General features: G+C 34.3%; 1 long non-coding RNA gene across 1 annotated transcript; it reads right to left on the reverse strand.

Annotated features, from left to right (window-relative positions):
- Positions 1-9,325: 9,325 nt before the first annotated feature.
- Positions 9,326-49,682, reverse strand: LOC138306101 (uncharacterized). The gene is made up of 3 exons (XR_011205779.1): positions 49,029-49,682; positions 14,344-14,433; positions 9,326-9,781 (listed from the first exon to the last, which is right to left on the reverse strand). It is a non-coding gene; the product is annotated as an uncharacterized lncRNA (long non-coding RNA).
- Positions 49,683-72,089: the final 22,407 nt, after the last annotated feature.

Genomic DNA, 72,089 nt, shown 5'->3' on the forward strand with positions numbered 1-72,089 from the left:
ATTGAATGTAGATTAAATAAAAAAGACTAATGTATGGAACATCGTGTTCGGCTTAGATAAGGTTTTCAAAGTACTAGTGAATCGAGCCCGAACCCTCCGATCTCTTTGCGATCACCCTCGGACACCACTGTGTACATGTCTAAACACCCGTCGTGTAGCTGATTACGATGGTAACCAGTAATATATATTTTCAATTCACTATGTTCCTTTCCGTATGACCGGAATAATGTCGTTCTATCTCATCCACAATACGGCATATAATATATACAATTATACGGATCTATATTGTTATTAATATCTATATATTCAAGATCCATCTTGTTTTTGTATCAGTTGTTGTTCATCTGATTGTAGTGTGCTGGTTTGTTATTTTTTTAAACGATATGACGTGGACAGTTCATACATGCACTCGGGATCGAGCAAAGTGGTCACAATATATATATATAGCACTCAGGAAATGGTGGTGGGAAAGGAAGTAATTATGGTAAACAAAGGCAATTCAGTTTAATAGGAAGTGTTCGTAGTTCTCCGATTCACACATTTTAAATTTTATACCATGTAGATATACTACTGGATTTAGTAACTGACCCAACATGGCACATAAAACAAAAACCTGTGGATGGAGTGATCAAATTTAAGAAAGGATTGATCGCATTTACATTTCAGACTCTTTCCTTTCAATATATCTGCTAGACAACTCAAGAACTAAACCCATTTTTTAAAGTGCTACTTTATATATATTTCGGATAAAAAACGTGAGGAGAAATTGCAATACACACGATTGAAAAAAAAGACGCAAAACACGTTTCAAACAGAGGGTTCTGAGAATTAGTAACAATTTATATCAATTTGAACCCACCACATTGCCAATAGATCACTATAGAGGTCCTAATGCTCTGGATCAAAAGTTCCACCAGTTTTTTTTATCTTGATTATAAGACCCCTAAAACCAATATATGTACACTCTGGTACACAGATAAAAATTGATATAATTTGTAACTAATTCTCAGACCCCTGAGGTTTCTAAAATAGTTTTTTTCTACATAAAGCTCTTTCTAGATGGTGTAGATGAATTAAAAAATAATGTTTTACCCTAAGATGATTTAACAAGACCGGGTAGGGTTGGTGTGCGAGATCCTCACAAAACTGTACAAAGTATATAAATCATCTTCGTACCTTGACCACTCCCTGCACCATGTACTGTATAATGTCATAAAAATTAATGCTTTGGTCACAATGATCGGTCGGTATCCGGGAAAAGGGGGTAATCGGGAGTACACCGCTGGTTTTGGGCCATTTTCCGACACTGGACAACGTTAACACGGTCAAAAAATTTGTCCGACATAATTTACATTAAAAGGAGGCTGTGCGGTAATCATACGACGTCTGTTTCCAAAGATATTATCATATGATGTCCGAGCGATAGCCGACCTATTCACTGGACATCGTACGGATATCGCCTTAGTAGATTACGGACAACGAAGGACACTTGTATCCCAGGCCCGGCCAAATGTTGGACGATGTACATGTGATTGCCGTTCGATTCCCGGCCGGATATCGGACGATGCTTAAACGATATGTGAATGATATGTGGCCGATTATGAAATTCTACGGGACACCGTAACTTCGAATTAAAACTCTTCGGGCACGTCCCCTATGCTGTCTGAGAGTCCTGTCCACCGGCCAGCCATGGCTGGTGTCCGTCCGGAGACCAGGCAAAAATGGCTAAAATTCATGCCAGGAGTAAATCTTAAGACTAATCGGAAGAGGATGTGACCAAAGCATAAGTACTGAACTATACCGACGTCCACTATAAATACTGCATTCCTTGTTTTCACCGTCGCATAGTTCTACAAGAAAATAGACATCATTTGCACTGATCAGAAACTTAACTTATTCTCATACAAAATTAAAGATCATCCACAGGTGTTTGGTTCTATAGATTTTTTTTCTATCTCTATCTACTCGATTTACGTATGTTTACATGCAAAGAGAAAACAATATGTATAAAGCCAAACACCTGTGGTTCATATACAGAATTCAATTATCGGCTGCATGTATATCAATGTAGTCGGTATAATTTCAGTGACTTTTACGACTTTGATTTTATTTTAAATATGTTACGACGTATTGCAAAATATTATCAACTTGTGAAAGAGCAAAGCCTGTGGAATTTCCAGAATATCTGTGAAGAAACAATATTGCTAGATAATATTAAAAAATGTTAAACTGTATTAAATTTATCTATATATATATTTGTCCGGATCCCCTGACATGTGACATATTGGAATTCCAGTCGAATAACTGCATCAATTACATGAACCAGTCATGATCACATATATGCATAAAGTATCCGATATCATGTTTGTATATAAAATAATTGACCCATGTATTTTACATGTACATATGTGTATATGTAGGTAAGAGGAACACGTGTTTACACACTGTGCTATTATTTAGATTTTGAATGTAAATAAATCTGGAATGCTGCTGCTTACTATCTGTCTACTTCCATTGTCCCGTGTTACTGTTTGTATCATATTAAATGTAATCATGTTCGCTTGGTGTGTCTTGATAAAGGTAGAGATCGCCTCAAAAATTGGACTTTTTTTGTGAACACGGTTGGAATTACTTCTTTGTTTCATATTAACCATTTGTAATTCGTATCCTACAGACTTACGTTTGATAGGATCGCGTGATATTTGGAAAATCATGTTGATATTACGTCTTTGACCCCCAATATACATGGAATGAATCATTAAATAACTGCAATACCCTTAAACGTGCTTTTACCAAGTGGATAAAGATTTGATAAGTTGGACACTATTTTAATATTGCAAACTAAGACTAAAATTTTCATTTCCTAAACAGGTGAGTTTGTGAGGGTTTTTTTTTAATACAAAGTTCTGTAAATGTAATAGATAGGTATTAATTGTATACAAATCTGATAAGTTAATCGTTTGTAGAAGAAATAAGATAATAATGTTATTAGCCTCTTTTTCGTGATTTTCTTAACCATCTACCGGACTTTATGAGCAAATATTCAAAAAAATGTATATTGTTTGTTCTTACTGACACATACGTGTTTTATACAGTTTATTTCGTTGAATATACGTGTTTTTGTTACATAAGTTTTTAATTGAGAATAATGTTTTCATTTGTCAATATCCTAAATATCTTCCTGTTATGTACATGTAAGTTGATATTTTGACAAACAAATTACACAGTCTTGACACGTCTTGAGTATTTTCTCAAGCTTTTGTTAATTTTTTTTCCATTAGTATTACAAATATTTACTACTATGTGTACTTGTATATAAACACAAAAAAGCGGCAGCGTCATATTTTTACAATTTCAATAATAATTGTGTAGTGGGAAAACCCTATAGAATCCTTTTGTTTAGTTCTATCAGCCTGATGTAGGATATGGTTACATGAATCCAGGGACAACAGGTAACAATGGGTTATAACAAATACTTCGTTCTATTGGGTGACCACGCCTTGTGTTTCAGCATTGTCGTATACTTGATCATACATATAGAGCTTCTCTAACAAGTGGCTGCTGTTTATCATGTTTATCAATCAATAAACGATTACCATGTGCTATCGAGTTTATCGCATTTTTCTTCCCGTGTGAATGTGTAACATGTAGTTTTATTTTATTAGTGTAATCTGTTTTCCTTGTGTGAAACATGTATTTATTACAATGCGTAATTTTGTTTTATTGTATCGTCCATCTACTGAATATATCATTCCTAAAGTCAACAAATCAATTGATTTTAGTTGTTTACCCATTCCTACAGGAGTCATGGGTTATTTACTTCCATTCATGTAACCATTTAAACATTCAAGAACAAATTTAAGTTTAAGTCTATCTAAATGTCTTGCTATACAAGTACATAATTAATTAAATCAGTCTAGATGAACTATAGTATCTGTACAGATTGTGTTCAGAGCTCGTACTAACATTACCTACAACCAGCAATGACATGCCTTTATTAGGAGCTGAATTTAGTAAGCGTGAGTATCCTCCGTAGTTACTAACTAAAACGCAGCTGTCACTTTTTAATATTTACTATTTTTACAACTTTAATTAGGAAATAGTTCGTCTTTTTATCCTCCTCTCATACTGATAACAACTATCAAGTTTGAAATTATATTTTAGCAATAATCTCCAATACTTATATTAAAGATGCTCCACCGCCGACAGAGCATAAATGATATTCATCATTTGAACAATAATTGGTGTTTAATCGTGTATATAATAGTCTAATTAACACAAAAAAATAATATGAAATGATTTATTTTGCCTTTGGTGCTTGCACATAGTGGTACGGAATTTTTTCGGGATGCAATTAATTGTTTTTTATATTTCTAACCTGAAGTAAAATTAGAAGCTCAAACTTTTCATTGGTGGTTATGGTATAAAAATACTAAATCGTCTGTCCTTGTTTTTGATAGTGAAAAGATTTACAATGTCTGTGGTCTAAGGTTGTTCTAGTTATCTCCCTTTGCACATAGCTTGCATGTAACAGATTGCCACTGAGCTAAAAGGAATTTCCTTTGGCTAAATACCTATAGCTACCAGGCCTTCTATACAGGTGCCTATGTGTTTTAGTGGATCACAGTTTCAAAGAATCACTCGTCCACGATTTATACTTTTTTGTACTTGTAGGTTTCCAATAATTCTATGCGTAAAACATACTGATAGCGTACCTGTTAATTGTACTGTATTAAAGACTATGTTATTTATTTATATTTTGCTTATATTGATATTGATTTTTATCTCGTTAATTTTGATTTTTTTTAGTTATTTTTGTTTGAGTTCAATTAAAGAGAGCGGTAGTTATTATTTATTTTTTATTTTTATTTTTCTATCTTTTTCTGCGCGAGTGATATCCCTTCAATCACATCTAAAGCTAGAAATGTAATGCATCAATATTATTTGTTGTTATACCCCTATAAAACGTTTCTATATAAACTCTATTGACAAAAATTATTTATTTGTTTAACAGGAGCAAAATAGTAAGATTCAGTTTAATACATATTTAGATCGGGACATATCTAGTTAGAATCAGTAAAGGGCATATTTAGATCAGACATATCTAGTTAGATTCAGTAGAGGGCATATTTAGATCGGGACATATCTAGTTAGATTCCGTATAGGGCATATTTAGATCAGAAAATATCTAGTTAGATTCAGTATAGGGCATATTTAGATCGGGACATATCTAGTTAGAATCAGTAAAGGGCATATTTAGATCAGACATATCTAGTTAGATTCAGTAGAGAGCATATTTAGATCGGGACATATCTAGTTAGATTCCGTATAGGGCATATTTAGATCAGAAAATATCTAGTTAGATTCAGTATAGGGCATATTTAGATCGGGACATATCTAGTTAGATTCCGTATAGGGCATATTTAGATCAGGACATATCTAGTTAGATTCAGTATACAGCATATTTAGATCGGGACATATCTAGTTAGAATCAGTAAAGGGCATATTTAGATCAGACATATCTAGTTAGATTCAGTAGAGGGCATATTTAGATCGGGACATATCTAGTTAGATTCCGTATAGGGCATATTTAGATCAGAAAATATCTAGTTAGATTCGGTATAGGGCATATTTAGATCGGGACATATCTAGTTAGATTCAGTATACCGCATATTTAGATCGGGACATATCTAGTTAGAATCAGTAAAGGGCATATTCATATCAGACATATCTAGTTAGATTCAGTAGAGGGCATATTTAGATCGGGACATATCTAGTTAGATTCCGTATAGTGCATATTTAGATCAGAAAATATCTAGTTAGATTCAGTATAGGGCATATTTAGATCGGGACATATCTAGTTAGATTCCGTATAGGGCATATTTAGATCAGGACATATCTAGTTAGATTCAGTATACAGCATATTTAGATCGGGACATATCTAGTTAGAATCAGTAAAGGGCATATTTAGATCAGACATATCTAGTTAGATTCAGTAGAGGGCATATTTAGATCGGGACATATCTAGTTAGATTCCGTATAGGGCATATTTAGATCAGGACATATCTAGTTAGATTCAGTATAGGGCATATTTAGATCGGGACATATCTAGTTAGATTCCGTATAGGGCATATTTAGATCAGGACATATCTAGTTAGATTCAGTATAGAGCATATTTAGATCGGGACGTATCTAGTTAGATTCCGTATAGGACATATTTAGATCGGGACATATCTAGTTAGATTCCGTATAGGGCATATTTAGATCAGAAAATATCTAGTTAGATTCAGTATAGGGCATATTTAGATCAGGACATATCTAGTTAGATTCAGTATATAGCATATTTAGATCGGGACATATTTAGTTAGAATCAGTAAAGGGTATATTCAGTAGAGGGCATATTTAGATCGGGATATATCTAGTTAGATTCCGTATAGGGCATATTTAGATCAGAAAATATCTAGTTAGATTCAGTATAGGGGCATATTTAGATCGGGAAATATCTAGTTAGATTCAGTATAGGGCATATTTAGATCAGGACATATCTAGTTAGATTCAGTATTCAGCATATTTAGATCGGGACATATCTAGTTAGAACCAGTAAAGGGCATATTTAGATCAGACATTTCTAGTTAGATTCAGTAGAGGGCATATTTAGATCGGGACATATCTAGTTAGATTCTGTATGGGGCATATTTAGATCAGAAAATATCTAGTTAGATTCAGTATAGGGCATATTTAGATCGGGACATATCTAGTTAGATTCCGTATTGGGCATATTTAGATACGGACACATCTAGTTAGATTCAGTATATAGCGTATTTAGATCGGGACATATTTAGTTAGAATCAGTAAAGGGTATATTTAGATCAGATATATCTAGTTAGATTCAGTAGAGGGCATATTTAGATCGGGACATATCTAGTTAGATTCCGTATAGGGCATATTTAGATCAGAAAATATCTAGTTAGATTCAGTACAGGGGCATATTTAGATCGGGACATATCTAGTTAGATTCCGTATAGGGCATATTTAGATCAGGACATATCTAGATAGATTCAGTATACAGCATATTTAGATCGGGACATATTTAGATCAGACATTTCTAGTTAGATTCAGTAGAGGGCATATTTAGATCGGGACATATCTAGTTAAATTTCGTATAGGGCATATTTAGATCAGAAAATATCTAGTTAGATTCAGTATAGGGCATATTTAGATCGGGACATAGCTAGTTAGATTCCGTATTGGGCATATTTAGATAAAGGCACATCTAGTTAGATTCAGTATAGGGCATATTAGATCAAGACATATCTACTTAGATTCAGTATAGGGCATACTTAGACCGGAACATATCTAGTTAGATTCAGTATTGGGCAAATGGTAGTTTTCCACTATCAAAAACAGGAGCAGACGATTTAGTATTTTTCTTCAGTTACAAAAGTTACTTACTTTACACCATTACCACCATTGAAAAGTTTGAGCTTCTCATTTTACTTTTACTAAAAAATTCCGTTGTACTATATCCTATATGGAATGATGTACTGATTGCGCATGCTCCAAAGGCAAAATTAATTATTTTGAATTATATTTTGTGTTATCTAGACATAAATATACACGATTAAACACCAATTATTGTTAAAATTATGAATATCATTTATGCTCTGTCAGCGGTGGATCATCTTGAAATGAAGACATATCTGGTTAGATTCAGTATAGGGCATATTTAGATCAGGACATATCTAGTTAGATTCAGTATAGGGCATATTTAGATCGGGACATATCTAGTTAGATTCAGTATAGGGCATATTTAGATCGGGACATATCTAGATATCAGGGCTAGTTAAGGTTAATTTAAAAATACGTTCGAGGAAAATGAACAGCAATATAAGTCATGTAGACGAAATTGGCTGTGAATGGGGATGGAATGGTAATACATATCAAGTAAATCATCATTGACACTGGTATAGACAGTTTTTAATCTAACGATATGGTCTTCTGTGTGTTCAATATCCGGACCACAGGCGTACGTGTTTTGTTTTAATTACTGTATAATAGACATGTACTAAAGCTTTTCGTATGCTCGGTTTTATAAAACGTTCATGTAAAAGTTTAACGTAGGTGTCAGTTATAAGATCTCTGTATAGGACTGTTGTAAGGAGTCAGAATACTGCTGTCATATCTGGGCCCGCCACCATAAACCTATTCTCAGACAGATATTTTGCTCAAGTATATGATTTTACATCGACTTGAATAAAATAATCTGTCTGAGAAAGTTTTATCGTGCCTGGCTCCGGGTCTCCTTACGAAACATATCTAATTCATCGTGTAGAAGTTGTACAACCAAGTTTTTTTATGTTTTAAGGCCCCCATTGCTTACAACTCTGTCCTACGCTGACATCTGTAAACCTTTTAATCTTCCAAGCTTGGAAAATAGGCGAACATTTTTAGACATGGTCTTTCTTTTTAATTGTGTCAACAACACTTATAATTGTTCTCAGCCAGTCAACCAATTGTGGTTTTTAGTCCCTAGTCGTAATTTACGTTCAAGTCGTTCCAATCAGTTTTTTTGCCAGTGTACTAGAGTTAATGTGAAAACGTACTGTATCTTAAACCGAATACAATCTAGATTTAATGGTATTAACTCTGCGTCTGACTGTGATATAATTCGTTTATTGCACCATTTAAAACCCATTTAAAGACAATCTTACATTAGTTTGTAACTAGATGTTTGTTTCTCGAATACCTAGTACTTAATTATGATATTTTATATTTATGCTGAATGTGTTCGGTGTTCGTTTGTTATCCATTCTGTAAATTGAACTTCTGGTATGTTGAATAGGAAAATAGTAAATGTCTTGGCAATATTCTCTGATCTATATATATGTTACCAAGACATGCTTCAGATTATGTTTTTGTCTGCAGACGTGATCCTGACGTATTAGTGGTTACACGGCATTGAATTCTTAGTAAAGAGTTGTATTTATCACAATATATTGATATTATTCAAACACATCATCGATTGTCTTTTTATTATCGCTAAGCATTATTGCAATCAGCTTATTTTTTAATCTAAATCATTTTTGCGTTATAATTTGTACACGAGTCTTATGCATAGGAAAAATGTAAGTCAGAGTGATACCCCTTGCCTAATTCTAAAGTATAAATCAAATGCGTAGTTTGTAATTTACGTTGTCAGCCTTAAGAACATAATTTCTTACCGTGTTCTTAATGCAAACATGCCAAGGAAATAAAGTGTCAGTTGTCGACTTTCAATGACACAATAGTGAGTCCATGAATTTACAAACCATATTAACGATTAGTACGAAAGAGAAGTTTTATTCCATATAAAAGGTGTTGTTTTTATAATAAACATCAAGTCAAAAATGTTCAAAAATTCAAAGATACAAAAACGCTAAATTTAGAAGCAGCGGGATAGTAAGTAGGGAATATTGTTTGAGATGAAGCGACGACGAACTCCCTCGATATCGTACAGGTCCAAACAAACACTTCCGGTATACGAAACCTTTCACACTTATGCATTTTTGTTTTGGGTCACAGCAATCACTACTTAATGCGCATGTCTCCCAGTAATCTGCACAGCACTTCCGCTTCGGACCACATATCAGTCTACTTTCACAGTGGTAACTATACAGACAATCCTCGTGCATGGAACACTTTGTACATCGTGGATTAGTGCCCGGATGTGATTGTACACAGCTCTTACTGCAACATTCCTCACCAGACTGGCATCCTTCATTAGACCATTTACATCTGAAACCTACAACCATTAACATCGTCATCACATATTTTATTTCAGTTGATCAAATTTAGTGAATCTACATTGCAAAGATAAACAACAACAGATCGGCCACCTAATGAAACCTTTTGATATCGTTCTTTTAAAGGTAAAAATTTCAGTCAGGCTAATACTGTTACGTAACAGTGAAGCAAACTTTGTCAAAATGTATTGTTCTATATTCCTTAAGAAACATAAAACATGAAATATTTATAAATTACATGTCAATGATATCGTTGAAATTCCAAATGGTATAGCAGTACGATTAGAAAGGTATATACATGTACGCTACTATACCAATACACAGCGCTAATGGCACGTACGTTAAACAAATTAAATAAATAATGTGACGGTTTGACTGTTTAATAGTGGGCTATACATTTTTTGGTATAAATACGTAATCGAGCGCGCCCTAGAACTTTTCAGTTGATGACGTTATCGAGCGTATCCCAACTATTGATACAGTTGAACCGCCATTGGTGATGCGTCTGTTTTCCTTCTCCAGGTATGTTTTAATGATTTCTGTGAATTTATTCATTGATCAGCTTGTCCAAGTATTATACACATGTTCATAAGGTGTTTATACATTAAGTTGAATGTATGATTAAGCCTGGTACACCCTGTAAATATTGTTATGAATGATTTGAAGCGTGCTAGTTTTGCACAGCGTTCATCCATGTGATGCCGTGGATAACCATATTGTCTAAAGAAGGTTTTCGGCACTATCGCATTAATCTTTTTTGATATTAAGTGTTTCTGAAGTATTTCTCAATTGTTTATAACTTCAATAGAATAATAATGTCGGAAATTATGTCAAATTAGGAAATTTTCTCATTCGTTTTATTCTAAGATTACCCATAATGCTTTTCGAAATACGCGTCAGATTGAGAGTACATGATTTTTCCCATGATGCATCGGAAACATGAATGCGCCCATGAAAGCAAGTTCACGTTCTGTCTTCATTTATAATTATTAATAAGTAATTAGTTGTGTATTATTTTAATACTAGTCATAAGTAAACAGGTCTAGTCCAGTTATCAACCAATTATTGTACTATTTTGTAGAAAATATGAATTATTTCAGGAGTTATATGAACAAACTACTGATATAAACCAAATTGTAGAATATTTTTATTTTTGTTGTCATTATTTCATTAACTACATGTATATAATATGGTTCTACTTACACAAATCCAACAACAAGTATTCAAGGGTGAGCTCTGATATATAGTTAGTTTATTGTGGTAATGACCCAAGGCAGGATTGCTTCCTGAGAACTCAGGCTTTGTGTCTGTAATATTGATACTCTGGTTTGTGAATAAAGGATTGATACATTTGAATCGCCATTGATGATGTGTTTGTTTTCCTTCTCCAGGTATGTCCTGTCAGATCATCAACCCACCCAGTTAATGAGAGAGTGACAATAACCACAGAGGAGTTAAAGAAATGATTTTTTTAGGCAAGGCGATTCACTTAATAAGGCAAACACACTCTACTGTATGAGCGATATATGAGTAGTTCTAGACAAAAAATGCAGTACTCCACGAGAAAGAGCCAGGATTCAGCATACAAGACGCGTACGTCCGACCACAATTTGTAACGGCGTACAGCGAGCGAGTTTGAAAACTTACACACATTTCACTGCCATGGCCTTTTCTGGCATATCAGAGTAAAACCAACTCATGTAACTACCATTAGAACTGGTTTACTTCCGATATATGTGCATTTTTAAAGGAACAATACAGTCTAAGAGTACAGTGAAATGTATGTGAAATGTTCAAACTCGCTTACTGTTCGCCATTGCACATAATGGTCTTATGTCTTGTATGTCGAACCCTGGCCCTCTCTAGTGTAGTAAAGAAATGTTTGTCTAGAACTACTCAAATCGCTCTAACAGTCGTGTGTTTACCTTATTAGGTGCATATTCTTGTCTAAAATAACTTCATCAACTCCTTCGTGGTTTCGTATTGCATTTATTTAACATTATTTTCGCTCAGGTATGGGAACAGCGTACATATTGTACCTGCTTATTCGTATTGATCAACGATTTGGAATATCAACGATATCAATCAAAATACTTAAACATGTCGTGAAATATGAAAATATTGCTTGTTATATGTTTCACAAGGAATGTAGAAGAATACATTTATGTCATATTTTGAAGAATAAGCCTCACTGAATTGTCCCTTTAATGTTCTGTTAGACTGAATTGTGCCTGAATGTGTTAAAAACTTTCTTATCAGTCTGGCATACACAATGACATGTGTTTGTTAGGCAAAAATAGGAAATTAGTAGATTCACATGAAAGATGTAGCCATATAAAAGCCTACTACAACCCTTATACAAAATGACATGTGTTGGTTAACCCTTATACAAAATGACATGTGTTGGTTAGGCAAAAGAGGGTATTAGTAGATTCACATTAAAGATGTAGCCATATAAAAGTCTAACACAAGCTCTCCTGCATGTATTGAGTAGGTCTGTGTATCAATTCGAATGATTTGCAGTTTAAAAAGCTTTAACCCAAACCACTTTATAAAATTTATATTTTTTGTCGCAGGTGCATCGCTCTCTCTGCATTCCACCACAGAAATAAATTCTGATCAATACAGAACTTTCATTGTTACGTGACAGGGCGTCCAGGCACTCTGCACTTATTCTAGAAACATCCGGCTTAGGAAATCCGGAAATCAATTCCTCGATTCGTTTTCAGTATTAGTTTCTAGGAACCATCAAAAGCCTTCCTTCAATAAAACACAACAAAAACATCCGTATCGCATTCATCACCTGACCCAGATCTCTGTTGACTCCGGATCACCGGAACGCTTGTATGGGTTGGGTTTTATAGCCTTTTTAATACAACTTCAATCAATGTTATATACGATGAGCTTGAGTAATTTAAAATTTCAAACAAACTGTAGTTTGGTATTCTGTTAAACGGTATGCTGTACTTAAAGTTATATGTGCCGTATTTTTCATATTCGCGAATCCCGATGAGCTTTTGATATGTTATTCATCACCAAAAATTACCAATTTTTAGAAAAATTACAGTACTTTCAATGCATAGGTTTTAATTTTAAATGTATACATAAGAGCTGATTTTGGTAGTACTGCCAAAAATCATTAAATTTGCATCAATACTGAAGTGAAATGAGTACATACTGTCCAACCATGAAGCCAAATTGTAGTCTACAATTTCATTAGACATATGTAATTATAAAGTGATTTCTGAAGATATGTTTTCATCTAAACATACGTACTTAAGGCATAAAAACAATAATTTTACAGTACATAATGTCTGTGTTGTTACTAACTTTTATAAGGCATCTAAAGCCATTTGAATGATTTTCATGGCTTAATTCATAAAACCTTATGGTTTTCAATAAATTCACGATGAAAATATTGCATGTCAAAATTTTCGCCCAGTTACGGCACAAATAACTTTAAGTTGTATACAGTGGCATGCTACATATAATGTAACTTGGTCGTTCCTATGTAATTCCGTTTCCTGCAATATCTTGTTACAATGTAAATAACATACCGTTTTAGTGTAGTGCTGTACTATTACATAAAACAAAACGCATTCCTATTAAAGGCCCACTACCTTTCCGAAACGGCTTTTATTTTTTTTAAATGGGAACGTAAAACGAGATCGATTATTTTGCATATGTTTGGTGTTGTTACCTCATCATAAGCCATCGATATGGATTTTCTTGTGTTATTAATGTATTTTCAGAAACATTTAAATTTTGCTCCGGAAAGGAAGTGGGCCTTCAGCGATATTTGCTAGCAATCACAATAATTTTGTTTACACCTCTATAAAGCTTCTATGCTACTATCATGTCGATAAACGATAATTAGAAGTTCTCTTTGTATGACCAGTACCTTAAGCATCCGTTGAACTGTTTCGTGTTATGGCCATATATTACACGTAAGAAGTTTCGGGTAAATTAAAAAAACAGGTTTTTTACCAAATCAAATAACAAATGTTTAAAATTCAAAGATGTTACAATCGTGCTTACCAGCTATTTTGATAGCTTTACTCTTAATTGCCAAGGGTCACCTATCCGATCAAGTGGGCTTTACCCGGGCACTATGATTTCCTCCCACACTACGACCTCTATGACGCTTACTTCGGGGCCATCGAAAGTGATTTATGTAACTTACTTGTATATAATCTGTTTTGAAATCGATGTAAAATAAAGTAATAACGTTTATAAGTATCATTGAGATGTGTGTACACTTACACGTAGTGATGACCCATGGCATTCTAGTGTACCAATATCTATGAAGTCTGGCACGGGGTTTAATTCAATCAATTTATCATTCTAGGAGTCGGTTTATATTGAATTTCTAGAAAACGTAGCATTTTTGTCCTTGACATGACAGACAAATTCTTATAATTTCTGAAACCGAGGCTCCGATGTCTGTCATGTGGTGGTTCTTCTCTCTAAGTAGCAGTTAGACACCAATTAACATTCAAATTAGAACCTTTTCGCTGTTTGAAATGGGATACCATAGAAAAATCGAAATATCTGTACGTACCGAATGTCGTTGCCATGAATGGTAACAAGGCAATGAACGCCCACAGCCGAGGATTTCCGATCATAATATTGCATAGTTCAAGACAGGTCTCTGAAATCAACACAGACATTCATGAGATTAAAAATTTTCTTCACATACGTTATTTTCTTTAAAAAATGAAACATTTCAATGAAAGGATTGCGACATGTTTAAGGAAGTTGATTGCACCAGGAATATTTCCTTTAAACGCTATATATACAGCTGAACATAGTTTCTGTTTTAGGTTAATGTTAAGATAACATATTTGTAGTTCCAGTGTTAATATGAATATAGCCCCAATGGGAAAAATACAGTTTTCTATCGCATTAGAGCGCACCACATGTCAAATGTACCCACGGTGTGAATTAGTTAAATTGTTTGTAAAGACAAATCATCAACAGACAGGAAACTCTTGCTCTAGTCTAGTGACAAATATATAAGCCAAAATTCCTTGTCAATTTCAATTTCAATTTCAATTTTCAGTTTGTTTATTTCCGTAAGCCTTGCGGCTTATAAGACACAAAGTACAATTTTAATATATATAAAATGATTTAAACATGTGCAGGAGAGTAAATGTATACAATAAAACACAAACATTAGCACACAATTATTATACATCAGATACTACACAGTTACGGTGTACTGAGTAATTGAACAAGTTTGAACACACTTGGATGATAGTTAAAGTTTCAGATATCTAACTCGTAGCTGGGTATAAAAAGGACATTCAAGGATGAAGTGAAACTCATCTTCTATATCACTGGTATTACAAACTGTACAGATTCTTTTTGGTCGTGCTACAATTTGAAATCTACCACTCTCTTTATTTAACTTATGACTACGTAATCTTATACTTGTTTTACTGTTTTTATACTTTTGATCAACGGGTTTCTTTAGATAATATTGTAAACCAAAATTATCAACTAGATGTTGATATAAAATTCGTTTTAAGGAATTCTGTATTCTGTATAAAGTTTCTTGAGTACATACATCATAAAATTATTGTTCAATTAGTTTATATACAATAATACTCACACAAGTACTATTCCCCAAATAACCCAATCCTAGCTTATTCAATTCGGCTTGTACATCCATGATCCAATCATCATTATCTAATATTCATTGCTCATAACATGCTTTAAATATACAATAAACGGTTGCTTTAAGTTTTACCCAGTATTTCAATATTTTCATTTTTCAGATAATATGCATTGGTAATCTACCTAAGTCATAGTATACAAGATCGTTACAAGTGCTCTTACCGACGCCTAAAGTTCTTTTACAAAATCTATCATGTAATTTTTCAATCTCAAGTGCTCTTTGAAAAAACCCATACTTCACATACATAACCTAATACACTACTTACGTAAGTGTCAAACACTGAACATAATGTTTCTGTGTTAAATCTATGACTTTTTAATTTATTTGATAATGCAAAATATGCTTTTCTGCCCTTTTCAGCTACATGTTGTTGATTTTCGTTAAATTTACCATTATAGTTAAAAAAACCATACCTATATAGTTAAAATCATCTACCACTTCAACTTCTTTGTGGTCGTAAAACCAGTTTTCTTCTTGTCTTACAATACCACCATTTCTAAAAACTACAATTTCAGGTGTTTTTTTTCTACATTAAGTGTAAGCTTCCATTCAATATTATACAAAATCATTGCATCAAACATAGTTTATGAAGCATGCGGACTTTCTGCAATAAGCACTGCATCGCCCGCGTACATAAATAAAAACAGGGATATCATACCAATTTCAACCACTTGATAACTTTCTTTTATAAAATTCATTTCACAATCATTCACGAAAAGACTGTATAAAATTGGTGAGAGAACTTCGCCTTAGAAGAGACCGATTTTGTTATCAAAATATTCTGATACAATGTATATGACCATTGTATTTCACACATGATTTTACATTTTCATTTAGAGACTTAATAATTAAAAAAATATGTGAACTCCGTGTTTTACATGTATAAGTTAACACCAATTTTTTCCTCGATCAATAAGATCATATGCCTTTTCAAAATCAATGAAACAACAGTACAAACGTCTCTTTATATTAGGAGTTCTATTAATTAGTGACTGAAGGACGAATATGGCATCTACTGTTGAGTGACAAGCTTTAAAACCAAATTGAGCATCAGTTATAACAGAATTTCCCTTATCTCACTAAATCAGCCTTCTATTTAACACTGCGGTAAATAGCTTCCCCATACCACTGACTAACGTTTTACCTCTATAATTATTGACATTATTTATATCACCTTTTTATGTACTGGGACAATGGAGCCACTTGACCACACTTCTGGAAATAATCCGGATTCAGAAATTCTACTAAAGAGTTTTGATATTCAAGGTATCAAAATATCTTCACAATCTAAAAATATTTCGTTTAAAATGAGATCTTCACTGCAACTTTTATCTCGTTTCAGATTACGAATTGCATAATGTATCTCCTCTTCAGAAAATGGTTCATCTAATTCATTAAATATTGTTGAATCTATATCTTCATGCGACAATTCGTCACTAGTGTCATCTGTATCAATGTTACTACTAATATTACTAAGATAGTCTAAAAACTCATCAATACAAATATGTGGTTGGGATACATGGTTTTTACGCTTTGAAAAAAAATATAGAATTATTGAGGGTTATTCTTCCTGAGAAACTCTACCATATCACCTTCTTGTCGTTTGTATTGCCGCTTAAGTCTATATTCCAACTTTTTGTAAGTTTGTGTTTTACTTATAAGAACTGCGTGATTATCATGTGTCTTGTAAACATTAAAATTAATGCACGTTTATACTCATTATACTTATTTTTACATACGTCTGTAAACCATGGTTTGTCCTCTTTATCACCTTTTACTGTTGAGGGTATTGATTCATGTTACTTATATTGTTAACATTACAGTTTGGTAAAACATGATTTATATCACCACACAATTTTGTTACACATTCATCTTTTTTTCTTGAGAATCTAACGACATATCACATATCAACATATCAACTATTGCTTGAAGGTCATAGCATATACTAACTACATTGTCTCTGTTCCACCTCACAATTTTTGTTGTGATACCACTACATAAGACATTATAGTGGTAATCAATTACATAAGTGTTACACATATTGAAGGAAAAACACAACGGTGAGTGGTCAGACATAGTATTGAACTCGCCCGTGCCAAATTTTAAAACATTTGAAAAAACAAATCACAATAAACAATTAGGAAATCAATTAGGCTCATTCCGTTGTTGTTACAAAATGTATATGTCAATCTTTCTAGAGCATGTATCATCTCACTAGGAAATCCTGAGAAACTGCTTCTTAAAAACCTAACTACGTCCAGCACCTTGTTTAGCTTGGAAAACGTCCTTTAAATGTACCTGTATCGGCGACGTACGGCGCCATTACTGGTCACCATAGTAACGAGATTAGAAGCCTAGCACACCACGATAAAATACGGTATTTGGTAAAAGTGCCAATCAGAATAGCGGGTTTGTCTGATGTAATCTAGAAAATGAGCCTCCAACCATTATAACCTGGCTCTGATTTAGCTTGGATACCGTAATTAGACCAATTATCTCCAGGAAATATAATGACATTCATTGATTTATAGAAGTGTTATGTGGGTCCCTTTTTTGATCAATGAATGGCGTCCTGAGCATCTGCCTCGATTTCCCAGCTGTTAATTACAGTGTGTAGAAATGTCGTTTAGGCAGAAATCTTGATAAGATTATCTGTTGATTTTATAAACCAATTTAGATAGGAATGCCACTGGATCAGTTATGTTATCTTTAATCCACAAATATCAAACAAGAAAACATGCCCTAATCCTGAGGTATCGATGGACACTTCCACTGCCAGAATGATACACTGCAATAGTTCTATTAACATTATTCATAAAAGCAAACATAAACAGCTTGAAACAATAAATTACACACATATGTATTTATGACGTCAATAAAATATTTTCTATGACTAGAACTTTGACAATTCAAACATGAACAGCTTGTATTTGTGTAAATATGTATGTACAGGTTTTAGAAGTTCTGTCGTTTATAGGTCAATTGACCATCACTTCGTATCCTCTGTCAACAGTTACAAGAACAAGCATGTGAAGAAATTTCGCAATAACGTATATTAAATATGTGGGGGTCATTCGCCTCTTTAGTAACCGAACATTATGACGGTGGAGGACAGTAGTTATTCTCGGTAGTAAAACTACATGTACGTTCAAATATACCTCGCTACTATTGTACATTATTCAACCAGTATAGATAATATTGATCCCGTATCTATCCTGAGCATTTTTCATATTACCATACACTAAACACGGAAATTTACCCGAAAAAAAATTCCGAAAAAAGAAAATTTTCGCTAAGGCCCTTCTCACTACGAAAATTTTCAACGCATTTTGTGCGTGTGTACAATGTATGACCAAAAACTCAAAGTTGTACTTATTATAATAACGACGCTAAATACTTACTCTTACTTACAAATCACACAATCAATCACCCGCGAAAATATCCACGATTGTATTATATCGTAATGCAATATCGAACACAGGGTCACATTACGACGTTTAATGATTTTAGGGCCCAGTTTCATGAACATTCCCTATATCTAAGGAATCCATTAACTTAAAATTCTCCATAGGAAAACATAACAGATTTACAGGAAGGCTCCTTAACTTCAGATTTTTCCTTAACTTTTATAAATCTTTTTTTTATGTTGAGATTCAAATTCAGGAACCTTAAAGTTAAGGAACGCTCATGAAACTGGGCCTAGGTAAATACAATCTTGTGGTAAAACAATGTCTTTTCTTCCTATTTTCAGATTTCAGATCCTGTTAGATGGATGCCCTAGTCTCCCAATCTAAATCATCATGCCTGTGCAATTACTGTTTATTGATCAGATCCTCCTGGGCCTGGGGATCGCTGCTGCTTTTAATTAAAATAAATTGCTATCCCCATGAAGAAACCCGTTATCATTAGACGTCTTAGACAAGAGAGAACGCCTCCTCCTGATCAGGTGATAGGCGTTAGTGTTTTATACCAAGGAAACCTGCTGACTTCAAACAACCAATTAACATTTTCCGAAATCCATTTAGTCAGAGATAAATCATCTTCACATTGCTGTCCAAATAACAGCCTGTGTTAAAAGCAATGGTAGATAAATACCATTGCGCTAGGATATATGTCGTGGATCAAGATATTTTAATACATTAACAAAAACAAGACTATATTAGGCAAACTTTTATTTATTGGGCATGTGTGATTTAATTTATCAACAGAAATAACGTTGTTATAGAAAATTATTGGGAAAACATACATTGAAGAACCTGATCAAGATAAGTTCATTTTTCTGTAATTCTCTCAAACTCGGAAACAATACACGAGCAGCTGAGGTTTGGTATAGATCGCGGAGATTTTGGGACTTTCAATTTTTTTCAACGAACTATTTTTCATAAATGATAATGAAACCTAGTGATAGAGTTTTTAACACTATAGTTTACACAGATCCCAGCCGCCACTTTACCGAATGAGAGTGGACTCCTTTTTACTACAGTGGGGAATGTTAAAGCGCATTCTCAAACAGTTCCAAGCTTGTACTTTACACGGCAATACGAAATGTTTTATCCGTCAATGCAATCAAGCGAATTTGTTTCCACATCTGACGACTCTTTTTCTAACTTGACACAGAACTTTAACATTCCGGTGAATGGAACGTCATTAGTCCCGCTAAAAAGTAACGTCAAATTTACCGGGATTACGTCATTTGCTCGAAATGGCATCGAAATAAAGATTTGTATTGTATAATACTACCATATAATTCATTCTTTCTATATATAAAAATGCAGATAAACAGAATACCTACATCTTTAAAGATTTATTTGGTTCGAAGTTCGCATCGAAATAACTGTATGTATAACAACCATGTATTCTTCTATTACCTAATAAATAGTTACTTACGGATCAATAAGATTTGTAGGGGGCAAGGGCGAAGCCATATTTGCTTTGTCAAGAATCTGAAATCAAGCTTCAATCATACTGGCGAATGATACAAATAATCGCCGCTTTTGAAATAATTCAGAAATGTCGAAAGCCTACATATTTATTTATGTGTTTCTTTGCAAATATCCGGTATGGAACCTGCAGAATTCATACTGAATAATTCATAAATGAACATTAATTTCGACATTTCTAGGATGTGCACAATAAGTTAGGTCTACCTCAATACGACACCAGACTGATTGTATATTGAAAGCATCAGAAACAAAAGTGACACAAACACCCATAAAAAACCAATCCCTATATAATCTAGAAAATGTTTCATTTGTTACGTTTGACTTTCACCTCGTCATCAACTTTCATACTGGCATAGGGGAAGCAACTCATATTTAAAATAACCCATTTCATTTAATTTGAAGTATTAAAACGATTGAAGTTAATTTTACACAACAAATAACAAGTAAAATGGTGTTTTACGGTAATGAAATGGAATATATAGTTGAAAAGAATTTGTTTAAATTTTGAAACGAGGGCGAGAGCCGCCATATTGAAAACATAATAAAATTTACTGACCCCATGCTAAGTGATAGGGGTCACCACGTGACGGCTCTCAACCAATCATTTTTGGGACATATCTGTTCGAGGTGCGATAAAACGTCATAATGATCTTATACTACGAACCAGGACCGATATGGTCAGATTTCTCGTATATATAGTCTACCTAGTTATGCACACCGCGTACAGACTGGTGCGAAAAGGATATTGTAAGCCCATTTGGTCATTGCGTATCCGGAAATTGGCGTCTAGCTCCGTCTCCGGTTGTTAGTGGAACAGACGACTATATAATTACCACGACGTCGTCTGTGATATGCCACTATCAAGACTGACTAGCAGTCTATTTATGAGTAATAACCATGTCCATTTCAATACATGAAAAACTACAGGTTGTACAGATAATTGGACAAATAGTATTTTAATGTAATGACGAATTTAAATTCAAATTCAAATTTAAATTTTAAACAAAATTAAGTAAGAGTATATATGCCGTTTGTCTATTCAACAGTAATATAACAATAACTACTTAACAACTAAAAATGGTTTCGATATGCATCGTATGGATATCAATATTAATAATGTAATTATATTGTATAGATAAAAATGACTGAAGAATACTAGCCGCTGAATACTGATACACAATGTTTGCAGCCTTTTTATAGGTAACATAAAACCAAACCAAAAATAGATTTCTGGAAACCCCCTTTCTATAGAGAATTCAGTGCTTTAGAGAATGCTGGTTGTGTGTTTAGGTAGCATCAGTTTTGAATATATGGGCAAATTCATGTATAGTATGTGTACAATGTGTAAAGTAAATTTTAGAATTGTTTCATTTTTTCAAGTCTGTTGTTGTCGTGGTAAGATGATCAAGGGTGCGATTGGTTGAAAATGTGGAACATGACAGTTCCACTTTAAATTTATCAATATGATCAGATATTCAATTCACAAGATGACTCTCCCTTCAAAACCTAAGCTAATGTATCTGAACACAATATATATAACTAGTACAATATGATACGTCGACACACTGAATTAGATACATTTCTAATCATCTTTTTCATAAATCAATCGTGCTATCATACCAAAATAATTTTAAAACCTTCACTTAATAACAAAAATACAGAAATGAGATTGTAGACTATGTTTAAAAGGATAGCTATTCACCTTAGCATCAGACAAATTATAAGGTTTCATAACTATCGAAGCTCATCTCAGATCATTGATCTAGAGCAATCCTGTAGCTGATTAAAGCTTATCCCCTAGGACTTACTTGGATGTGATTAATTTGAGTAAAATTTGAGGCGGAGATTGGATCGGGTGCGATTCGTTTGAAGCTATTGAGAAGTTGATTGAAGTATTATATGATACGATAACGACTTGGTGAAGTTGGTTGAGGGGACATTCACCGGTTTGCTTGGTCGCGCTTAATGTTTAACAGCCAAGGTCATTTAAGGATACCCCTTCCCAGGTATAGAATATGTTACGTGTGTGAATGTTTACAAGGTTTGGGAGGCTGCGGTATATTTTTATTCTGTCTCTTTGTAATTGTTAAACTCTTGCCTTTTATACTCAAAAAAATATCGTTCTCGATAGTACATTAACAATTCGATGAATTGAAGTTCAGTGGACACTCCGTCCTCGGGAAGCAGTTAATCTGGTTGGTCCCAACACCACGGGAAATAGGGAATAAACTCATGCAAACGTTACGCCTCTGTCAACAGTCAAACTGTCAATGGGCGAAATTACTTCATTTATATAGAGAGTCAGCTAACGGAACGTTTGCGTGCGTTTATTGTTGACGTCATAATTAATTGTTGAAGTCATAAACACTTGCGCGCCGGATCGACCAAAATACCGGTATTCTCTCTGCGAAAGTCTTTCTCACAAGGGTCAGTGATAAGTTTAAGATTGCGGTTCAGGTGAAAAAACAGACGATTAATTTCAATTTCCTCGGTGTTGGGACCAACCCTATAAACTGTTTCCCTCGGCCTCCAGCCTCGGGAAACAGTTCATCCGGTTGGTCCCAACACCTCGGGAAAGTGTTTTGACTGTTGACTGAAAAGGCATGAAACAACTGTAAAATTGATGTTATTTGCTGTTCGGACGGGCCTGTTTGCGAGGTTTTTGGAGGCTGCGGTGTCTGGGTGTATGGTGTTTATAACATTAATATTACATCTTTATTATAAAGGGAATAGCTACGAGACTTAATCATAATGGTAGCATATACAAGACTAATGGTTATCCAGTAGTATACTTACAGATGTTTTTTTAACCGCATACCAAAAATAATCGGATAAACAAATACTGTTTAAATAGTAGTCAGGAAACCTAAAGCATTAGTCTATTGAGATTATGCAAATATATATTGCCCCGTTTATTCCCTATATTTACATATCGGAGTAGTAGCGTGACAAAGAGAAGTCAGTCTGGTGTCTGAGTGATGCCACCTTCCTAATGGCTGTATGCTAATCGGTCATCGTTTTACATAAATCACCAACAGCTATAAATTGTTCCTGTCATATTTACCCCCGATATAGATTGCTGTGTCTTACGAGTTTGACTTGGTTTTCAGACAGAGGTATCTGGTTCCGGGTCAGAATTTCAATAGTTCCACTGACTTTTATGCCAATATCCAAAAGAGTTATAACCTTACTATTATAAATCGACGGGAAAACATAAATAACCAATCGAGATTTTAACCCATTTCAATATTGATTAACATTATTCTAAAAGAAAATTCAGAAATAGACTTTATAGACAAAGCAGTCCCATGGTTGTAATTAAAATGACGATGTCGCCATGGAAACCGTTGTTGAGCCTATCAAATATACATGTATCGTCCATAGTATTTATATTGTTCGATGTATGATTTTACCGCCGACAGTTTCGTACACCCTTAATTCTGAAGGAATACGTCTACCAGAAATCAGGTCTATCATTTGCCCCTAATTATCAAAATTTTATTATAAGTATTGCCGAAAATACCGAACAGAAGAATAGGTTCAGTAACATTAAAATGACAAAGTTTAAATCACTCCCTTTAAGCTGAATGTAAAGGAATTGAAAAAAATAACATTTTCATGAATTAATGATAATTCTTGACCAGGGTAACAGAAAGTGGAGTCAAGCAAAATTTACAAACAGAAGTCAAAGTATGTTACATTGCGCGCAAATTAAGTGAATCGGAATGCCGACATGGAGATGAGATTGTGCGAATCGCTCACTCAATATAACGAATATCTTCCAAGATTCACACAGAACACACCTGACGAATTCTGAGTGGTTGGTAATGATGTTTCTGCATGTGAAACCCGAGACCATCCATTCGATAATCTCATCCCGACATCCGATAATTACATTACTGTTCAGATGCATACGAGACATATAGCCCGACACATTTCAATTACTGATATCACGCTACGGATAAATCTCGTACAATTTAATGAAGATGATAATCGATTTCATCAGTATATTAATCGCTATTCCTTAGGCCAGATATCTCGGGCAGCCAAACCCCATGATACGTTGTTATTGAATACCAATTTGACATAGCTATTGCGATTAGTTCCTAACATTTCGTGATACAATCTGCAACGTGTTTTTATTTTGCATGATATAAGTCCATGTTTCAAGTTTCAGAATTGCTTGTTTGCATGATATGTCGTATTTCATCTTACTAAACATGTTATTTCATACGGATTTCAGTATGCGGTGACAAGTTTACATTTGTGTTTATTTAGTCTGGAGAAAAAGCCTAAATGCATTTAAACGCAAGGCATGACTTTGTATGTTTAAAATCGATTCAATCATCCAACAGCTATATTACTTCGAATGGCTTCAATGCCCGGGCCCTATTGTTACACATTGCGTTCTTGTTCGTTTGGACTGAGGTGCTGTCTACCGATTGCATTGACTAAATGCACAGATAGCACGTTACCAATGTCTTAGAACATGGCTCAATTTCAGTTGTCCAAATATTTACAATATTAAACTGATTCATATAGTGACTGATTTTCACCATCTCACAGCGGCGATGGCGACAATGCTGGCTTGTGATTTTGTTGCACTGTCTAGTTGTCACATTAGCAGATTATTCTATTGTCATATTGTCGTTTTGTCGCGGGGCAAAATGGCAGAAACAATCCAGGCTAGATCCATTATATGACAATAATTTACTTTATCTATTTATTGTCTTTTATTTAAAATATCTCAATCGATATTTCGATGGCCAGCCATGCTAATAAATGTAACACTATGCAAGATGGAGCAAATTGAATCAAATACTTGCTGAGGATCTGCGAATGCGATGCGACAGATTGACGAATCTGTCTCACCATTTGTAGTATCTCCAGGTCGAAGCTATGTGGTGTATGACGACTTTGAGAAAGTGTACCACAAATGAGAAGAGACAGCGCGATGCGGACTGATACATTCCATTTGAGTTGTAAAAAATATTTTGTCAAAGTGGCTTATCGCTTACATGAGTGTTCATTTCATATGAGGTTTTATGAAACGAGTCTAAGAAGTCTAAGAAACCTTAGATCGCAAAAATTAAAACTTCGTGACGAGTTTCATAAAATCTCATATGAAATGAGCACAACTTTAAGATACATTTTATCACACAACTACAAATATCTGCACAACTAAGAATTTCACGTCAAAACGTTTGTAACCTGTATACTAGTCGTGTAAAAGACATATGATCTTCCGTCTGTAACCTGTTTTATAACATTTTGTTGAAATTGAAATTAATCGTCTGTTGGGAAGTAAAGGAATTCGAATCATGTTATATGATGTAAAAGGACATATGGCAGAAAACAGTCAGTCAGAGACGATATGCATCTATTGTTATATGAAGCACATTGTTTTTGAACTATAATAAACGAATCGACAAACTTCGGTTACGTGTCCCAGACAATGTATAACTTCCATCATCGTGATTGAGGGAAACAAACCCATGAGAGGAGTAATATATTCAGTGAACAGTATCCGCGTGAGATGTGTATCACTTGTATTGTAAAGCATGTCCCTGGTGTTACATTGATGTCAGTGGTAGTCTACCCGTGGGATTTACGTAACATCACGGACATCTGGGTAGACAGACAACGGTGACACTATAATAATGTGTGTATTGATTTATTTACTTTTAATCTAAAACTTTTTGTCTGATTACACGAATCTGCTGAGGTGTAATACGAGAAATAATACATTTGTGTTGTGTTGTAGGATTGTATAGGCACACACATCCCTCGTTTGCACTGGTATCTTTATTATCACCTATGAATTCTAGTTTTAAATTACGATGTTAAAATAGCTACAGAAAGTATCGTGTGATTTCAGCAAAAACATGCAGTTCAATTCGCCGAACAGTCACAGGAATCGTAGTCGGGATGGGATAAATAAGTTGTTTATTTATAAGTTTTCTTTGTATAAGTAATTTTTTTCCATATTTTACAAAACAAATGAGTCCTCTTTTTAAAACACAGGATAACACGTTTTAGCTATTAGCTCACACACCTCAGAGAGTTTTTATCAAATATTTTTCCCCTCTGGTTCAGTAATATTAGATTATTCATAATTAGATTAGGAATATGGGAATAAGATCCATTGGGTCTCATTTCCTTGCGGCATACACGTAACATAATTGAATTTTACAGGATCACAATATTGCTTACTGTGCAAAAACAATGATATGTAATATCATAGCTGCATATAACATTTGCAGGGATCATAATTGATTTCAATTTCAACACCATTCTGAAGAAGTGTATTATTAGCGTATCCTACTATTTGTATATGTGCGTGAAGATCATTTCAGAGTTAGTCGGACGAATATTATTGACCAAATACGGAGCTTACCTTTGTAGACACACTGTCTTGTATAGAGGACATAGGGAGAAAGCAATTACGTAGGGATGCATTTTATACATTACTCTGTTAGTGCAGATCACATTATTCATATTACAAAGATAAAATACTATGGTAATCAAATGGGTTATTATTGGCGTGCATTTATTGACGTAATGCGTGTGTGGCACCATACTTTGGTATAAAACTGAAAAAATGATCTAATACGGACAAAAATAAACTCAAAGAAACCTGTATCTGACGACGCGATATGTACCTAGCAAATTGTCGTTTTTAAACACGTATGATCATAAGCATGGGATCCCTAATATCCTAATGTAATTGAAAGAAAATATAAAGAAGAATTTTGATATTTGCTAAGAAATGTTACTTTTAAGGGAGGTCCATACTTTGGACCAAATGGTGTCCGATACACAACGACATTCCACTTGGATATTTTTTCAACACGTGAAAATTGCCTGTGCATAATATCGAATTCTAGAATTATGAAGTCAATCAGATAAATGCAATAAAGAGAAATTTAGATGCTATCTCTGAGGATTTGGTTTTGCTGTCGTATATGGAAATGGATTATCAAACACCGGGTGGAACGTTGAAAAAAGGGGTCCTGTCCGTATTCAAGACCCCATGTCTATATATGATATTAAAAAATAATATTACCTTGGCATGACATGGGTTTTCTTCAAAACAATGTACCTACATTAATAGCATTATCTACATAAGGTAGCAAGGAATAACACCAAAACATGACTTATATAAATAAACTAGAAATAAAACAGATCAAACGTGCTAAAATCTTTATTATAATGATTATATTTCCTTAGCCTACTTAAATTTGCCCCCTTCGTCTTCTAGTATCTAACGTCCGATCACTTGGTTTTTCGCTCTATTCGTTCTGGACGATCTTCCATCGATGATATTCTGAGAAGATGTCAATTCGTGTTTGCATTAATAGACACTGTAACCAGCCAAGCAAGTCCCCACTTATCAGCTACATTATGTATCAACTCGATTTGGTGTCTTTTAATTGTAGAAAATAACTTCCGGTCACTCGTTTTTTATCATTCCTACCTCTGGATATATTCCCTTCCATCTATGTGGAAAAAAAAGATACTCTGAGAAATCGAGTTGTCCTCATCAGAAGACACTGTCACCGGTCCAGTTAAACCTTTTACACATGTAGTTCACAAATCATCAACTTTCCCACCGTCCACGATAATTCAATATCCCTCGCCGAGTTGTTCCTAATAATGTGTTTTATAAGGTTATCGTCCATTAGCAATGCCTGATAGAGTCCATTAGCACTCATTCATCAATTAGCCTATACTTCATGCAATGCCATTCCTCGTGTATTCTAAGGTTCACATCCGATATATACTTTAATTGTTCTAATTGTTCGACTAGAAAATTAATCGTTGGAGAGAATAATGATTGATATTTCTTTTAATATTTAAAAACCCATTATGCTTTCGTAATATTTTTAATCGTAAAATTAACACAAAGTTTTGCCAAGGTCGTAGTATATATTAACATAATAGTATAAAACAACTCTCCAATTAAAAACAATAACCAACAACAGTTGACATTATATAAATTGAAGATTTTAAAATAAATTTATTAAGAAATTTAACTTTTAAAGGAAAACAAAATTGTCTCAAAATAAAAGCACTTATAATGAAATGTTATATGTAGCTGCAATGATTTTTTAATTCGTCCAAATGTTCACTCATTTCTTTATTAAACCGAAATTAACAATACCATTATGATTGCAGTTTCGTTGCAGCATTTTTATCATTGTGTTTCTGTATTTTGATTGCTTTCTGCACATGGGAAATGATTGGAATATGGATCTGAAAAGGCCATGTGTGTTTTCATATAATTGGGTTGAGAAGTAACATTCATTACAACTAATTTGTCGACTGACAATGTAAAACCCATCACAATTATTACGCTGTCGCTGCGAATGTTACACACAACAATCAACCAGAATAACAATCCCTTACAGTTTCGTTTTGAGTCTGAGATGAAATCCCTGATAATGTTATAATTAGTGTTACAACGAACAACGAAATCTACGAGATAACGCCAGTTGTCATTAGTTAATGACAAAGTGGAGTCTGAGGCATAGAACAAAGACTGCGAATGAAAAGTCGTACACGATGAACTAAGATAAAGTAGTAATCTTTTTATGGTTCAGTTAATGTATAACTTAGGTACAACATGGCGTCCACCAAGGAAAACACCTGGTTTGCGGATTTGGTGGTTCTTGACGTTCAACTAATACCCAAAGTCATTTCAGTATGCACAAATGTACTTACACAATGGTCAAGGAGCGACACAGAAATGAAGTGACATATGTCTGAGTGGCCAATTTATCTCTTATCTCGTTTGTCGGTTAATCCTCCTAGCCTCATCATATTTACAACATGTGTATGTCATCGATATTATTGATCGCATGATATTGGGTATATCTGTGGTTTGAATGAGCATTGTAAAAACCATCGTTATTGATCACATGATATTGGGTATATCTGCCGTTTGAATAAGCGTTGTAACAACCATCTTTATGTGAAGAAATGGTGATTTTTTCTATATATTTAAAAATATATGTATATACTACAATGTAATTTGGCTTCGTTATATTTTGATTTTGCCGTTACTTTCCTATTCACAGTGGTATTTTGATACACCTTGAATAGACATTATATAAATAGAACATATACGCACAGGAAACCCCATAAACAACACCGTTACACTAATCAAACTAAGAGTTCACACTCGTGGTCTATGCGTTAACGATACGGAGATAATTTTACTTGAAACATTACCTACTCGGCAATCAAACTAAACAACAGAAAAAGGAACGAACGCTAGTTCCCACACCGGTCCATCCAGATTTATGTAAATAGTGTTAACGCTGGTATACCGACGCTATAGAGACTAGTAGTGTGATTTACGTGTCTGACCCTGAGAACTACAACATATCAATCTTCTACAAAGGAATATTCTGATTTATTGACACGTAGTTCTCCCGCATGAACAAATATTGATATATATTGTTCTTTGCCAGTTTCCGTTGTCGGCCGGAGAATGTCGCCACAACATCAAGTACTCTTTTTTTCACAACAGCTTAGAACAATCTGCAGATAGTACTACCATCGGACATTGCAGTTGAATGTTCGCCTGGTAATAGTATTGGTCATATCCTTTCTAGCTGGTAAAGTAGTCTCTTTTACAAACGCTCTTCGATATATATGATCGAGTGTAATCCTTGATACGTGTTGTTCCACCAGGGTTTACAACAACTAAATCTTCATCGACCTAATCACAACACTAACTTCATATAATTAAAGTAATAGCAGCAAAGAAGCTTCATTAATGCTATTATTTTTATGAATATTTTGTGGGGGGTGTGGATGTTGCGCAGTGGTAGAAGACGCAGGTATGTTTGGCTAGGCGATTGGGTGCCGTAGATCGTGAGTTCGAGGCCCGGATAGGGCACGAGTCAATTTAATTGTCATGCTTTGTTAAATTGTGTTTCTTTGATACTTAATTAGAAAGTACAAACAATGGTTGTAGAGTATTTACTACATTTAAATTGTATTTCCTGTAATTTTCCTCTCATAATTTGTGAATATGGATAGTCATATTATGATGCTTCAGATAGACACAAACACCAGCACACCATTGAGATAGAGAAAAGGAAGGTCTGGAATTTTAAAAGCGACCAGAGTTCAACGTCATGTTTAAAAACTGTCGGATAATATCTTAATCCCGAGTTGAAAAAGTCAATGTTTAAAGTCCATTATTTCTCAGCTTTGCGAAAACGAACTGTAAGCAAGTCGGTAAGTATGATCATAGAACGTTAATCATTGTGTGATCTGTTAACAATGCATACTAATACGTCAGGACAAATGTCTGAGCTCAAATAAAGTTTGTTTAGAAAAGAAAAATAACCCCGTAATGCAACGTTTAAAATAATCAAATTGAGGCTTAATGGTATCTCTTTATTACACATTATTGTTTCGCTGAGACACACTGCGAGTTCACGGAAAGGGTCATGTAATAATGGGACAGGAAGGAAGAAAGCAATTATAGGATGATCGAATTGTTTTCATATCCGGCTGTCAAAACATTTAGGTGTGACATTTTGACAACTTGTGCACTCTAGTCATTACTTAAAGATGTAATGTTGAAAATATACTTAGATCGTCCAATTAAGTTCCATTACGAAGATGTCCTAAGATAAAAAAAATACAAAAAATAAATAAATAAATATACCGTCTATTTTATTAGATCTGATTTTATATGAATTTAAATCCTGTACATATATAGATATATTTGTGTGTTTTTATTATTACTATTTGTTAGAATTGATTATTGTAATTAATCGTTATCCGATTAAATAACATCAAACATCATTCCATTCATAGTTTATTTCGAATGTATTCTATTAACGAAAAGCGTTGCCTGTAAATAGATAAACTAAATTGACACACATATAAGACAACAACTTACAAATCAGTGAGCCAGATATAAAAGTCATTTCACTAGACACCTTATCCTCACAGGAACCAAATTAACATCTCGGGCATCGTAGTCCAGCCAGCCTGTGTATGACTGGCAGTAGTGTAGAGCAATAGAAAGATCATCAACAAGGTACATCTGATCATGAGAACTATAGAGATACATTATAATCATATTTACATTGTTCCTCTTAATTGAACAGATATTGATATGGATTATATTGTATTTTTTTCCATTTCAATCGATGTTGTAATTCGCTTCACCATAATGTTCCACAAGAACAACACTTGATATTGTGTTACAACAAACGACATTGTTTAAGCATTAATGCGTGTAAGATACATTCTGTAAATTATTGTAAGTATCGATTCTATGTCCTCTTATAGAGGCTAGCTATTCTGTACTTGCATATTACAGAATTATTTGCCTTTGCGGGTAGGTATTGATTGTGACCTCATGTGTTTGTGAGCGTAACGTCATACTTGTCGGAGAAAACGACGTAAATTGCGCCCATAAAGTAATGACGTCACAATGGATACCTACCCCTCAAGGGAGCTATCTCTGTAATATGCAAAAACGGAATGGCAATACCAGTAAAAAATGTACACTACATATGTTGACTTCATAGAGTACCCAACGGAATAATAATTTATTTAATTAATGCTTATTTCACTGGCTATTTAATGTTTGTTTTAATAGTTGATCTCGCTACTGTAGTTACTGACACGAGATACTAAGCTGCATTATCGTTCAAACACTAATCAAAGTGATGTAGCTCCATCGCAATTACAAACAGGTCATTTCGAAACGTACTTGTCGCTGGAACTACCATCATTTTCACAGACATCTAAACATTGCCTATGTTATATTGGACCCTTCTATAAGACATATACGTGTCGGGTATAGAATTGATTAACGGTACACGATCACACGATGGATTGGTTTAGTGATAGACACATTTTGTTCGGTCGAATAGGTTTATTTGGTTTTACGATTTCCACAACCGCTTGCTCACTACAGCTCACGGAATTGTCGTGCGATATAACAATCTAAGTGAGATTAGACAGAGATGGACCGAGCAGTAAAACGAATAGTCCAAATAATCTAACGACTTTTTGGCTGGACGAACTCAAATTAGCCGGAATTATTTCCAAGGCATACGTGATGTTGTCCAAGCAAAGATATAACATTAGTTGTATATACAAGGAAACGTGATGTTTGCTGGTATATAAATTGACACAACAAAGTGTTTGTTACGTATTTCGTGTGAACGATTCAGTTATTAGAGTTTAGTATAAAGGCGAATAATTTCGATCACGAAATCATTGGAATTAAATACCACTGTTGATAATTCTGATGATGATGATGATGATGATGATGATGTGATGATGATGATGATGATGATGAAATAAAAATATCCTTGTAACGTTCCTAATACCACATTCCCCCACATTACTGAAAGAACGATTAATTCTGATTCAGCAGTAATATCTTAAAATGCATCTTTCTTCTTCTAACATTTCGCCATTTTATCTATGTTAGGTTTTTTCTTGTTGGAACACCACTACTTTCGTCACGTTCCGAACCTAAAAGATAACTTCAACTCATAGTTGATACTTGCTGAACATTCTGTCGGTAAAATCATGTGTAAATCTCTTTTAGTAAGGTACTTGTGTGGACGTTCCGCTCCCTCCATGCTTATTTCACGTGATTTTTCGGGATGTGCTATTTGATGACTTCGGCGGCATGCTTGCATGAAAAGAACAACATTTCCACTATAAAAAGTAGACACATTACGAATATACCACAGTCTCCCAAATTATACATTTACATACACAATACGCCACGCCATTAATGATATTTGCTGTTAATATGACGTTACGCCCAACTAACCAATTGACCAATCGAATGGCAGCTGTATGTTGTGAAGGATGATGACTTATGTTATGATGCTATAAACACCAGTTTGTTAAACCAAATTCAACGTTATATGTCAATGAACAAAGATAATCTGACTTCAGCTAAATACTGCTTAATTAATAACAGGATTATGTTCATCGGGGTAGTCGTATTAGAAATGGTAAAACAGTGTGCGTTACCCAATCAGCTGAGGTTTTATATGTTACACCATTTGTACATGCCACCTTTTTCTAGATCAGGGAACATCTTCGTCATTGTGATTTTCGCATGTGTCTTGCTATAAAAACTGATTTGGCGATTCATTTGTGGTAGGAGATAACTTATATGGCAATATTTTAAGTTGTTTGTAGTACTGTTAGTATTAAAGCATTAAAACTATAAGAATCGATTCCTTTCCTAATTGGAATATGTCGCTAATGACTGAACGATAATCTTGTCCGTTAGGCAAATGAAAACAATCTCCGCTGTATAATTATATTCAGACTGTCGTTTCCATATTCCCTCAATTAGGGATTTCCAGCTCAGCCGCCCAGTGTGATAACAAATCAATTTCCTTTGGTTATTATCCTGACTTTGTAATTCTTTATATCGGATAATTTAATTTTTTGTGATTATGAATTCGCCGTAAGATTATACGTAAATGACAATCAATATGCCATTAGAAATCCACATGGTATTTCTATACATTTGTAAAAAAGACCACGCTGTTAGAAATAATATTTCCACTCATTTGACAATTAAATGTTAATAAAACAATATTTCGATAGCAAATGCAATCGTAACATGAACAATTTATCATCATATTTATAAAAATATATACTTATAATCCATGTCGCCGCGAATAAACTATCGCTTTGCCTACATTGAACAATAATATGTTAATAAATCTATATTTCACTAACAAATACAATCGTAACTTGTAAACTTTATGCCGTCACAAATAAAAAAAAACCGGTATATCCTAAACCATATCGAAGCGAATGAACTATTACATTTTGCTATGCTGATGCGGAATTGTCAATAACCATTTGTCTGTATCCATGAGCTAATGTAATATGTTCTTAAGCTGGTCTAAGCTACGCCACTCTAAAATATAGTCCTGATCCCAGAAGCCCAATTGCTGTCTGCCATAGAAAGTATGCTATTAGATTCCATCAACGCTGCAAGGGTATGCAAGTTTATAACGGAATCTGTGGTAGGCATTCTTAATAGATAATGATGATACAAAGTCTTCATTCAGTGCAGTAAATTATCGCTTAAAACCTGCAAGGATTGTTTAAACAACAATAATGATTAAAGTAGGACAAACCGAACCATTGAACAAAAAAATCAGCATGTATAGAAATAATAGGATCCAAACAGTCATGTCAGCCACAACAGATACACAAAAGAACCATCAGCCTTGTCATACAGGTAGCACGAGTGCAAAAGGTGACATGGTGCCCCGGGAAATCGGATGATCTATATAGACACAGTCACGGCAAAGGCAAAAGCACACATAGACGCAAACTACATATATCAAAGGAAATGTCAACACAGTGTTAATCAAATACCAAGAAAATTGCGCATTCTATAGTTGTTTTTTTATGAAATACATCACAAGAATGAATAATGATGAAAGATCTTGTTACATTATTTATCTTTTCGTTAGTCACATCCCAACCTTCGATAATGTCCTCATACTTCACATGGGCATGTTATAAAAGGTCCTGTAGTTCAGGCGTATTTCAATTAATAACATCATGCTACGTATAAAGATTGTGACATTTAATGAAGATGAAAATCGATTAAATCACACTATTAATTAATCTCTCCAAGTCAGGACTTACGTTTCCCGGACAGCAAATCCTTGGGGAGTTTTGTTATTACATTCTAATTTGATATCGCTGCTCCGATTATCTTTAAGCATTTTATGCTCTTGTTCTGGGGCTATGCAGTCTTTAGCTCGGTTTTGGTCAAGTCGCACTGTCATTGTTTCTCCTCCATCGTTTTATCGTTTTTCGCTGGGTACACTGTCACTCTTCTAATGCCGGTGTCCCCAAATGTGATATGGCCGAAATCAGCCCCGATATTAACGCTATGTTAATAGCTTAAGTTATCAGTATTCTCTGTATTTGTCCTTTACAGTATTATGACACGTACCGCTAAACACACCAAATATGAATAAAGGTTAACGTGATGGCATCATCTTGGTCAATTTTGGTCAACTCACATCTCCAGCAGTCTTTGCATTTCACAAATCATATGCAACTATTGGCCTGCAAATATGATGCGTATTACGTTTGTATATTTATTTTTTAGAAGATGGGTGTTGAAATAACAAAGAGTAGAACGTGATTTTAGTCCACCAAATTATGTTTATTGCAAATATTTTATCATTCAGAATATGTATCACAGACATCCTATTGTCGTTTATGTTTTCTCAGGGTCTAGTGCACGTTTGTTTCTAAAGCCAGACTATTACGCTTGTCTTAGTTACGTGACTCTGCAGTATGGTACTAGTCCCCGGGGCCCGATTGTCTGCCACAGTCGACACGTGTGATGAGATTTGATAAAAGATACAAGAAAATAAATCATGCAGTACATATATATTCCAAAACAACATACTGAATAAATAATGGCGGTCCTGAACCAGTTGTCTGAAATTTATTTATACATTATAAATAGATAGCTGACTAGTAATGTTCGGTTTAGTATAGCGATCCTATCAACAGCAGGTAGTGCCTGGTAACTGCTTCACATAGGATTCGAACTCATGACCCAGAGGCGGAGGGTTTGTGATAATATGAACTTTTAACAAATGGCCACCGCGGCCCGACTAGTAACTGATCATGTGAAAACGTTATTGAAACAGAAAGCTTTGCCAAATCCACACATTTATTTTTATCACATATTTAATATTGTGCCACAAATGTGACATATGTATAGAATACTATGAATCAAATATATACACTTATAAGATGGATTGGTTTTTGATTGGTACTTATTTCAGTTCGATGGGATCATATCGAGTTTACCCTTGCGTGATGTCCTTGCCAATGCTGCCCTTCCTTTTTTTCTTGATTGATAGCAATTTCCATTAACTTACACGGGGAATAATGGACAAGTAGGTATATCTGGACGGGCTGTTTCATCCGGAACTTGACATTTGTACATCAACCTATCAGCTGAAATAATGTTCATCGCTGAGTTAGTGGATGTAGCTCAGGCACGTCATCAGCAAGGGTAACATGGCATTTTTCAATAAGAAATCATGTTTACTTTGATAAGACTCTTGTTAATAATTCGAGAAATGTTAAATTACAACTCAACCAATTACAAGCAAGAGAATTATGGTTGACGATTAGGAAAAATAGAAATCATGTGCACTCTACATGACGGTTATTTATGCCAAGTATCAATATGTTCCATGAATAATGTTTGGGAAATGTCGCAGACAAATGGTTTTGGGGGAGAAGAATTGCAAAAGTGGAAAACGAAACCGAGTTAAACCAATAAGTTTATTAACTGAATTACAACTTTGCTCTTGAAGCAGAAAATAATGAGAAATATGTGCCATGTTATTATATTGAGATGATAGCTATAAGGACATTACTAACTTAAGTAACATTCCATTGCAAACTAGATCGATAAAGTAATGTCACATTGCAAACTAGATCGATAAAGCTCTCTGGTTAATTATCAAAAGGTGATAGTTTGGTAACAAGTTTTTATTTATAAAGATAACAAAAACCATCAAACCTCGATCATATGCTTTTGATAAAACATTGTCAAATGATCTCTGTTGTCTCAAAAGGTTTATCGTGTTTTTAGAGTTCCAGTTCCAATAACCTCGCTGCGTATTTTTCTAATGCTTCATCGAGAACAAAAGAATATTAAAATCAAAATATCGTGACATATGTCCATGTTTTAATCCATCCAATAATGTAGCATTCATAACCTTTGTTTCACTCTGCTATATCACACAAACCAATTACCGTTTATCTTCACTCAAGGTCCAGTAGACGTTTATCTCCACTCAAGGTCCAGTAGACGTTTGGCTGTGATGTCAGGTTATTACTTCTGTCTCAGTTACGTAACCCCACAATTTGATGCTGATCGCCGAGGTCCACTTGTCTACTGCATCGGACAACAAGTGAAAGGATTTTCAATCTAATTAAAATACAGATTCTTATAACCACTCCGGTATAAATAGCCCATAGGGGGTCACGTCCAGATGACTTTTATACCACGTGGTCTTCATATAAGATACATTTTCTACGCCTTGTCACATCCATGGCAAATGATTTTTCAAACTATTTTGTCCCTGAAATTCACTGTCAAATTTTTGCAAGTAGCAATTTGATTGGCCATTTCCAAAGGTCACCTGGACATGACCCCTAATGGGATTTTCTCAGATCCTCTTATCAAACGTAGTGATAATAAGGATCTGTATTTTAATCAGATTGTAGGATTTTATAAAAGATGTAAGAAGACACGTTTTATTATGCAAAATAGACTACGACAATAAATAATGATTTGACACGAAAAACAATATACAAATGTATGTATTATTAATATAAACTCGCGGTCCATTTTTTTATCAAAACTCATCTTTGTCATTCTATATACAATGTGACTATCAGAAACAATAAACTGTAATCCGTTAAGGCTGCATAAGATTTTATATTGCCGAATGGACATACTATCAAGTATATTTAGAATCATTTCACTATCAGATTTAAGCATGTTGATTTAAAGAGTTATATCACAATAAGTACGAATAACGATATTATCCTTCTTCATAAGGAAGTTGAATTACCTCATCTTTATCAACATGTGTATATATAGAGCTTGATTATTTTGTTTGTTTATACCACGTGTGTCTGTAAGAGCTAAGATGGGTTATGTCTGATATTCAATCATATAGACATATTCATAATCAGCTGTTGACTGGGATTAAGGGCAACAGATGATTTGTTGCACCTGAAGATAGAAAAGTTCACTTATTTGCATTTTTTCATTAGAGATTTATAGAAACGATTGTATAGGGGTATACCAAGACATTATATTTTTTAACAATAGAGTATTTGGAAATAGAAATTGAGTCCTTATTAAGCACATACATGTTCCTGAAGACATAATATTTGTTTGTACAGATGATTGGCAGACAATACATACCATTGGGGTCCTTAAAGTGGCAAAACACAAACTGCCTAATTCTACCAACTGGTAAATCATGTCCAGAGAAAAGGATTACGCAATCAAATCTAGTTCAGAAAATTCTACTGCTCTATTTACATCAAGATAGTGGTGTGAATTTTAACAGACAGCTTGATCTCGGAATTGTGATAAATTTGACCTACTCACGATATTCAACAATCGTTTGATATGAAGGTATTACGAGGGGTTCTTCGGATCAGTTGATCGGCAATTTGGATCACATAAAAGTAAGACTAAAGAAAATCAATATCTGTTATAAAATGACTGTGGGAGTTGCAAAGGAGAGCTTTGCTTATCCCATAAGTCTGTTGGTTTCCTCAATATCTTTTCATCATATTCTTAACACGATTACTAACAATGTGTTGGAAAAGCAAAGTGTTCAGCTAAATATCACCATATTAGAGTGGGCTGCAAGACTCATAAACAACGAGCTAATGAACAATAAACAAATCCTGTGACCTTAGAAAATTAGAATATGAGATGTAAACAAACACGTAGACGAACACGTTGTGTTAGTGTTATTTTGGACTGAAGAAGGTCCTACAGTGGCTGAATATATATTCCATAGAATTTTTTTTTAGTTTACTTTTATTTCATTTTGGCTTTTTATTTCGGATTATTAATAACTAACTTTATACCGTCTTTACCTCATTATGATTAGATGGTTAAATACACGGATTAGCTTAATGATTCAGTTGATTGGCTTACTGTTTCCAAGAAGAAAAGCACATTAATAGTGACCTATTCGCGTATTATATACTAACATGGAGAAAGGGTTGTGTATGTTTTACAGCCCACAAATATATGATTCGTAGAATTAAATTTTGCGTTACAAACATTAAAATCATACCGCGTTATTATATATATCATTATATCCCTTGCTTGTTCTCCCCTCTCTATTTGAAAACAACAAAACTGGATCATGGAATTTCTGTTCTATATAACTAAAATTCCGTTACATCAACTTCTCTTTGTTTAATCTAATCCCTCGAAATTCCCATAACCACGGTACAGCACGGTGACTTGTATGGTATATCGTACGTATATTAAGTATATATGGAACTGCTCCAGGTTTTCTGTTACTGATGTTTTTCCCACACCAACTTGGTGCCACCGACACCATCATAACTAAGTTACCTCCCAGCGTCACTGAGATATATCTATATATCTGTGCTATGTGTGGGTAAAGTTGTCTTTTATAATTACTTGTATAGGGAATGCGCTGTGTAGTCTAACTAGTCTAACTATAGGACATCTATAGCAATGCTTCAGGAAAGTCGAAACAAATACACAAAATGTACCCGTATGGGAATATATTTCAGAGACTACACTGTTAAATCATGATAATTAGCATGTCTTTTTCACATAGCACTATCATGACTATAAAACCTAGGAGTTATCCCTAAATTTCTGAATATAAAACAATTTTGAAATGCAATAACGATTACGTGTCTGTATGTTGACAAATTATATTTTTCTTTCCTTTTTTATGATTGCTTTTTATTACATGTGTAATGACATTTAAAATTGATTGATGAATTACATTGATTTCCGTGTCCGAATTTACAGGATACAAAAACAAATGAGTGAAACGAGCAACGGAGCAGGATAATCACCAAAACAACTTTGACTTCTTACACAGCCATAAGGCAATTGGAGGCTGTCACGAGCAACACCTGGTAGCCAGAAGTCTCTTTGTGTTAATACTGGAATATAACCCAAGGTCAAGCCTGTGTTGGAACTGAAGATAATTGAATCAGACAAACTAAAAGAGACACTGCACGTGCTCTGATCCCATGGTTAACCTGTTTATCAGATTTGTCTCAGCACTAATGTCACCAGAGAGTGCCTAATTCCGCCGCCTCTCTAACTATTATCTTAAACAGCATCAATTCTTATTTGATTACCTCCCCTTTGCTATTGTAACGTTCATTAATATAAATATTACAGTACTGCATGCATCCATGATGATTTTTGGCTCACTATACTTAAGTTTAGTAGTCGTTATTTTATTTCATAGGGCTTTAATTATTGCTTGCAAACTATATCTGTTTTCATAATGTGACATCAATGCTTATAATCGTTTGTTTAAATTTTTGATAAAATACAAAATAGAATAAATAAAAAATGCAATGAAAGACTTCATTGATGCTTCTGATCAATGGGCAACTTCTATATTTTCGCGCCATTCTCAGATTTTTTAAGTGATATGGAAAGAATTATCCAATCAGAAAATCATACTTAGTGCGCAAACAAAGATACGATTATATCAATTGAATTGACACGCTTTTGCATCGTTGTGAATGTTTAGTTCTAGCGATAGAGGAACATGGCAACACCGTCAAATATACTTCGCTATCAATATATTACATGAAATCTCATTCATATCTCTGAATCATATCAAGAAAAGAAGATAAACATTGCTAGGTGTATCAAACTTAACATTACATTATCAATCTAACAGAAATAGAGAAAATATTATTCATGGATGCGCGTATTGCTTGCAAATGGATCGAGATTGACGCATATTTTTGGTTTAAGATTGACCCCTACACTCTTGCCACAGTCAGATCCAGATACCGTTAAAGGCTGCTGAATTTAAACTTTGATATCACGAGTTATAAATTCAAATTGTTCGCTAAACAATTCATTTTTGTTATTGTATGAATTATACATATATTCCAATATAACTGAAATAACATCCTTTCATAAGAACGAATAAATATGACAAGTATTTTGAATAAATGCAAGAATGCAGATGATATGACAGCCTTGCATTGTGGTATGATAGTTATACCTACCATTTGTTAATAGAACGTATAGATGTAACTTGTAATAAAATGGCAAGACAGAGATAGTCCTAGAGCCACATAAGGTCTACGTGTTTCCAATAAAAGGTCTACACACATATTAAGAAATCAATGGGTTTTTCTTTCTTTCTTCTTTTTTCTTTTACCAGTGTTCCTATGCTTAAATGAGCGATATAGAGTTATACCCAGATTTATTCGGTGTGCCTGTAATCCATATCTAATTTACAATATCATATGCTCTTACACCCATAAACACTGCTTCTTTTTTAACAATAAGCCATGCCAGTGTATTCCAACATGTCCCCGTTTCACTACCGAGACGAATCCAATTACCTAATAGGATAAATTCATAAAGTGCAAAGAAAAACAAATTAGCCTAAATCCTATTACAGACCCGGGTAAGCTCCTATATGCGGTCTTGAGTGAACAGAGTCCCATATAAGTCATCCCGGTTTAGGATATAGACACACTTATACACCATACGTCTATCTAGACATGTTACTTTATCATCCAAAAGATTGATGGGGTGGCCGGTACTTATTCTTTACGGTTGGTCTGGCCAGCATCCCGCTTACATCAGTCGAGGTCCATAAATAATGTCTATAGACACTAAGATTGGGGATGGCCATTCTGCGAAGACCTGGTCCACGATGGCTCTTTTAGTCTAGACACTCCTGAAGTTTCTTGTTAGACCGTTAATTTGATAGAAATTTATACACCACTACAATCACACCCGAACAGTTCTTTAACATCATTTATAGCTTAGCTTTATGAAAACATTTTTATACATTTTTTTGTCAAGTTAGCGATATCATTAGAAGTGTTCTTGCCTTCACACGTTTAAACTAGATCGCTATGTAACGGCATATCAATTGATGTAAATGTCTAGGTCAATCTTACAACCTGCTTTGTATCGATCTTTAGAGCACAGGTGTATAAACATCCCATCTCCTGTAGTGTAAGAAATATAAAATCAATGACATTTGTAAAAGCAATGAGTTCTTGGATTTTCTTTTCCTAATTTTCCCAACCGATCGACATGCATCTCTACTAGTACTTCGCTTGATCTAACTTGATTCTCTCCATCAATTGACATACACTACCAATATAAATGGGTCTCAGCATGTCTGATGTATTTTGCTATCCTTATATAACAATTCCTTATATATTGGTGTCTGTCGAACTGAACGGGGAGGAACATGATCATGCTTCTCGGTTCTTTAGCGTCATGCTTTAGTGAAATAGCACTATAAATTAGCAGGAACTGCAATGTCTTAGTGAGACAAATTTAACTTTGCTATTCAGAGGACAAGTTAATCCAATAACCAACGAGCAAAAGAAAACATTGAAGCGTCGAACCCCATATAATAGACCACGAAGCGTCGAACCCAATACCCTAAAATATGAAGCATCGAAAAACCCTTGTCCATACCATAAACCATGAAGCATCGAACCCAATACGATAAACCACGAGGCGTCGAACCCCATGTCCATACAATAAACCCTGAAGCGTCGAACCCCATACCATAATCTTTGAAACATCGAATCCAATACCATAAACCATGAAGCGTCGAACCACATACCTTAGACCAGGAAGTGTCGAACTCCATTCCATAGACCATGAAGCGTCAACACCGCATATCTTTACCATAGACCATGAAGTGTCGAACTCCATACCATAGACCATGAAGTGTCGAACTCCATATCATAGACCATGAAGTGTAGAACCCCATACCATAAACCATGAAGTGCCGAACCCCATGTTCATACCATAGACCTAGAAGCATCGAACCCAATACCATAACCATGAAGCGTCGAACCCCATGTCCATACCATAGACCATGAAGCGTCGACACCGCCTATCCATACCATAGACCATGAAGTGTAGAACCCCATACCATAAACCATGAAGTGTCGAACCCCATGTTAATACCATAACCCTTAAAGCGTCGAACCCAATACATAGACCATGAAGCGTCGAACCCCATACAATAAACCCTGAAGCGTCGAACCCCATACCATAATCTTTGAAACATCGAATCCAATACCATAAACCATGAAGCGTCGAACCACATACCTTAGACCAGGAAGTGTCGAACTCCATTCCATAGACCATGAAGCGTCAACACCGCATATCTTTACCATAGACCATGAAGTGTCGAACTCCATACCATAGACCATGAAGTGTCGAACTCCATATCATAGACCATGAAGTGTAGAACCCCATACCATAAACCATGAAGTGCCGAACCCCATGTTCATACCATAGACCTAGAAGCATCGAACCCAATACCATAACCATGAAGCGTCGAACCCCATGTCCATACCATAGACCATGAAGCGTCGACACCGCCTATCCATACCATAGACCATGAAGTGTAGAACCCCATACCATAAACCATGAAGTGTCGAACCCCATGTTAATACCATAACCCTTAAAGCGTCGAACCCAATACATAGACCATGAAGCGTCGAACCCCATACCATAAACCATGAAGCGTCGAATCCTATACCATAGACCATGAAGTGTCGAACCCCATACAATAGACCATGAAGTGTCGAATTCCATACCATAGACCATGAAGCGTCGAACCCCATACCATAGACCATGAAGTGTCGAATTCCATACCATAGACCATGAATCGTCAACCCCATGTTAATACCATAGACCATGAAGCCATATTACATACACTCGGAGTTAACGTCAATGATCGATCCAGTCCACACCCATATACACTTTTATCAATAATATAAAGCTTATCTTTATATTTATACAGGACATTCTGAGTTGTTTAATCCCATTTAAATGTATTGAGGGAAATATATTGGCTTAAATGACGCTAGGAGGTGGCAACATCTGTACAAGATACTAACATTGGAAGAGACAGACATGCACAAAAACACATTATTATTTCAAAGTAAATTATCCTGAAAAAGTCAACTTGCCGAGTGAATTTGCGACCTGCATTTTGGTTCTATTCTTTCTGCAAATTGTACTTAATATTATACAAGATATTCAGCGACATTTTCAGCAGCAAGAATAGGTCAAATTCTCTCAGCAATAATTCATTCACAGGATAATTTACCTTGAAAAAATACTGTGTTACAAAGAGGTTATTTATTTTGATATACTGATGTATTATATACATGCTGTTTTTGTAATTTTCTTTTGTGTAACTGAATCTTACAAAGTACCGACAGTTCAGTCGTTTCGTGTGTGAAGTTGTCTATACCTTTTAAAATATACTTTTAGGAAAAACAAGAATTCCTAGCATGTAAACATCCACCACAGCTTGGTAACATATTTCTTTGTTTGATTAAATGCTTGGTAACAGATTTCTTTGTTTGATAAAATGTTTATGTTATGTTGATTCGCGGCCCGTCACATCACAAACACTACATTTAATGATAATGAGTAATAAAACTTGTCTTAACGACTACCTCTGTATAAAGACCACCTGTCTTAACGATCACCTCTGTATAAAGACCACCTGCCTTATCGTCACCACTGTACAAAGATCCCCTGTCTTAACGATCACATCTGTATAAAGATCACCTGTCTTAACGATCACCTCTGTATAAAGACCAACTGTCTTAACGATCAACTCTGTATGAAGACCACCTGTCTTAACGATCACCTCTGTATAAAGATCACCTGTCTTAACGATCACCTCTGTATAAAGACCATCTGTCTTATCCATCATCACTGTAAAAAAAACACCTGTCTAAGCGATCACCTCTGTATAAAGACCCCCTGTCTTATCCATCACCACTGTAAAAAAACACCTGTCTAAAAGATCACCTCTGTATAAAGACCACCTGTCTTATCCATCACCACTGTATAAAGATCACCTGTCTTAACGATCACCTCTGTATAAAGACCACCTATCTTATTCATCACCTCTGTAAAAAAAACCTGTCTAAACGATCACCTCTGTATAAAGACCGTCTATTTAATAAGACCACTTTCTGAGACTTTTGTTATTATGTTTGAAATATATTTATTATTATTATTGAAATTCAGTCAATGTGCCTTTGAATGCAAAATGACCACCGTAAATCACTTAAAATTCAGCTTTTTGACTATATATTTATATTCATAGATATAATAAGTTGTATATATACATCGCAAACAAAATACTAACTTCATTTTTACTTAGTAGTTATTAGTATACATTTTATAGATTCCAATCCTTGTTTAATACATCAAATGCAGGTGTTTCAAATTATGCACCATGCATTCGTAAATGTATTATATACAAACAAACAAAATAATGAACAATAGGAACAAAAATCCATAAAGATGCTCCACCGCTAACAAATGGTATTTTTTCACTATCAAAATCAGGAGCAGACGATTTAGTATTTTTCTTCAGCTAAAAAAGTTACTTACTTTACACCATTACCACCATTGAAAAGTTTGAGCTTCTTATTTTATTTCAAGTTAAACATATGAAAAATAATTATTTGCATCCCGAAAAAATTCCGTGGCACTATATCCTATATGGAATGAAGTACTGATTTGGCATGCACCAAAAGCAAAACAAATAATGTAATATTACTTTGTGTGTTAATTAGACATATATATACACGATTAACCACCAATTATTGTTCAAATGATGAATACCAATTATACTCTGTCGGCGGTGGAGCATCTTTAATCGGTATGTCTTAAAGCACATTACATCTTACAATAGTATTGTACGTAGATAGTGCTCCGATAGACTAGGAGCAATGTCAAGTGTCTCTTAAAACACATTAGATATTCAAATACTGCTCCATACTGAAACTTCGCCAATTTCCTCTTGCCCCCAAGAAGAACATCAACCGTTTTAAACCTGTTACATGACTATGAAAATCTATAAAAATCAAGACAGTTTTATGTCTTTCCACTGACAGTTGGAACTTGGAACAGTGTTATACATAACCTCGGCACGGTATCCTTCCACTCAAGGGACGATTCATATGCAATACTGATGTCAGTATGTAGACGGACTACCACTGGTAGATACTTTATCGTTTGGAGATTTCCTCCACTATACATCATTCCATTTGAATCCCTTTGTTATGGTCTCTTAAATCAGGACGTGGAGGTTGATTGTCTAGGTCGACTTGGCGTTTGCGATCGTTCAGGGCTATAGAGACTTCACGCCGACACGCTCAACTCAGAGATATTATCATTATAACGAAGGGAAATGCGATAGTGTTGGTTTAAATAATTAATTCACGCCCTTTTCTTCGTGAACAGTTCCACTACAAAAAAATCATATCAAAGTGTCCTATCAGCAATAAAGAAATTTCCACAGTGCATGGCATGTCTTAATATTTTCTCGGAAAAAAATATTCTACGACTATGCTATAATATCTACTTCTGTACGTCGATGTTTTTTTAAAATATGTTTATATATGTAAATGCGATAACTGACAATATTCTGGTAATTGTAGAAAGATGCATCATTCACATATAAACATGAAGGCTTAACTTAAATGTTTAGCATCCTTAATGAATATCTGTGTATATCCGAAAAACAACAAAGTATGATATCATCATTAAATACGAGTGACAACAAAGTATGATACCATCGTTAGGGTACGAGTGACAACAAAGTATGATACCATCGTTAGGGTACGAGTGACAACAAAGTATGATACCATCATTAGGGTACGAGTGACAACAAAGTATGATACCATCGTTAGGGTACGAGTGACAACAAAGTATGATACCATCGTTAGGGTACGAGTGACAAGGTAAAATGTGAAGCAATTAAGCTTACTAGACATTTTGTTATTTTGACTGACTCAATACTATAGTAATACTTACGTAACAATACCAATTGTGTCATATCTACATAAAAACCTTCATACCGATTATCCGATAACTATCAATTTACTTTGGTAAAAACAGGTTGAAATCAAGTCAAGACACTGCACAACAGAGAAATATATTGCATTTTTCCTTCTGTCTCATGGCAGTCTTTTTTCGCGTTGCAATTGAATGAAAATTGGATATTTTGTCAGAGAATATGAGGTCAACACCTGAGAAATACTCCATTCCGTTAAAATGTAATACACTAGTATATATCAATTCCATAATATGCCGCTATATTAATATAGGCTTCAATCTACTAGTCAATCACTATATAGGCTACGCTGGTTTCCTCAAATACGATGTATTGTTTTTGTTGATGAAATAATCTATCTATGTTAGTGTTAATGTACTCCTGTAATTTTTATTCCAGTGTAGGGTTTAAATCTCATTTGTTCATTAAGGCATCCGGTGGGGTTTTTTCCACAAACATTTGAGATATACATGTACTCCTGTAAAAAAATCAGATCTCCAATATCTTTCATTCCATTGTTTTTTGGTTTTTTTTTATTATCCCATCCACATCGGGTGATATTTCTATCGACAAAAACATAAAAATAAACAGAATCGAATAAACTAATAAAGATCAAATACGTGTATTGTTTAGTAAAAATAAACAGGTTTAAAGATCGTCTCTGCGGAAAATGTGTTCTTTGTCTAACGCTCTAACAAAGATTTTCGAAATGAAGTGTTTATACCATAGTTAAAAATTGGAATAAACATCATATGGTAGTGATCTTGATTTTGAACTGTTGTGAATTAAAAACATGTATAGTCATATTATGCTATAAGTGATTTTAAAAGGATTTTGCTTTTTTTGACCATAGAAGGATATCTTCCAAATTGGTTGTCTGATAAGTATGGCTATATGCAGATTGACAAAATCAGTGATTTAAAAAAAATATATATACCGTCCATGCCTTTCAATTATTCAGAACGGCAGCAATGATTACTCCTACCTCCCTTTAATATTGAAGATCAAAATACCCGTTTTGCTATATTTTGACAGATTCAACGTTACATATCAAACGTTCTGATCACTATATTTTCTTAAACTTTGCATCTTAAAAGAAAACAAATGTTACACTTTGTAAATCATACATAAAAACTGGGGGTCAGTGTGATTGAAAATTTAAAATACTTCTCACTAAATTAAAAAATGAAGTTCCCATTGAATAATGTGTACTACAAAACGTTTAATATTTTTACCATAATCAACTTTAACATATTTACATCAGAATTAATTTTGTAGATGTGATTTACGTCAAATTTTTAAGTAATAGTGGGTGAAATTTCGACTTTCTATAAAGTGTAAGAAGCACATAATTCCAAAATGGCCACCACATGGGTAATTTCCTCTTATTTGTGTGTAATGTATAAGAAGTTTGACACGTTTTTGAATATGGCACATTACTTCAAAAATCACACAAAAAAATCTTATTGATCAAGTTTGAAGCTAGATTTTCAACGAGATACCGCCACAGAAGATAATTTAATCCCATCTATAAAACATCAAATTGTGTACGTATCTAATACAGCCAGTGTCTTCCACAAATAAGACAAAACAATTTTACCCATGGTATAATTTAGTTATAAACCCCAATACGTTTTCGACAATTGCATTCGCAAAATAGCATTGCTCTTATTTTCATTTATTATCGTTATGTCAAAACATATACAATGTATGACCGTAAAATTGTTGTTCAGTTATCCCTTTTTTTGATCTGTGTATGCATTATTTCATTAAGCTAAGGAATAGGCTTTATTTTGTAAAATGTACCACAATGAAACTTTTCAGGTATATTCAACTAGAATTTAATGTTTTTATTCTTTAAATAAAAGTTGCATTTCAATTGATCAAAATTCAGTAGAAAAAATAAAATTATACTTACACCAACCTGTTGAAATGTGCCTGTGTGCTTTCCGAAACCCTAAAAACCTCTAATAAACTGATTAAATAATTGTGTTTCACTCTTTGATTTTCACTTGAAGTTTAAGGTAATATTCCATTTTCCGAAACACGTCTAATCAAAGTATTAAGAATTTTCAACTAAAGCATTTCCTCTGCTGCTAAATCTTATCCCTGCTATTCGTTCACACTGTGTCCTGAACAAGAAGTTAACGAAGTAAATTCCAGAAACGAGCATAGATTTTATGTACCACCAAGAGCGCCCCCTGTCCTTTTATAACAAGCGTTCCTTTGATCCGGAATCACGTTTAAATTTCAATAATCCCTCCGGGATTGGCAATCCTTTCAAGCGTACCATTGACTTTGATTCTTAACCCGGTTAATATCAGCCGAACTGATGTCATATAAAAAGCTACATAATAAAACTAAAACGGTTTTGATGTTTTCCGAATTGGCCCGGAACTGACGTGATACAGACTACGAGAGCCTTATATATAAAACAATTTATCCCGGAGAAATCACAGCCGGGCCTATACTTGGATTTTATGCAGCATTAACCACTGAACGCTGTCGATAAAGCAGGCAGTACTAGTACTGCTGCTGGATGCTAGCCCACACGAACGCACCGCTAGGTCTGTCGCATAATGATAAAACTGGGGCGCCTGCCATTTCCTGACTCTAGCTGTTGATCACTTATAAAAGTATATGTGGATGTAGTAATATTGGCGCGGTTATTATATCTGATTAGACAAAGACTCGGGAAATCAGTCTATGGTTTGTGTCAACGTTTGTTTGATTTTTCCGCTCCGACATTTAGTACAAAATGTAACGCATACGATACGACATACGTATGCTTAGCGGAAATAAACCTATCAAACAAACTCATAAGCTCCCACTAGAACAATAAAAGGACTCTATGATTTCCCTACAGTATCTTTGTGACCAATACAAACGCACAACGCAGAGGAGCTGCAACAGTACTCCTAATCCCATCCCCAATACTCCAGGGGTTATTATCACTGTCGTGATATCTTCGGCGAGACTATCTAGCTGTAAAATTGAAGACATCTTAAAAGAAAAACACACCCTGACCAAACACATGCCTACAGAGACATCTTTGATGTCGCAAGAGAGAGAGAGGACCAACATCAGCCATAGATTGCATCGTTATTGGATTCTCAACAAATGACCGAAATATCTGTATCACATGTTGTCACACACACAGACATCAGTCCAGCTACAACGTAGCCAATGGGTAGATGAGACAGCATCGTTAGTAACCATTATAATATCGAGGGTCGATAGTAACCATTATAATATCGAGGGTCGATAGTAACCATTATAATATCGAGGGTCGATAGTAACCATTATAATATCGAGGGTCGATAGTAACCATTATAATATCGAGGGTCGATAGTAACCATTATAATATCGAGGGTCGATAGTAACCATTATAATATCGAGGGTCGATAGTAACCATTATAATATCGAGGGTCGATAGTAACCATTATAATATCGAGGGTCGATGGTAACCATTATAATATCGAGGGTCTATAGTAACCATTATAATATCGAGGGCCGATAGTAACCATTATAATATCGAGGGTCTATAGTAACCATTATAATATCGAGGGTCGATAGTAACCATTATAATATCGAGGGTCGATGGTAACCATTATAATATCGAGGGTCTATAGTAACCATTATAATATCGAGGGCCGATAGTAACCATTATAATATCGAGGATCGATAGTAACCATTATAATATCGAGGGTCGATAGTAACCATTATAATATCGAGGGTCGATAGTTACCATTATAATATCGAGGGTCGATGGTAACCATTATAATATCGAGGGTCTATAGTAACCATTATAATATCGAGGGTCTATAGTAACCATTATAATATCGAGGGTCGATAGTAACCATTATAATATCGAGGGTCGATGGTAACCATTATAATATCGAGGGTCTATAGTAACCATTATAATATCGAGGGTCGATAGTAACCATTATAATATCGAGGGTCGATGGTAACCATTATAATATCGAGGGTCTATAGTAACCATTATAATATCGAGGGCCGATAGTAACCATTATAATATCGAGGATCGATAGTAACCATTATAATATCGAGGGTCGATGGTAACCATTATAATATCGAGGGTCTATAGTAACCATTATAATATCGAGGATCGATAGTAAACATTATAATATCGAGGATCGATAGTAACCATTATAATATCGAGGGTCGATAGTAACCATTATAATATCGAGGGCCGATAGTAACCATTATAATATCGAGGGTCTATAGTAACCATTATAATATCGGGGGTCGATAGTTACCATTATAATATCGAGGGTCGATGGTAACCATTATAATATCGAGGGTCGATGGTAACCATTATAATATCGAGGGTCTATAGTAACCATTATAATATCGAGGGTCTATAGTAACCATTATAATATCGAGGGTCGATAGTAACCATTATAATATCGAGGGTCGATGGTAACCATTATAATATCGAGAGTCTATAGTAACCATTATAATATCGAGGGCCGATAGTAACCATTATAATATCGAGGGTCTATAGTAACCATTATAATATCGAGGGTCTATAGTAACCATTATAATATCGAGGGTCGATGGTAACCATTATAATATCGAGGGTCTATAGTAACCATTATAATATCGAGGGTCGATGGTAACCATTATAATATCGAGGGTCTATAGTAACCATTATAATATCGAGGGCCGATAGTAACCATTATAATATCGAGGGCCGATAGTAACCATTATAATATCGAGGATCGATAGTAACCATTATAATATCGAGGATCGATGGTAACCATTATAATATCGAGGGTCGATAGTAACGACTATAATATTGAGAATCGATAGTAACCATTATAATATAAAGTGTCGATAGTAACGATTATAATATCGAGGATCGATAGTAACGATTATAATATCGAGGATCGATAGTAACCAATATGATATCGAGGGTCGATAGTAACGACTATAATATAGTAGATCGGTAGAAACCATTATATCAAGGATCGATAGTAACGATTATATTATCGAGGATCGATAGCAACGATTATAATATCGGGGGTCGATAGTTACCATTATAATATCGAGGATATGAAAATTTATCCGATTATCATATGACAGAATCCAAGTGCTCATTTTAAGAGCACTGCTATTGTGTGCCTTGATTCTGCCTTATCAATTAAATTTCAACATTTTCGTACTTTTGGCTATTTAACCGTGGAATCGCCTAGTATTGATATGTTAAAGATATCAACACTTGATACCATCAGGTGGATAAGTGTTTTGTGTCTAATTGAAAATTGTACAACTGTTATATGGGGTGATATATTGAATTTCATTGCGTATTTTATCTCCAAACTCTGTAATGAAAATTTGTATAATAGTTTAGTTAATGGACTCTCACATTTATATTCTGTAACGAGGAAGAAACCAAATGCAACCTAATTGAACTTACATGCAAACGTAATTATTACGGGCATATTGTTACTATGACGTCGCCTTATGATGCTCTTGGTATTGATTTGTATAAGGTTACGTAATAAAATTAAAGGTCGTAATACAGTGTATCAGATTATATACAGTAACACATAACCGCTGTATTGATTTGTGTTTTATCAATGAGAATAATTGTCTAGCTAACTACCACAGGTGGTTGAACTTCAAGAAAACGCAATAAAAACACGTACTGATTATTTATTTATACAGAGGTGGTTGGTAAGGCAGATTTGTGCTGCATGAATATTACTTGACAGGACAGATAATATATAAAATCTATTGCTCACGTTTATATAAAAATGCGATTCAACCTGAAGCCACCATCGAACGCGCCGCTTCAGGAGACTTCGTAACCGTAATGATCGCACTAATGGCAGGCGCGCTGGTCCATAATACCGCTGTTCCATAAGGAGAGGAAATTTCTTGCATTGCGTCGGGCAGACCTGTTAAAGTAACACGATCGATCCTGTGCCGTCTAAAATCCTGGTCATTTTATGCTCTCACGACATTACTATAATCACATTTATTTTCGAGAGTGTACGGTAGCGTTTTAAGCGACTTAGCAGCTTCAGATAACGGAGGTTGTATGAAAAAAAGGTTGATATCAAATGATATTTGAGGAAACATGCTACTTTTATTTTTCGAAATCCCATTGATAATCTAAGCATAAAAAAGAGAAAATACATCCGATTTAAAAAAAAAAAGTTTTGCAAAAATAGTTATTTTTTCTTCGTATAATATACCATATATTCCTAAAGTGGTTCCGTGTCTGAAAGAGTGGAAGTATGTAGATAAAAAAAAAATATAAATATAATACGTTTATATCGATCAAAGTAACACCTAATGCAGCAAAAGTGATAGAAAATGATATCTTTTCATCACGTTATATAGAAATGATATTGGATGAAAAGTCACAACAACAGATATATATAACATCAATTAATTCATTAGTTAGGGTAGTGTTTCATGGTTGATCATATCACTTATTTAAACTTTTTCCACAATACGCCCATACGAGGGCATACATATGTATTCTGGATAATATATTTTATGTGCAATGTTATGAAATGCGTGACATATTTATTATCATTATTATTTTTCGGTACGTCAAAGTACCGCCAGGGACGGACTTCTCTGGATGTCGATCTGCAAAGCTGATTTGAGCTAGACTTGACTTGTTCAGATAAGTTTTTATTATTTAAATCAAACGATATTTACTTTACAAATAATAGCTGCGCGTTATTCATCGAACTTGTAATTTCCGGATAATTCTTTCTAATAGTAAGTTACATCACTAATATTAGTGTACTACTTCCGGTTCGAACGTTACTTCCGTTTACGAGAGGCAGTTTGTGGGAATGCGTGGGTCAACAGTAGTGCTTAGTCTTGATTAATTTTATATGTTTTTCCTTCTTTTCTTTTATTTTCCTTTCTCTCCTCCTTTCATGGGCCAGATGTCATAACTTTAGTAGTTAATTACAGTATAAGATGGTGGAGTGTGTATCAATTTTGTCGCTGAACTGCCAGGGGCTCCGGGATAAAATGAAAGAAAAGATATAGTTATATATAATATGACTGAAGACAAGGTCTTAAAGGGCGCAGCCAGATGTTTCAGTACCCATTGATTATACAGTACAATGCTAAAAAGTGCAATTTATGAAAATAACGGAGCCGACTTTTCTGTTTATGTTTTATTCATATATTCACACTCTATTCTTGTCCAAAAACCCTCATCTGAGAAGGAAACCCTTATTAGGGAACGAAGAAAATTTATTTCCGTAACGGATATTTCGTTTTTAGTCTGCTAATTATATTTTAAGGTGGTCTAAATCACTTGAACGCTTGCAAATAAAAAGCGATAGCACGAGCTTCTGCTGGATTAAATTTTCGTTTGTCAGCTTATAAGATCGTTTACTTAAAAGCATCATATCCATGGTGATTACCCATGATTCCCCTCCCCATAGCTATAACAAAATGACGGCCGCAAACTGACTCAGTGTGTAGGATTGTAGATTGGGTTTCTCTTATGTTTTCATGTATGTGTTACCTTAAAAGTGCTTCATACTTCGTGCCTTCTGGCACGAAGGACTGTGACCTTATAAGAAGTAAAATGTTTAGTATACACTGTCAAAAGACACTTATTTTACGGAATAATGTCAAAATACTTTTAGAAGTGCAAGAGACTGTGATTGTTACTTTAGTTCATTCATATCCAACTCAAGGGGAGTTGCTATTTTATTGAATAATAATGTTGATGTGAAAGTTATTAAAGAAAGAAAAGATTGATCGGTTAATCTCTTAGCCCTTGATACAATTCTAAATAGCTATAAAATTATTTTAATTACGTTATATGGACCAAATACTGACTAACCTACTTTTTGGGACGCTATAACAAATACTTTAGAAGCATGATACATGTGTATGTGGTGAATTTAATCTGGGCATAAACCCAGATCTAGATTATGATATTAGTTACAAAAATGTAAATAATCCAAAGGCAAGAGAGAAGATTTTACAAATTATTGAAAATTATTATCTGGTTGATATTTATTGGGATCTACACCCAGAGTCTAGACGCTTTACTTTGTGATAGAAAATCCTTTAAAACAAGCTAGATTGGACTTTTACCTTTTATCTGAAAATTTGTTACCAAGTGTGGCCAATGCTACCAAAGAGGCGGGTTATAGATCTGATCATTCTTTTCCCATGATTAAGTTAAAGTTTAATGAATCTCAACGAGAAAATGAACTCTGGTAATTCAATTCCTCACTATTATACGATGAATAAAACATCAAAATTGTTAAAAATATATTCTTGATACCAAACGTCAGTACTGTTTACCAGTCTATGATAGGAACAACATTAGTAATGTTCCTGATACAGATATTCAATTTGTTATTAATGACCAACTTTTCCTTGAAATTCTGCTAATGAAAATAAGGGGTAAAAGTGTCTCTCACTCATCCTTTATAAAGAAAGCTTGAATGAAGATAATCTTAATGAAATGATTCAAAACCTAAAAGAACTAGAGCACGTAAATATGGAAGTATTAAGAGGATAAAAAAGCAGCTAGAAAAATCACGAGTAAATAAAATTAAAGGAAGTGTCATTCAATCTAGAGCAAGATGACAAGAAGAAGGTGAGAAACCAACAAAAAAAAAATTTAAGTCTAGAGAATAGGAAATTTGTTTCAAAGATAATACCTCGAATTGAAAAAAAAATCACGATGTTATTTTAACAGATCAAGATTCTATTCTGGAAGAGGTTCATTTGTAATATGAAAAACTTTATGGCGATAATTATGGCATAGAAGATTTCAATCTAAAAGTGATATATATGATGTCATCAAATTAAATGACTCAGAGTCTTTAGATTTAGAGGGGATAATCACTTCAGAAGAGGCAGCTAAAACACTAAAACAAATGAAAAAGTAATAAAATTCATGGCACAGATGCGGCAGCCGAACTTTTTAATGTTTTTGGAAGTAACTAGAAGTAGTATTAACATCTACCCACAAGGGGAGGAAATTCGGTAATATTCAAAAACAGAACAGGACGTAGGTTTCTTATCAACCCATGGTCATTTACGGACAACTTCCCGTGTATGTGGTGTCTTGTATGTGTGAAGTGCGAGGTGAGTGTTTGAGAGACGTAGGCGTATTGTGGAACATTTGCCCTTGTTATACTGCTATATCATACGATCAGCAGGCGTACCATTCGTCCTACTCAATAAATGCTGTAATTGAAAAAAAAATGAGAACATACATTGTTGTTTGAACTAAAATCGGTTTTCTTTTTATAAATTAAATTAAACGATACAATGTGACACATACCGTTCAGATAAAATGCATGATACAGCTGAATATACAATAAAATTATTCAGACTATTGTTCTATGAATGGTAAGTTATATAAATCAATTTTGTCAAACGATACACCTAAACAATAAATGACTAATGACATTGATTTAGAAGCAAATGAAGTGTACAAATGACTGCACACAGTTGATAGGTAAAAACTGCTACATTGTACTAGGCCATGTCATTAGAGAGGGAAAGAGAGATGGGGAATAGACAGATGAAGTAGTGCAACTGTATAAAGACATTGCTAAACAGAAGACAGACAGTAACCCAGTCCAGGCACGCAAGCTGATTCTAGTTAACCTCTCTTCCTCACCAAAACGTTGTCCTATCAGTATAATTATACATACGACGTATAACGAGGGTTTCCAGGGAAGTATACGCTGTCCATACCGCTGATCCTCGTCTGACATATGGAAACAACTCCGCCACCAGAGCTATTACCCAGCCTATGGAAACGGATGTATTTCCATGGCCCTGGGGGCATACAATTATTTTATAATCGCAAGCCTGTTAGCCACGAGTAAAACAATGGAAATGCTATCGTATCGGTGAGATTTACAGTGATTATTTCTCACTCTTTGTCGAGTGAGCTCTTTATGGTGTTTAAAGGAGAATCGACAGTACTTGATACCTTGCCATCGTCGTAATTGCGGGTAGTTGACCGCCATTACATACTTTGATGATCTGGAATATTCTGCAGGTTTAGGTAGTTAAGGAGATGATGAACGATGATTAATGTTATTTTTCATGTCATCCTTCCGATCGTATTCCACAATTTAATGACGGTACGTTGATCTCTAGAAGGATATACATTATTGCACAGGGATCTGAGAATTAGTTATAGATTATATAATCATGGACCCACCAGAGTGCCCTTAGACCATTTTAGACGTTTTAGAGGTCTACATCAAAAAACGATAAAAATCATACTCTACATGGTACTTTGTGTAAATGAACGTGTCACCATTGTATAAGGCTTGAATTGAAGGTGTGATAGCAGCCATTTATCTTGGTCAAAAATCCAATATGGCCGCGCTGAACTCGCTTCCTGTTTTTAACTTGCATTTGTCAATATTTTGTTGAAGGCTTAACGAATTTCTTTCTTTCCAATCAACTAATATAAGGGTTTTCTTTAAAAGGGCAACTTTTTGGTTGGAAATAATGGACAAAGTTCAAAAGTGGAATTCTTCGAAAAATTAATAAAAAATCTTCTTGTCAAGTTCTGGAACGCCAATATACCTGTTATTGCATGCAGAGAAGTAATGATGATATAAAGGATTACTAAGTTTGTTATCATGAATGACCTTGACCTTCATTCATGGTCACTGGGCCAAAAACATCTACAACTTCCAAACGACATTTTGTCAAGTTCTTGATTGTCTTAAGATCTGATAGGGGGTCTACAGCATGCTGAAATAAATTAAGGGCTACTACAAATTGATATGTTAATATGAATGACCTTTGCTTAAGGTCACATATGCTTTGGCATAACCTTAAATCTTTAAACCACTTCTTGTCAAGTTCTGAAAGGCTTAGAGACATGTTATTGGGCCTGTAGCATGCTGATATAATGGGCTACCATGGCCAGGACTCTTAATATGGATGACCTTGATCTATTAATTCAGACGTAATGCTAAAATAGCTAATTTGAATGTTATGATAATTATATTTAGAATTTAAAAAAAACAACTACAAAATATATATTCAAAACTCTTTAATTCTCTTAATTTTTGCCAAAATTGTTTGTGATTTCTACGGAGATAACTAGGTACTACATTTGAAAGTGATTGTATCAACTAACCTTGATAGCAATAGTATTAAGCTTAGCCTGATAGAAAATAGATGGTTATGATTATTTTGACAATAATATATGTTTTTAACTTTAAACTGTCAACCTTATAAGTACCAGAGTTACATGTATTTCTATGTCTTAGGGCAAATCATGCATAAAGGATTAAAAACAATACATTCACAGTACATAGTCACTGCTCTCTTTTGAAAGAAAACATCAATGAAAATGATTATATGTGAGGTCAACTGGATTTAGAATTTGTTTTAGGTAACAGAAATATTTGCGTTTGCATTCCATTAGAATACAATCTGATTAAAATACATACCCTTCAAATGACCTTAAACCACCTGTACTTCAAATCAAATGCATTTCTGTAACATGATACATTGATTCAAAACGCTATTTCGTCCCATTATACATACAATGCACAGTTAACTTTGTTAAGCTCTTTGGACGAGATGACTACTCGTACATACACGTAAAAATAATTATGACAGCTTTTTCAAACGGTTTCGTCTCCAGTCAAGATTCATGCAGCAGCAATATATTGGTCATTTCCAAAGGTCATCTGGACGTGACCCCTAATGGGGTGTTGTCAGATCCTCTTACAAAACGCTGTGATGATATAGGATCTGTATTTTAATCGGATTAATTAGTATATATATCACAGTTTGATTTCTTTGGGTTCCAGAACATTTCTTAAATTGTTCTGTAGTTAATCATTTTCCCACTCTTATGAGTGATTAGAGTCACATGCCTTCTATTGTATTGCCTAGACAAAACTTTTTCATCTTCATTGGATATGTTGATGTGAAGAGGGAGAGAACTGTTCTTTGCATAATGCTATTTGCAGTTTGGTAAAGGATTACAAAGACGTATATTTTGACTTAGTCCTATTGGCATACATGAAATACAACTGAATTGAAAAAATACGGCCAATTTGCCCTTTAATGTGACAAATAGTTTAGACTGTAAATGCTGAATAATTTGAAAAAACAAATCGGCCAAAACTTCGATCATTAATATAGCAATGTTAGCGCATCAATGCCTTTATATTAAATTTCCCTGAAGTACTTCTGTCATAATACATATTTTGAAAAGTATTCAATTACTTCAACAATTCAAACATCATTTGAGAAAGAAATAAGTTCGATAGACTTCAAAGAAAAAGGAAAAATGTCAGTACTTTGGACAGCCATCTTAGGAAAAAGCAGCAATGACGTTTTATAGCATTCCCTAGTACATGTGTTGATATTACAAACATGAATTATTATCAGTAAATGTCATCAGCGGCAATCTTGGAAAATGGCGCCCAATGACGACAAACTTATATCATTTTTTTTCTCTGAAACATCAATGAGGAATGAATAAGGTAAAAGAAATATCAAAAACATTTTTCACTACTGAGCTTTGGTGAAGTTTTTGGGGGAAAAACGGCGACCATCTGGGAAAGACGCCCTATGACGTCAAATTCTTTAAATTTCATAAGTTAAAAAAAATTACACTTTAAATTACACAGGTCGATTTGCAAGTACACTGTAGGGATGTTATCGTATACTGGCCGTCAATCGTTGTTTGTTTTCTTATTTCTCCTTTTAGCGCATTGCGATATAACTTTGTTGTGTGTGGCTAGGTCTGTTGAACCCTTCTAAGGAATACAGTTAATAAAGATAAAACAAGATATAATCCTCTTTATATTCTAATCCTTTTCAACATGATTAATTGAGTACTATTTTGAACGATTACATTTATAACCCTCTGATGTTGTTGGTAAACGAGAAACTAATGTAACAGGGTAAATGTTGTGTGCCGCCAGCCGGGCTCGAACCTGCGACCCCAGACTTACTGGTCCGCCGCTCTACCAACTGGCCTAAAGGGAAATTACCCGGAGTAAGAAAACCGGGAATCCTGGAGTGACCAGGAGAAAGCTAAGTAAAGAAAAGGATTGCATGCACATTTAAAAGACTAAATATTACATCAGTGCACTCACACGTTTGTAGAGTCTTCACAACAGGAAAAGAAGTGATGACAGAAGGTAGGAGAGCTGCTTGTAACGTCTAAAGAAACAGCGTCAGGATAGATCAGCATGATGTCCGCTATTTTAATGTGTTATCTGTTACAGTGCAGTACAACTTCGTTAGCCGTCGATAACAGCCGCTCGGAAGCCCTGCGGGAACTGTGAGACAGTAAAACCCTCGGCTATCTGTCCTTTAAATACACTGAAACCATATATATTAAAGTCGTGTTTCACAATTACTGGTTAAAGTGCATTTGCTAGCAAGCTGAGTAAAGTTCTTACGACTTTACCAATGGAATAATCAGGAAAATGTCGTATTTTATAGATCATCCGGTCATTGCCCTCTATGGGTTATTTCATTTGAAATATTACGCTTTTTGACCTTTTTCAATTATAGTCGAAATTCGCAAAAATAGACATGAGGTGACATCATCTAATAATTACAAATACAAAACGTACATAGTTGAGCTAATAACAAAATAAAACGAAAATACTAAACAAATATGAGTCATTGGAAAGCAACATTTTCAGATTAAGAAACCCATCTAAATAAAAATTAAACTAAAGGTCACTGTGACCTATTTTTGACACTAACTTATATTTTCCAAATCTTTAAATTTTCACATATAAATGCATTATAATTCATAAAAAACAATTCAAATATATAATTTGGTTCGAACAAAACGGGACAAAACAGAAAATTGCCCTTCCTGTTTAACCCCCTATAACTCACAAGGGACTCTGACCTGACCTTAATAATATTTCTGATCATGATGTCCTACCCACAGGGTATCTGTAAATAAAAAATCATGCTTTTCGGTCATGGCCACCAGAGGGCCCAAATCGACACTCGTCCTTTTACTTTGTGGTCCATTGGGTTTATCATCTCATAGACTAAACAAAGTAAGAGGTTAATCTTTAGATATACTTTAGAATATATCTGGTAGTTTTGTTGTGGTGTCATGATTAATTTTAAAAGATATCTCAATCGATGGAATAATAAATAGTATTCAGTAGATTGGTCGGTTGGTGCTAATGCAGTTAAATGACGACAGGCCATGTTTATAATGGCTTCTGTGTATGAATATCTGAATATTTGTGAGGATGCGAATTATTCTAACTATGTCTCTGTGTTATCGTGAAGCTCCTGTCCTCTTATTATAAGACAGAACACCAAACAACTGAAAAAGAGGTTCAAGGGACTATTGGAGCATCTCCTTTCGACTTGTATCCTCCTTGGAATATACTGGTATCGTACATGGTATATCATTTATTGTCCTTCATTTCCACATACAATTTAACTTTTAACTTGATATGCATAAAGGCCTTGCTTTTTATTGGCACATTAAATTCAAAATAATATCATTTAGTTCACTAACCAGATGGCAAAAAGGAAGTTTTCGCGTGAATCTTAATAGAAAAAAATCTTTAAGTCAATTTCACATTGACGCGATAATGACATAAGAACTAGTTTCCTAGAGGGTAATGATTTATGCTGATACTTGATCAATGTCCCTGCTGTAAAAAATCATATTGTGTTCATCTTTTCATCTCTAGTGTAACATTCCGAGACGCTCTTAGCATTAATAGGAAATAATAATTACCAGCAATTCGTCGTGAAGGACTAGAATAGCTTCCTGGCCTCGGACTAATTACCAACGCTTTATGGATGAATATGCTTTCCACGTGACGTGGAATATGAGAATACTTGATAACTAAGGGCATTGACTGTTCGAGATATTTCTCCATCTAAGGGAATATCATTGATCTTTTAGTTAACAAAGTTTCATCAGATCATATAGGGATTGGATTTCGTTTTTATGTTAACCATGCTTGTATGGAGCAATTCCTCTAAGAATATATTCTATGGGGCGCGTTAAGCGCCCCATATTGAATATATTCTTAGAGGAATTGCTCCATACAAGCATGGTTAACATAAAAACGAAATCCAATCCCTATATTTACACTCACACGACTTTTTATTAATATTTCATGCAATAAAATTGTCATTTGAAAGTGACGTAATTATTCAATAAAAGTCGGTCAAAAGTGGGAGGAGCTTACTCAATTGAACAGCGAATGATGACGCTTCACGTAAGGTAGAATTATTCATCCGCGACGACAAAAAAGTGCAATATTTTAGTGTAAAATAAACATGACAAACAAAGTAAATTTCAGAGATAATTCTATTTAATCAGATCAGAACTTTAAATAGGTATTCAATTTTGCTATAAGTTCATATATAGCGTAATAACATAAAGTATTTGTTCACGGCCACATGTGTGAACTCGGTGACCGTTATTGTGCAGCGAGGCGAGGCTGACGCACGCTTACACACTGGAGTTTTCCGAAGTTGTCAAAACACCAGTGTTCAAGTAGCTAAATTTGTTTGAGATTGCCGTCTGACTTAGATCCATCGCCATCTATGGAACAACTTCACTTGTATGTACATTTGTGGTGACGCGTAACTGTCAACACGTGGATTACTAGCGGTGCATGTTTTATAATACACATGATTAAATTCTCAAAGAACAAAGACAAGAGGATATGTTTATAACTGACCTCTATCAGAGGGTCTCACGCCCGTCCACCCCAAAGACTCGATCGTAGGACGAACATAGACACAGAGGTAATGTTTACATTTGACACCCATCATTTTTAACAAAAATGAAAGCACGTCGGCCCGGTCGGGATATTTTTCCGTTTCTTTATACAATTGTTAATTTAACAATTGTTTGAATCATATATAAATATAAAACATGTATATATTGTTTAGATTTTTCCAAAATTCTATGAAAAACAACAATATACACGTAATGTTGCGTCAAAATGTAAACAAAGCCATGTGTTTCTTTTTTTTTAAAAGTAGTCCTTTTACGTTGCACAGAACATTTTCATACGCAAGTTCAAAGTTCAATGTTACCATGCAGTTATGGTAAACAAAATCCGCTAGTATTAGAGTATAGTGACCAAGCCTAGCAAGTGTAAATATATATACATGGATGACAAATTTGTGTTTAGTTTCATGGTTATTAAAGCAAATATTACTAAGCATCAACTTATTAAAACGTTACCCGCATTTCGTCACCGGCCTGCAATTCGGTCTTTGCATGTTACAGAGTTAGTTCCCTTGCGGGTATGTATCAATTGCTATTATTGTGTGAGTACAATTCACATTGATCAATGCCTACCCACAAGGAGAGATACTCTGTAATATACAAATACAAAATAATCTTCTGTGTAAGTATTAACCTTTTCACAAATGGCAAGTGAAACAAAATATACAAAACGGGGTTCCTGCCCTGACTGATGTGGAGACAGCTATACACTTCTATTCGATTGCTTGTTTATTTAGATAAAGCACTCGTACCCGCACTCTGACCTGAGATATACATCAATTCTCATTTATCCGATCACACCAATTTGTCAGAGTTTCTTGGAATCCAAATTGAATGTACCCTGGTAATATATTTCAATTGTAGACTTGTCTACAGACACTTGTAATCGTTTAGTATAGACAATAAGGGCTGTGTTTTCTGATCAAGAGTGTACAAGGAACTAAAATCGTATTATTCAGTAACGATATATACACAGTAATGCTCTACCTATCGCGTTTTGCATTTGGGATAAAGGAAAATCGAAAAAGCGTTCGTTCTTAAATTTGGTTTACTAGAAGCGAGTGACGGCATGACTTGAAAAAAAAGGAATTTCAATGTCAATATAAGTAAAGCAAAATTAGATCAAATTTAGGATAGGAATGTATTGGATTGATATTTGGATTTATGCACCATACATTATGTCAGATAATCAAATTGAAAAATTGAATACATTTTGACATCATCTGTTGTATTATTGCTGTTTTGCTAATAAAATACAATCAAAATACAATATAAGTATGGTAGGTGACTTGCAATGCATTACTAAATGGCCGTTCATTCAGTGTTAGGCCTTAGATTTTGTACTATTGTGCACATGTTGATGCACAATGAGGTAGTTGCAAATGTACTTTTAGCAAACTCGCCATACATTCCTTCACAACAACCCCACTATCTTATCTAACCAAATGCAGCAACGAGTCTGCATTCCTTTGTGAAATCGCTACAGCACAGATGGCATTGCTCTGTGTGTTAACAGCCAACCGTTTTATTGTTTTACGTCATTATAATTGTGACGTCCATGCAATTAGAGAAGAAGACTGTTGAAATGGCTATCCAGTGTTTCACAAAAACAAAAATATTCATCATAGATGCAACATATCTCTAGATGTTATTATAAAATTGATATCGAATTTAAAGTTTTCATCTTGCACTATTCTGTAAATGTCGATGCAAAATGAGGCAGTTAAATCAATGCACTATTACCTCCATGAATTCCTTCATATCAACCCTCAGTATCTGATCTTATCAACCGTAGCAGCCAGTATTCAATCCTTTGTGAAATGGCTACCAAAGTTATATGTAGGCTTTGATTTTTTTAATCTATTACATTAGTCTGTATGCAGTTGGCGGCATTCATTCTTAACATTTACACAACAGTTCTACTTTATGTAACCTTACCTAACGAAGATGGCGTTGTTCTGTGCATTAACTGCCAACCGTTTTATCATTGTGACGTTCATGCGACGTCATTATCATTATGACGTCCATGCGATAACAGAAGAAGGCTGTTTAAATGTCTGTCCCGTGCTCCACAAAAACGAAATATTTATTCTTTATAGATGCAACATCTCTCGATATTTTAATATAAAAATGTTACCAAATCTAAGTTTTGAAATTCATTCACTAGGCGATCACAAGAGGATTAATGCACATGGAGTGAGGATTGTAGAAGGATGAATTCCAATCGGATAACATCAAATTCACCATGAAGCGCTTCCGGCATCATAAAGTGACGTTATTCAGTTGGTATTCATCCTCCCATGATTTCAAACTGAGTGCAGTTTAATGCTTCAATGTTTTATGTTGTCCTCAATGTATTGTGGAGTGAGAGACGCTTAAAACTTTTTACACGTTTATATGACATATACTGGTCTCTCATATATTGGAACATGCATCATGGTACCAAAGGTTCGGTAATGGAACTTAGGACAAAATATGGAGTCTTATATTATAATTACATGTAGCTTGAGCTGTACTAGCGGTATATTGTTAAATACGGTGATTATCAATAAAGCACAACGTAAAGCCTTCGCGAAACACAACTACATTTTTCTATTATTAAAATTATAGTGAGTTTATACAGATGACCAAATAACCTGATGCATGTATGGTTTTGAACTGTTCAATTGTCCTTCCAGGTTTAATGCCTACCTGTACATAATTTAGCCCTACTAACAGGATATACCGAAGGATTTGATCCCTGTTGGAGATAACAACAAAATGTACCTCCGTGAAGTTGATTCCTAGTTCCCAGTTCCTTATTCCATTACTTATTCGATTCCCTGATTACTTTTTCGATTCCCTGATTACTTATTCAATTTCTTAGCTACTAATTACCATCAGAAATGGTTCAAAATGCATTATTATGCATCACAATGATCTAGTTGACCTTTTAATTGCTCGTTAAGGGCCCATTACTATTCGATTCCCTGATTACTTATTCGATTCCCTGATTACTTATTCAATTTCTAGCTACTAATTACCATCATAAATGGTTCAAAATGCATTATTATGCATCACAATAATCTAGTTGACCTTTTTAATTGCTCATTAAGGGCCCATTACTTATTCGATTCCCTGATTACTTATTCGATTCCCTGATTACTTATTCAATTTCTAGCTACTAATTACCATCATAAATGGTTCAAAATGCATTATTATGCATCACAATAATCTAGTTGACCTTTTAATTGCTCGTTAAGGGCCCATTACTTATTCGATTCCCTGATTACTTATTCGATTCCCTGATTACTTATTCAATTTCTAGCTACTAATTACCATCAGAAATGGTTCAAAATGCATTATTATGCATCACAATAATCTAGTTGACCTTTTAATTGCTCATTAAGGGCCCATTACCTATTCGATTCCCTGATTACTTATTCGATTCCCTGATTACTTATTCAATTTCTAGCTACTAATTACCATCATAAATGGTTCAAAATGCATTATTATGCATCACAATAATCTAGTTGACCTTTTAATTGCTCATTAAGGGCCCATTACCTTATTCGATTCCCTGATTACTTATTCAGATTCCCATGCATTACTTATTCGATTCCCTGATTACTTATTGATTCCCTGATTACTTATCGTTCCTGATTACTTATTCAATAGCTACTAATTACCATCATAAATGGTTCAAAATGCATTATTATGCATCACAATAATCTAGTTGACCTTTTAATTGCTCATTAAGGGCCATTACTTATTCGATTCCCTGATTACTTATTCGATTCCCTGATTATTACTTATTCAATTTCTAGCTACTAATTACCATCAGAAATGGTTCAAAATGCATTATTATGCATCACAATAATCTAGTTGACCTTTTAATTGCTCATTAAGGGCCCATTACTTATTCGATTCCCTGATTACTTATCGAATTACTTATTCGATTCCCTGATTACTTATTCAATTTCTAGCTTCTAATTACCATCAGAAATGGTTCAAAATGCATTATTATGCATCACAATAATCTAGTTGACCTTTTAATTGCTCATTAAGGGCCCATTACTTATTCGATTCCCTGATTACTTATTCGATTCCCTGATTACTTATTCAATTTCTAGCTACTAATTACCATCATAAATGGTTCAAAATGCATTATTATGCATCACAATAATCAAGTTGACCTTTTAATTGCTCATTAAGGGCCCATTACCTATTCGATTCCCTGATTACTTATTCGATTCCCTGATTACTTATTCGATTCCCTGATTACTTATTCGATTCCCTGATTACTTATTCAATTTCTAGCTTCTAATTACCATCAGAAATGGTTCAAAATGCATTATTATGCATCACAATAATCTAGTTGACCTTTTAATTGCTCATTAAGGGCCCATTACTTATTCGATTCCCTGATTACTTATTCGATTCCCTGATTACTTATTCAATTTCTAGCTACTAATTACCATCATAAATGGTTCAAAATGCATTATTATGCATCACAATAATCTAGTTGACCTTTTAATTGCTCATTAAGGGCCCATTACTATTCGATTCCCTGATTACTTATTCGATTCCCTGATTACTTATTCGATTCCCTGATTACTTATTCAATTTCTAGCTACTAATTACCATCAGAAATGGTTCAAAATGCATTATTATGCATCACAATAATCTAGTTGACCTTTTAATTGCTCATTAAGGGCCCATTACTTATTCGATTCCCTGATTACTTATTCGATTCCCTGATTACTTATTCAATTTCTACTACTAATTACCATCAAAAATGGTTCAAAATGCATTATTATGCATCACAATAATCTAGTTGACCTTTTAATTGCTCATTAAGGGCCCATACTTATTCGATTCCCTGATTACTTATTCGATTCCCTGATTACTTATTCAATTTCTAGCTACTAATTACCATCATAAATGGTTCAAAATGCATTATTATGCATCACAATAATCTAGTTGACCTTTTAATTGCTCATTAAGGGCCCATTACTTATTCGATTCCCTGATTACTTATTCGATTCCCTGATTACTTATTCAATTTCTAGCTACTAATTACCATCAAAATGGTTCAAAATGCATTATTATGCATCACAATAATCTAGTTGACCTTTTAATTGCTCATTAAGGGCCCATTACTTATTCGATTCCCTGATTACTTATTCGATTCCCTGATTACTTATTCAATTTCTAGCTACTAATTACCATCATAAATGGTTCAAAATGCATTATTATGCATCACAATAATCTAGTTGACCTTTTAATTGCTCATTAAGGGCCCATTACTTATTCGATTCCCTGATTACTTATTCGATTCCCTGATTACTTATTCGATTCCCTGATTACTTATTCAATTTCTAGCTACTAATTACCATCAGAAATGGTTCAAAATGCATTATTATGCATCACAATAATCTAGTTGACCTTTTAATTGCTCATTAAGGGCCCATTACTTATTCGATTCCCTGATTACTTATTCGATTCCCTGATTACTTATTCAATTTCTAGCTACTAATTACCATCATAAATGGTTCAAAATGCATTATTATGCATCACAATAATCTAGTTGACCTTTTAATTGCTCATTAAGGGCCCATTACTTATTCGATTCCCTGATTACTTATTCGATTCCCTGATTACTTATTCAATTTCTAGCTACTAATTACCATCATAAATGGTTCAAAATGCATTATTATGCATCACAATAATCTAGTTGACCTTTTAATTGCTCGTTAAGGGCCCATTACTTATTCGATTCCCTGATTACTTATTCGATTCCCTGATTACTTATTCAATTTCTAGCTTCTAATTACCATCAGAAATGGTTCAAAATGCATTATTATGCATCACAATAATCTAGTTGACCTTTTAATTGCTCATTAAGGGCCCATTACTTATTCGATTCCCTGATTACTTATTCGATTCCCTGATTACTTATTCAATTTCTAGCTACTAATTACCATCATAAATGGTTCAAAATGCATTATTATGCATCACAATAATCTAGTTGACCTTTTAATTGCTCATTAAGGGCCCATTACTTATTCGATTCCCTGATTACTTATTCGATTCCCTGATTACTTATTCGATTCCCTGATTACTTATTCAATTTCTAGCTACTAATTACCATCAGAAATGGTTCAAAATGCATTATTATGCATCACAATAATCTAGTTGACCTTTTAATTGCTCATTAAGGGCCCATTACTTATTCGATTCCCTGATTACTTATTCGATTCCCTGATTACTTATTCAATTTCTAGCTACTAATTACCATCAGAAATGGTTCAAAATGCATTTTTATGCATCACAATGATCTCGTTGACCTTTTAATTACTCCTTAAGGGCCCATTACTTATTCGATTCCCTGATTACTTATTCGATTCCCTGATTACTTATTCAATTTCTAGCTACTAATTACCATCAAAAATGGTTCAAAATGCATTATTATGCATCACAATGATCTAGTTGACCTTTTAATTGCTCATTAAGGGCCCATTACTTATTCGATTCCCTGATTACTTATTCGATTCCCTGATTACTTATTCAATTTCTAGCTACTAATTACCATCAGAAATGGTTCAAAATGCATTATTATGCATCACAATAATCTAGTTGACCTTTTAATTGCTCATTAAGGGCCCATTACTTATTCGATTCCCTGATTACTTATTCGATTCCCTGATTACTTATTCAATTTCTAGCTACTAATTACCATCAGAAATGGTTCAAAATGCATTATTATGCATCACAATAATCTAGTTGACCTTTTAATTGCTCATTAAGGGCCCATTACTTATTCGATTCCCTGATTACTTATTCGATTCCCTGATTACTTATTCGATTCCCTGATTACTTATTCGATTCCCTGATTACTTATTCAATTTCTAGCTACTAATTACCATCAGAAATGGTTCAAAATGCATTATTATGCATCACAATAATCTAGTTGACCTTTTAATTGCTCATTAAGGGCCCATTACTTATTCGATTCCCTGATTACTTATTCGATTCCCTGATTACTTATTCAATTTCTAGCTACTAATTACCATCAGAAATGGTTCAAAATGCATTATTATGCATCACAATAATCTAGTTGACCTTTTAATTGCTCATTAAGGGCCCATTACTTATTCGATTCCCTGATTACTTATTCGATTCCCTGATTACTTATTCAATTTCTAGCTACTAATTACCATCAGAAATGGTTCAAAATGCATTATTATGCATCACAATAATCTAGTTGACCTTTTAATTGCTCATTAAGGGCCCATTACTTATTCGATTCCCTGATTACTTATTCGATTCCCTGATTACTTATTCAATTTCTAGCTACTAATTACCATCATAAATGGTTCAAAATGCATTATTATGCATCACAATAATCTAGTTGACCTTTTAATTGCTCATTAAGGGCCCATTACTTATTCGATTCCCTGATTACTTATTCGATTCCCTGATTACTTATTCAATTTCTAGCTACTAATTACCATCAGAAATGGTTCAAAATGCATTATTATGCATCACAATAATCTAGTTGACCTTTTAATTGCTCATTAAGGGCCCATTACTTATTCGATTCCCTGATTACTTATTCGATTCCCTGATTACTTATTCAATTTCTAGCTACTAATTACCATCATAAATGGTTCAAAATGCATTATTATGCATCACAATAATCTAGTTGACCTTTTAATTGCTCATTAAGGGCCCATTACTTATTCGATTCCCTGATTACTTATTCGATTCCCTGATTACTTATTCGATTCCCTGATTACTTATTCAATTTCTAGCTACTAATTACCATCAGAAATGGTTCAAAATGCATTATTATGCATCACAATAATCTAGTTGACCTTTTAATTGCTCATTAAGGGCCCATTACTTATTCGATTCCCTGATTACTTATTCGTATTATTCGATTCCCTGATTACTTATTCAATTTCTAGCTACTAATTACCATCAGAAATGGTTCAAAATGCATTATTATGCATCACAATAATCTAGTTGACCTTTTAATTGCTCATTAAGGGCCCATTACTTATTCGATTCCCTGATTACTTATTCGATTCCCTGATTACTTATTCAATTTCTAGCTACTAATTACCATCATAAATGGTTCAAAATGCATTATTATGCATCACAATAATCTAGTTGACCTTTTAATTGCTCATTAAGGGCCCATTACTTATTCGATTCCCTGATTACTTATTCGATTCCCTGATTACTTATTCAATTTCTAGCTACTAATTACCATCAGAAATGGTTCAAAATGCATTATTATGCATCACAATAATCTAGTTGACCTTTTAATTGCTCATTAAGGGCCCATTACTTATTCGATTCCCTGATTACTTATTCGATTCCCTGATTACTTATTCAATTTCTAGCTACTAATTACCATCAGAAATGGTTCAAAATGCATTATTATGCATCACAATAATCTAGTTGACCTTTTAATTGCTCATTAAGGGCCCATTACTTATTCGATTCCCTGATTACTTATTCGATTCCCTGATTACTTATTCGATTCCCTGATTACTTATTCAATTTCTAGCGTCTAATTACCATCAGAAATGGTTCAAAATGCATTATTATGCATCACAATAATCTAGTTGACCTTTTAATTGCTCATTAAGGGCCCATTACCTATTCGATTCCCTGATTACTTATTCGATTCCCTGATTACTTATTCAATTTCTAGCGTCTAATTACCATCAGAAATGGTTCAAAATGCATTATTACGCATCACAATAATCTAGTTGACCTTTTAATTGCTCATTAAGGGCCCATTACTTATTCGATTCCCTGATTACTTATTCGATTCCCTGATTACTTATTCAATTTCTAGCTTCTAATTACCATCAGAAATGGTTCAGAATGCATTATTATGCATCACAATGATCTATTTGACCTTTTAATTACTCATTAAGGGCCCATTACGTATGCGATTCAGTCATTACACTTATTGTATTATATTAGAAATAATTTACTTTAAAGTTGTATGTGCCATAACTGGGCGAAAATTTCGGCATGTTTTTCTTCATTTATGTATTGAAACCCATAAGGTTTGGTGAATTAAGCCGTGAAAATCATTCAAATGGCTTCCGATGCCTTATAAACGTTAGTTAAAACACAGACATTTTGTACTGTATAATTGTTGTTTTTATGCCTTATGTATGTTTAGATGGAAACTTTCCTGCA

Source organism: Argopecten irradians, chromosome 13 (assembly GCF_041381155.1).
Source record: "Argopecten irradians isolate NY chromosome 13, Ai_NY, whole genome shotgun sequence".
NCBI classification, from domain to species: domain Eukaryota; kingdom Metazoa; phylum Mollusca; class Bivalvia; order Pectinida; family Pectinidae; genus Argopecten; species Argopecten irradians.